Source organism: Pinus tabuliformis, chromosome 3_1 (assembly GCF_031772625.1).
Source record: "Pinus tabuliformis cultivar Carrire ecotype Pingquan chromosome 3_1, CPIR1, whole genome shotgun sequence".
Lineage (NCBI taxonomy): Eukaryota > Viridiplantae > Streptophyta > Pinopsida > Pinales > Pinaceae > Pinus > Pinus tabuliformis.
The window spans coordinates 581,169,168-581,241,256 of record NC_142301.1 but is presented as its reverse complement, the minus strand read 5'-3'; the positions used below and the strand labels follow the sequence as shown (position 1 = coordinate 581,241,256).

Genomic DNA, 72,089 nt, shown 5'->3' with positions numbered 1-72,089 from the left:
GACCAATAAATGTAAAATTATCTTGTTTAGACCCCCTTATGATGATGTATTCAGTGATAATTTCAGATCTGATATTTAATTTACAGAAGTAAACAACCACAGATCAACGAACTAATGATGCCAAAAATAGATGACCAATAAATAGCAAAATTTCACTGAAATTGAAAAATTTTAAGTTTTTTGATCCAATTTAGGCGTATGCTTCAGAAATCTTCATATCTGAATTTTTCAATTACGTAATAAATTCCAACAACTTTTAAAGTTAGATCTATGCCAAATTCAAAATGCTAAGTGGCCAAAACTTGTGAAAATTTAGATTTTACAATTCTAAGTGATTTTGACCATTTAACATGTGATTTTAGGGCCTAAAGATTATGGATTTGACTGCTATAATAAAACTGAAGTAAGACAAGGGTTTAGAGACCAAACCCTAGGCCATGGCTTTGAAGATCCCGTAGTTGAAATCCGTTGAAATTTTCGGATCAAGTTGCCACTTGAAAAATATGAATTTTGAGACCTTAAACCTGCAAAACCACCAAGTATTTAGCCTTTCAAATTCAGATTAGGGTTTTAGGTCAAGCTAGGGCAAAAAATGGCTAAGGAAGGCTAAAGCTAGGCCAAGGAAGGCCAACGTTTGGGGATAAGGAGGCTGAGATGATAGATCGGGGGCATAAAAGGTCAGAGGAGGCCAAAACAGTGCAACGCTGGAGGAAGAAGCCTAGAAAGGCTTGATACTGGGGTTTTGGAAGGAAAACTGGGGCCAAAAAGAGGACATCTTGCTTAAAGGATAGTCGTTTGGGCAAGAGAAAGGCAACCATGTGGCCTAGGGCCCACAACTAGGCCTTTTGAGGCCTTAAGGCCCCGATGCTAGGCCTAGAAGGGGAGATGCTAGCCTCCCAAGGCTACGACTTGCCCTAAAAGGGCAAAAAAGATGATGCATAGGCTAGGGAAAGTTGATGAAGGCCAAAGAAAGGAGACACTAGGCTTGGAGGGGGCAAATCTGGTCCTTGGAAGGCCAAAAACTGAAAGCCATTGTCTTAAATTTTTTTTCTTCTTCTTGTTAGTGTCGGTCATGATGCCCTCCATCGGTGATCAAAAGCTCTTTGCATTATGCATAGGTAGGTGTCTCATCAATGTCAGTTTTGCATTCCGTTAGGCATGCCATAAAACTGATGGAGGAGCTGGTCCTTGTTCCCTTCTTGGCTTTGCTGGATCAGGTCATATCAGTTAATGAGCTTGTGTCACATTTGTTTTGCTTTGTCTTGAAGTCCAAAGTCTTAGGTCTAGGGTTTCGGTCAAAAGTCTTTGCAATGTCATGAGTCAAAAGTCCATGAGTCCCCAGCAAGCCAGAAGGAGGTATGTAAATATGTTTCATTGATATTTTCATCAGGTACAACTCATTTATACCTTGGATTTAAAAACCCTGTTTTTAAAGCCAAGGTCATGTCAATTTTGCAAAAAATAAGGAAATTTAAAAAATTCTTCAAAATGTCGGCAATAGCCCTGGTCTTCTCGCCAGAGTCCATCAGATGGTCTACCTGCAAAAAGAACGGAGTTAAAGCACTCAAAGAGCCAAATTCAGGACAAAGAAAACTCAAATCAGCGTTAAAAGTGAATGCCAAAACAAAACATTAGAAAGTGGGTTTGGTAAGTAATTTTTTTTTAAATTGGGCCTATAAAGAGTCAAATTCCCTCTAAAACACTCTCATTGTGCATCTAAGAGCTTGCAAGGCAAAGAGATAGGGCGAAGAGGCGAACGAAGGCGAAGTGCAGAGAAATTGGTCGTTTTTCAGGTGCACGACCTGTCAGGGACTGTGCGCGACCTGTTGGGCGGTGCACGACCTGTCAGGCGCCTCTCCGCAGTGCAAAAACATAACGGGCGCGATCTGTCAGCCCGTGCGCGACCTGTCAAAGCCTGTGCGCGACCTGTCAACCTGTCACTCACAAAACCGCTTCAAAATTTGCTCAATCGCCCTCGTGCTTGCCAAATCAATCGAGGTAGGGTCTTTTAACGTGTTGGATGCTTGAATCAAGGATGTTGGGCTTGTGCTTATATATATTTTTGCTACCAAGAATGTAAAGAGAAATGGATTTTAGTTATTGCTTGTTCATGTAGGCATAGTGCTAGGGTTGGTGTTTTTTCAAGGTTTTTATTCCCATTTATATTCCCTCCATTTTTTCCCATTGATTTCGCAATTGTCATTATACATCTCTATCATATGTCATTTGCAAAGAAATTAAAATTTTCCCATCTCCAAATGTCAAACCCTATCCCTCCCTAAACATATTCCCAAAACCCTAATACCCTCCATTGTGATATAAAAACACACACAGCAAAAGAACAAATTTCTATGCAAGAAAAACAAAATGATGTGCAAAAAGAAAAAGGCAATATGATGGCAAAATGACAAAACTAAGAGAAAGGCAATATGGTTGTGCCAGAGAACATATTGCTGTGTATATTCAAAGCAAAAACAAAGACAATGCAGCTGTGTATATTTATCAAAAAGACATATTGCTTTGAGTATTCATTACAAAAATAATGTTGCTGTGTCTCCCAAAACTAAACCCTGTTTTCCCTTTTCCCTTCTATCCCCTAATATCCTTGTTTCAATACAACTCTTTTCCCTTTTGAAGTTGTCAATGAAATCCCTTTTCCCCTTTTGACAAAAATGTAAATAAAGCCCTCCTTTCCCTTATGACAAATGTAAAAGAATCCCTTGTTTCCCTTAGCATCAAATGTACATGAATCCCTTGAAGAACAGAGTATGCCTTATAATGTACAGTCAAAGGACAAAATCAAAGAGCAAGTTGTTGATGCTAGTGATCTATGCTGCCCCATACCCCTGTTATACATGCTGTCCCTTACCCCCTGTTGAGCATGTATATCCTTTCCCTTGGTTATTATCATCCATGTTTCCCTAATAAAAACATTTCTTTGCAAATGATTTCCCGGTGATTAAGATGAGATTGTATGTTTGACAGTTTGTGAATTGTCCCTTAGAAATTCCCTATTTTTATATGTTTCCCTTTCCTTATGAAAAATCCCCTCCCTTGGGCCCTAACATTTCCTTCATGATTTTGTTCCCCTTGAAAACAGCATACAACTCAACATTTTTGCAGGCAAGGGCAGCAGTCTACTTTATCTATTTTCTCCACTTTGCTCAAAAGCACCATGTCAACCACTGAAACCTATGAGCAAGGTGATGACCGATCTTCTTCCACAGAGGTTGAGGTACAACGGAGGCCTCGTAGGGGTGGCAAAGGTGGTCATCATAAAAGAGAGGAGCCCACCTCTTTGGCAGAGTTGCAGGCCTGTCCTATGGCAGTGAATTGTTTCCGTTATATGTCATGTTTTCAGTTCTGTGAGAGGCTTGCCCAGATTCAGCACCACGGGGAGTTGGCCCGCTTATTTGTTTTGCACCTTCATGATGGGCAGGTCACTCTTGCAGGGGTGAATTTTGTGCTATCTCCGGAGGTGATTTCAGAGGCTACCGGGATACCAAATGTGGGTGAGGTGTGGCCCAAGCGCAAAATGCTGGATTATGTTTATTTTGAGCCATATGTCAGGCCAGCATTCATGAGCCACTTGTCGGGGGTCTTTCCTTTCAAATTCCTCCGGGGGGAGTATGCTCCGATCATGCGGCTTATCATGCATTACTTCACATGTGAGGGGAGATTTTCACAGGTCTTCTCTTATCACATTCGCCTGTTGATGCACTTTACCCGAGTGAGGATGATGAACATCCCGGTTTTCTTCTTCCAGGACATTCAGAGGATGGTGTTCGTGTTTCAGAGGCGGTCCCCAGCTCAGCAGTATAGGAGTTTGTGCCATCATGGTCTCATCCAGCTCATTGTTTCCCATCAGTTGAGTCAGCAGGGCATTCCATGGGCAGACTTCATTTCTCATGAGTTCTTTACAGTACCACCACAGCCAGAGCCAGGGCCAGAGGCCATTTATGAGGAGGGAGGTCCGTCACACCAGCCTGAGATCACTGTTCCGAGACATGTTGCTTCCTCACCTCAGCTCACTTATCAGAAAGGCCCGAGGGCCTTGTTTGCAGCAGCTCGGCGAGTACTATCTCCACAGCAGGTGGAAGGGGTCTCGCCATCATCATCTACAGGTCAGTGAGTGTTATCTCCACACCAGGTGGAAGGGGCCTCGCGTTCTCCATCAGCAGTACGGGAGGGCAAACAGCCCATGACAGAGGAGGAGAGAGACGGTGACACACAGGTTGACATCATTGATCTTGATGCTCGCTCCCCCACTTCAGATTTGCATGAGATCATCCGACAGAGAGAGGCGGAAAACCGCTTGTTACAGCAGAAGCTCGACATGGCCCAATGGACAATAAACTATCTTGAGCAGCGCAACAAGCAACTTGAGGATGAGAAAGAGTTGGATGAGCTGTGGAGGATTCGAAGTGACCGAGTCATCAACCGTAGGAGGCCCGGGGACTTACTGCCCAAGGAGAGGGAATCCATGCTTATCCGTGTGAATGCACACTTGGAGAGGCTGTTGGAGAAGGCCAACCAGGACAAGAGACTGCTACGGAACATGAAGAATCATTACTGGGCGAGGATGCATGTTTGCAAAGCAAAGATGAAGATATTCCAGAGGAGGTTGTCCGAGGCCCGCAAGAGGAAGAAGAAGACCAACCCACTCCGTATCTTGGCTGAGGCCTCTCTCACTCACCATGATACTCATTAGCATCCTCCTAGCAGCGAACCTAAGAAATTTTGAGAGTTTTGAAGCATTTTTGGCATTTTTGGGAATTTTACAGGTTTTGGCCATTTGACGGGTCTCACCCCGCGCGCGACCCTACATGGGGGCAACTCAGAACGGGGAAAACTTTGCATTTTTGGAATTGTCATGCAAAAATACACTTGCCTATGGATGGGTTTCAGATTTTATGGAGATTTGGGCTTCCAAAAGCTCAAAATACATGCAAATTTTGACTTTCTGCCCATATTTTGAGTTGCAGAAAGCTGTCTTGGGAGAAATGACTTTTGAGGGGTCAAATCAACTCCAAATTCAAAAATTCCGGTGGGGTTGGAAAGTAGACTCGCAGACCTTTCCAACGAGCTATCTTGCACCTGATTTGAACACCGGGAAGGCCCTCAAACAGAGCTGTGAATGTGCGCGACCTGTCAGAGTGATGTGCGCGACCTGTCAGGGAAATTTGCCTGTTTTGACCAGTTCGGCCAGCAAAACACTGTTTTCATCTTGGTTGACTTTTGAGGCATGTAAATGATGGATTTTTGTGTAATTTTCATGGCACTTAGATACTTTTACTCTCTTTCATCACTTCTAGAAGATTCTTTGATGTAAATGGTAAATATTTAATGCCTGGATAGGTTTCCTAAGTTTTAGAGCAAGTTGTTTTGACTGCCTATTATCTAGTGCTCAGTTTAGAATTAGTTGAAACAGCTCCTAGGAAGCTGAGCTCGACCCCTAGAGGTGGGGAAAGGAGTTAGATCATCTATATTATGCCTTCTCTTGCTCATTTTCATGGTTGGACTCTTGAGGGAGAAACTCCTATTGTATATTTTACTTGTATCTCTGCAATTTGAGGAAAAGGAAGACCAGGGTTTTTGCAGACATCATTGGGATTCTTGTGGACTCTTGTGTTGATGGTGTGTTCTCTTATTGTAATTGTAAGTGTGTTTATGTGTTCCATCGCTTTCTTTACTGCTGCTAATTAAACAAATGAAGTGATAAAGTTTGAATTCATGCATGTCATGCTCAGCTTTCAAATTTGTTTAATGTTTATGTTTTCCACTGTCTAAAGAGGATTCAAAGTCATTGTTTGCCCTCTTTAGCTTCTCTTCTTTCCTCCTTGATCATCCATCTCAGCTAAAGGCATCAGCACAAACTCCTACCTTGCCCCAAAGACCCACCTGCAAAAAACTGAGCTCAATCCCCGCACCCTGAATTGCACTCCCTCCAATTGCCACCAAAAACCCCAAAAAAACTTTAAATCAACCCTCCTTATCAGTTTACTAGCCTAATATCAGTGTTCCTAATTGGGTCAGCTCATCCTATTGAAAGATCTACCGAGTTTGACCGGAGAGAGCCTTCTCCTGCCTCGTAGGGCTAGCTACGAGGCTGAATGGTTTGATGTAGCCTTGAGATTTGTCTATCTCAGCCTAGGTGAAATTTCAAGCGCTAACACTTCTGAACCTGAATTTTGCCGTAAAATCTTTAGTGAAAGTCCTTGCAAAATTATCAAGAGGCTAGATCTTACCTTCAAGGACCTAGATCTAGCTCTTCTTTCACTTGATCCTTTGATCCCACCTGCAAAAAATAGAAATACAACACCCAAACTCCAAATATATACAAAATAAATCTAAAAACCCCAACCTAAGTTAGAAAAATAATAAAATTACAAAATTATTTACAAATTATACATGGGTTTCTAAAATAGATTTTGAGAAAATAATTTTTATGATATTTTTTCCTTGAAAGAATGGCCAAAAATGCTTCAGGAAATTTTTGCTCACTATAGCCCAAGCGAAGATTCAATCCACCATATAAAAACCAAGGATCCAAGCAAAATAACCCTTTTCCACACTCTGTGAACTTGAAGACCAAAGATTGAGTACCCGCAAACACTATGTATTATCTCAAAATAATAATATAAAACACCACATAGGAAGCCCATAGTCAATACATACCACAGAGCAATGAACAAGAACACCTCGAGTTGCACCCCAAAGTTCCTAGCGGGACAATAGTTTACAAAATGCTTCAACAACAATTCTAGCCAGAGATCAAGATGATTAGAGACTCAACTGACTCTCTAATTTATAGATAAATCCTTCAAATGGAAAAAATAACAGCTAGATTCTTTGATCCTTGTCAACATAATCTTGGTTGTTGATAAATACTTCAAGATCTTTTAATCTTGGCCTTTGATTTTTTAATTTTTGAGGAGTTTTCGAATTTATCATTTAATTCCATTTTAGTTAGCTCAAAATTAATTATTTTGATCTAATTTCCTAAAAAATTTGACTTTGACTTAACCACTAAAGTCCAAGGGTCCAAATTTTCTTGAAATATACAATATTCCCTCGGTGGAGGATCTTTAAAAATTGACTCTTTTAAGACCCACGAATTTTTCCATTTGGAGAATTTATTTTCCTAAGGCAATTTAAATTTGACTCTAATTAATTGATTTTCTAGCTTAGGATTAAATTTGATTTTGCGAGAAAAATTAATTAATTTACACATGAGGGGATTTAATTTTTTTTTTTAACCTTATAATACATAAGATTTTTCATTTAAAGACTTAAAGAGGGAATACACATTTGGCTTAGGCCTTTGAGACACATAACCCATCTGCGACACAATATAATATAGTAAACCAAGTGATTTGTAATAAAATAATTAAGCCAACTAGCTTAAATTATTTTCAAACCACTTTTACATCAGACTTGATTAAAAACACTAGGACTCACTTAATAATTCGACAATAAATTTCACCCTAGCTTTGGGGTTTAAGCTGGAGCCAAAAAACTCTTTTGATTAGCCATGTTTAAAAACATAGGTAATCAGCAAGGTTAAAAAACCTCCTAGGATGGAATTCTTCATCAAATTATAGGCTTACCCAAGTTGTTACATAGACTCAAGGTTTTACTAAAGTCATTTACAATATATAACTTGCAGAATGGGATGACCATGAGACATGGGCTGCTGATATGTGATTCAATCCTTGTTGAACACAAAGGTTGGTATTTCTGCTTCCCTGGAACTTTGATAATTTGAGTGCTACATGATGCTAGGCCTAGAAAGAGAAGGAGAGACGAGAAAAATATTTGTTAAAGGTGACCACCTATGGAAGGACTAGTGCCTTATCCTTTGGGAGAGATGGAGTCAAGGAAAATTTATGGTTTGGAGAGGTTTATCCAATCAGGGAGGTCTTCAAGCAACTTTGCATGGCATTAGGGCATGAGAGCAGCGACTTGAGATCTTTTATACTTTGATATGCAATAATTGATGACTTGTCAAGATATATTTTAACAAAATAATCGTTAGGAACATTCACCCATTCATACATGGCCCATGCAATGATGCAATGCTACAAAGGATCAAAATTTTCACATTTTCACATAGGAAAGCAATAAATTCCAGACTTGTATAGCAAAAATCCTAGCAACATTCTTGTGACAAAGAAAATAATAAGAATAAACATGAAAATATTATTTACATGTACAAATGAGTATATCCAATCATCATATTATGCCAATAATGAAGCTCCAAGACGAGAAATAGAGCCAAACATCAAAATTCATTCATAATATCCAAATTCGTCCTCCAAAGGGAATGCAAAATTCGCAAGGGCTACTAAATCCCAATCCAGGTGATGATGATGAAAATGATTATTTCACTTCTATTTATACAATCACTAATGAGTTCGATTTTCCTAATTTGGTCTCACTTAGCACCAAATAATAAAATAATGTGCAATAATAACATCCCTTGGTGACAAGCCCACCAAGATAGCTCAATAACATAATAATAAACCTCTCAAGAGGATCGAATGATCAATAAAGTGAGTCTTTGGGCCTTTGAGGAGGCCTAATGAAGGCTTGAGTGTGCCATGATGTGAGAATGGACCTCAAACATAGTGGACAAGGGGTTGGCCCCTTGTTTTCCAAGAAAATCCCTGTAGTGTCCCTAAGTGGGTGTGAAGGACACAAGGTCATCCTCATGGGCGTCCAAGTGGATCGAAAATGATTGTAAACCATTTTTGAGGGCTAGGCTGATGACATAAGCCCTTATTTGGACTCCGGAACATCTGCCAAGTGTATGGTGCAACTGTGGAGCTAGTTGGACATGGTGAACCAGGTGCATCATCCTCATCCAAAAGGTGGAACACGAGCAATCAAGAGTGTTGTTGGGGATCCATGAAGTACTCTCTGCTATGGTGGAGGCCCATGACTCTCAATGCTCACCCTACAAGTGCCAATGTGACTCTCTAGAGGGCTAAGAACCCGTATAGGGAGACCAAGCCCCAAATGGAGACCCACCTGCAATCCTTCATAAGATCCAATGCAACAAATCATTAGAATAATCAAGTAAAAGATCTTACAAGTCATGGCATCAATGGGGAACTTCATGGTGGCATGTCCTTCCATAGTGGGCTTTTGGCATGTACAAGTGTCTCCAAGCTCAATAAGGGGGCTAATCAAAGACCCTATTAGGTGGTTTCAACTTTTAAAATGGGTGATATGTCCATGGTACATCCCTCAAGTGGTAGGTGAAAAATGATATAGTAATGGAGCAGAGTGGGGATCAGGGGAATCATCGAGACCACATGTCATGGTACAAGGGCAACTATAATAAGGGAAGCCCACACTTGGGTATATGAGTGTAGGAGGGAACAAATTGTTAGTTTCTATAGCATCAAATGTGTTCTAGCCAAAAAATTTGGTGGAGAGGCTAGAATACATTAGATTTCCAAAACCCAAAAATCATTTCTCGAAATTCCACTTAGAAATGACTTAATTAGATTATTAACCAGTTTTTAAATATTTCCTAAGTCTAAACTTAGGGCATATGGCTAATTAATCAAAATTAATCAAGTCAAGGTGTGAATCATTTAGAAAAACTCACACGGATCGACTCCAAGATGATCCTAGCCATTAATTAAGTTTTAACCTTGGCTGTTGGTGCTCCAATAGTGGATTATAAGGGAAGTCGATGGGCATTTAGAGAAGACACACAAGAAACACTAGTAGTTGTATTTCCTTGGCAGATTGATTTCCAGAGAGCAACAACAGTTGCTAGAAAGCCAGAGATCGAAGCAGAGGTAGTGAAGTGCAGGGACAATGATCCTGAGGAATTTTTCCGATACGGAGAGGCAGCAGCAAGTGACAGAAGCAATCCACGTAGAACCAGCACAAGGATTGCATAGTCGCTAAAGTAGAGCAGTTTGATTTAGCTGAGGAGGAGTTCGATATAGTTTCCAGAGGCTATGAAAGTCTTCCTGAGGGCTGGAGAGTGACTTCCAGCAGCAGAGGCAAGCTAGATGGCTTACTCAGAGGCATATTAGAGCCACACGTGTGAGAGGCAGCACAAGGACTGCATAGAGGGCCGACGCTAGGGTTTGGACGACCAATTTTTCTATAGAAACCAGTTTCAGGTTTGCTTGTGGGGTGAGATAATTTTCTCTCTAATTATTTTTGTCAGATACTTGCTAATTGGATTTCCAGTTGGGCATGCTTATATTGTACTCAGATTTAACTGCCGCTTAATAATAAAAACCCTTTGCTGCTGCATTGGTTTTCCCAAGTTGTGTTTTTCCAGGGACATTTGTCCTAAAATAACAATGTTATTTTATGTGTGTGTGTGTGCTAGTATTTCCTCAGTTTCCAGCGCTATTATTTCTGCTATTTTATTTGTGAAGGTTGCAGTGTGATTTATTTGATATTTGTCATAGCAGATAAATTGTTAAAATAATTAACAATTAAAAAAATAAATTCCAGTTGTTGCAATAGGATTTCAGTTTTGAAATTTTCACACAATTGTGGTACATGAGTTACCCCAGCCTTTGTTTTTCCACCTTTCTTCATATTCCTTTTGTTGAAAAATGTGTAACTAGGTTCAGTCTTCATAATGACAAGTGTAATTGTGATTTTATGTAATTTATGTAAAGAAGAAAAATAAAATGATTGTAATACTTGCATCATGGGTTTCATGAGCAAGAGATTTTATTTTTAGTTAAGGCTCCCTTTGAGAGCCCTTAGGGATATTTTCATCTAGCCATAAAATTCTAAAGAGTCATTGTCATGTAATGAAGGCATGTTACACATTGTAGAGAGTCAGTCACTAGCCCTCACTCTAGTTGACCTACAACAAAGAGATAAATCTAGAAGATGAAGTTGACCTTTCTCCAAGGGATCATGTCGACCTAAGAAGTCACGACCAATGACTCTATATATACATGCTCTACCTCATTTGGAAGTAAGTAATTCGGTGAAGGAAGTCTCTAATAAGAAGTGTGCAATACATATTAGAAGAAGCCTTAAAGCCAAAAAACAAGGAAGGAAGCGTAGAGAAGGAGGGTCATCTTTCGAGGATTGTTTTGGGATAAATCTACCCCCACACGTGTGAGAATTGCAGGTCCGAAGTAGACAAGGGAAGATCCAAGGTTGTAGTCACATAAAGGTGAAGAGCTTCGCTAAAGGAAGCCAAGTAAGAGAGGAAAGAATCTCCTTCAAGGAGACTATTCAAGAGGCAAATCTGATCTAGGGTTTCTGCTGTCAAGAAAGGAGTTGTAGAATGACAAGGAGAGGCCAAAATTTTGAAGGAAGTCGAGAAGGAGAAGAGGAAGAGCAACGTTGGAGAGGAGGCTAGTGACTCTTGGGAGGACTCTAGTGTCAAAGGTCTTTGTCATGGTGTTGGTATTCATCAATTGAAGATCTATAAGAAGAATTTCGATTGGGTATTCCTCTCAAAGAGTGAGAGGTTTTGGCCTTGGCTGACTTGCCTATATATTGTGTCTCTTGTCTTTTTATTGTTCATGATTTGGTAATTGTCTTGATGAAAATAACACAATAATAACTCAAGAAGAGAAGATCATAATCAAGAAGTAAAAAGTCTATCACAAGCAATTATCATAAGTAGAGAAATCAACCATCTATCGATGCCCTAGATTTCTCAACACCTTTTGCCTTTGATTTTACTTCATAACTGCTTGGGGCTCCAGGGGATGAGCGCATGTTGTGTAATATATAGCAGTGAATACCCCCTTAAGGTGGGGCAATTCATTGCCCCACTAGTGGTTGGGACATTCATGGGTTCCTTGATGATAGAGGGGGGCTCATCTAGGGCTCATAGGAACCAGGGTGATGGCCATGGATAAGGAGTAGAGCTCATGTTTGGATTTTGCCACGGGCTAAATTTGTATGTCCAAACTATCTTTTGCATTTTTTGGTACATTTCTTGTTGAGAGTGGCCAAACTATGTTTTTTGTTTTCTTTTTAGTTGTGTCAATCTCCGGGCATCGTTCTAGGCTTGACCCAAGGTGTGGACAAGGGGAGTGGTAGGGTAACCTTATGTGGACCCAGATGGGAAAAGAGATGAATGGGGCTAAAATAAGTGGAAGGGAGTGATGTATATGGTGTCGGGGAGCGGGACCATGCAACCAAAATCGGGGTTTCCCATGTACTGTCAACCATAAAGCTAATGGTCAATAAAGGAGATCCCACGGGACTAAGAAACAAGGCTAACCAAAAAATCAGGCGATGGAGACAAGAGTACAGACCTAACCCAGTCTTTCTACTGAATCCCCCCACCAATCCATGCCCAGAAGTGCCCATGACAAGTAAGGAAAATTACTCAACTATACCAATGAAAGCCATACCTTCAGGGTTGGGAGGCCGACCTTCAAACATATAATCATAACAAGTGGGTGAGGGACCACATGATTGGCTCAGGTGGTGGAGATAATGGCATATTGAGCTATCTGGTGGTTGCAAGGAGCTGCTCGCTGCCGGCTGAGGACCATATAGGAGAAATGTTTTTCTCCTATATACACTACCCACAGGATGTGCATTAGGTAAAAATGTTGAGAGACCATTTAGAAGCAGTGCTTCAAGGTCAAAAGAAATTCTGGATCTCATTCATTCAGATGTCTATGGTCCTATGTCTACAAAGTCTCTTTGAGGGCATCTATATTATGTAACATTCATTGATGACCACTCAAGGAAAAAATGGGTCTATTTGTTGAAGACCAAGGATGAAGTATTCAACAAATTTCAAGAAGTCAAAGTTGAAGTGGAGAACCTTACAAAAAGAAGGATAAAGATTTTAAGATGCGATAATGGAGGAGAATACACTTCAAAGGAACTCATAGCTTTTTGTAAGGAGGTTGGGAGTAAGAGGGAGCTGATAGTACCATACAATCTCGAACAAAATGGAGTTGCTGAATGAAAGAATCGATCTATTGAAGAAATTGTAAGAGCCATGTTATATGATCAAGATTTGCTAAAATTTCTATGGGGGTGAAGCAACAAGGACTACTGTATATATTCAAAATTGAAGTCCTCACAAATCACTAGACAACATGAATCCCGAAGAAGCATTCACTGGAAAGAAGCCAAGCATGGACCATCTCCGAATATTTGGTTGTCCTGTCTATATTCACATTCCAAAGGATAAAAGAAAGACATTGGATCCTACAAGCATGAAGGGAGTATTTGTTGGCTACAGTGACATTTCAAAGACATATAGGATCTACATAAAGGAAGGACACCGAATATAAGTAAACCGAGATGTAATCTTTGATGAAAGTATTTGCATTCAGGAAATCAATGGACCTCCCTATGGGTTCTGACGATGAAGAACTTCCAATATTTGAGGAAGAATGCACCAGGGAGGAAGACAATTCATGAAGATGAAGGTCTTAATGACCCTGTGCAACCTGTGATCATTCCTGAAAACAGAAAGAGACCTAATTAGTTGAAGTCTAGCCTTCTAGATGCAGAAGGACATGGAGTAGCCAAAGGCACATTCAGGGAAAGTAAGAAGCCCAAAAGATATTCAGGGTATGCAGCTTACATGATGAAGTTAATAGAAGCTGAACCATCCACCTTTGAAGAGGCTGTCGAACATCAACAGTGGAAAGATGCCATGAATGAAGAATATGAATCAATAATGAAAAATGGAATTTGGGACATCGTACCTAGGCTTGAAGACAAATCTATGGTAACTTCCAAGTGGCTCTACAAGATTAAACATGCAACAGATGGAAGTATTGATAAATATAAGGCAAGATTTGTGGCCAGGGGCTTTTCTCAACAGGAAGACATCGATTATCAAGATACATTTGCACCTACATCAAGGTCTACAACTATACATTCTTTGGTCTCTTTGGTAGTGTTGTCGCTCGGATTGTACAAGAACCACGACAACTGCTCAAGGCGGAGGTTGTCACTTTGATCCCTGCCCACACTGTTCTAGTTGTCTCCCAAAAACAAGCTATGGGGGGTAGTCCCTATGGAAATGAGGTGGAGGAAAACAAGTTGGGAACCAACTTGTTCGGGAGACACAGTTGAGTGGCCTAGCTACTTGGTAGAATTTAGCAAGATTAAGGATTTGATTAGATTTAATATTGAGACCAGTGCCTGATGGAGTCAAAACTTTTTTGCTTATTAGAAATTATAGCCAAGCAACCAGATGGACAACTGTTGCTTACATGATGAAGCAACCTATATGAAGATGCAACTCCTAAGAACTAGGTGAGATGCAAGGATCTTGGTTAATTTTAGATTAAATGTCTAATCTAAGTTTAACCTTTCCCCTAACTATTTGGAGAAACAGTGTTTAGAGTAGGTTGTGAGGTGGAAGCCAATGGGAAACAGACAGTGGCTTGATTAATGATACCTCCCCTTGTGTTCCAACCATCCAGTGCCTTTGGCGCTGCAGAGACTATGGCTCTGACGACTGCAAGGTCACTGTGTTAACCACTAAGAAGGGTTGAATCCTCAAGCTAGATGAGAGGGTTGTCCTAGGCATCTATCAACCAAGCTTATGCTTGGAGGTAAGTTATTAATGCAACTAGCCTTAGGATGTGTATGCAATGATAATGAGTGCAATTCTTAGTTTGTGGTTAGCTTAATGTTCAAGGTAATTTAAGTTATGATGAATTTTTGATGACAGTAATACTTATCAATGAGTTATATGCGATCTCACAACCAAGAAAAGTGTCAGTCAACTTAATGCCAATAAGAAATGAATCCACAAGATACTTCAACCAATGATATAAGTAAAAGAACTTAGAGCACTTATCCACAAGATGCCAATAACAATTATTCAAGATGTTCTTATGCCAATATCACAAAGCCAATTAGATGTTAAGTGCTCAAAATTAATATTAAGGAAAGTTATGATTAGAGTGCTTTTTAGTGAGTGAACTTATTAGATGTGAATATTGAACTTTATAGCGTATAAACTCACAAGGAAAACACAATGTTAGCCACCTCCACAATATCAATGCTAGGAACAAGAAATAATAGAATGTACCAATATGAAAGCACTTATGCAATTTATGTTCCAATGACCTCTTAATAAGCAACAAGTGAATGATATGACAGCAGTAAGAGACTTATAACAACAGTAAGGAAATCACTTTAAACCCAAGAGATGACAAGCCTAAAGCAACTAGATTTGATCACTAAAATGCCCAACAACTTGCCAAAGTGAAACAGTGAATTTTAGCTTACTTGAAATGCAATTTTCAGAATTAGATCAGATCTGATATATCTTGTTACAACAGTAAATAAATCAGCAAATCAGTGAGTTAGTGATGCCACAACAACTACAAGTGCCACTTCAAGCCCAAAACTTGGAAGAAAATTACCAAACTGAAAAAAATAGTTTTTGGAGCCTTTTTATGTGAATTATTAAGGAAATTACAGATCTGATTCAGTGATTTACGCAGAAAATTCCAACAAGCAAAATTTTAGATCTAGGCTAGATCCTTGATGCCCAAGTGGCCAAATTTTGAGAAAATTAAATTTTGAAATTTTTGAGTTATTTTGACCAACTTAGTATGATTTTAGGGCACTTGTATCATTGCTATAAAATAAAAATTACAGCAGTAGCAAAATCGTGAGAAAAATAGGGTTTAGAGAACAAACCCTAAGCCCAAGGCCTTGAAGATACCCTAGTCCAAATTCGTTGAAACTTTACGATGAGCTTGCCACTTGAAAAGCAAAATTTTTGAGGCCAAAAACCTGCAAAACCACAAAGTATTCAGTCCAGAAAATTTAGAGATGACTAAGGGTCAAATTATGGCCAACGCCAAGCCTAGTAGGGCTAGCGCTGAGGGCTAAAGGCTAGAGGAAGGCAGATCGAGGGTCAAAAATGGCCAAAGAGGGAAGAGCGAAAATCAAGGAGGCGAGAAAAGCCCTAAAAGGCTAGACGCTGGAGGAAGGAGGCTCAAAAAGAGGCAAAGACTAGGGTTTTAGGGCTGAAAATCCCATGGCTAGCCCAAGGGGTAGCCATCCAGGGTCTTTGAGGAAGGTCGAGGCCTTCTTAGGCCACGACTAGGCCAAATTTGGCCTTAAACCCTCAACGTAGAGGCCAGGAGGGGAGCCCAAGGCCTCTAAGGCTTACGACATGCCCTAAAAGGGCCTAAAATGTTGACACAGGGTGAGAGGAGGAAGACGTTGGCCCTTGGAGGGCTGGATCTAGGCCTGGGAGGTCTAAAATTTGAAACCCTAGCTTTTGAAAATTTTATTTGCTTCAGATTTGAATTTTGCTGCAAATTCTCCAATGGGCTAGCCCTGCAAAAATTCTAGAGACTAGATCTTACCTTTTAGTGCCTAGATCTAGATCTATTCCAACTTCCTCTCTTGATTTCACCTGCACAAATAGATTCACAAACACCCAAAACCTAGAATAAATACAAAATTTCAAAACCCCAAAACCCCAATTGGCAAAAATAATTTACAAAATAATTTTACAAATATACAAGGGTTTTGAAATAAATTTGGAGAAATAATTTTTATGGAATTTTTTTTTGATAAATGGCTAAAATTACTTTAGAAACCTAATGCACACTATAGTCTTAGCGAAGTTTAAATCAATCACATAAATATTTTGGATTCAAACAAAGTCATTTCATGCCCATAATTTGTGAATTTGGAGACCAAGGACTAAGGTACCTGCAAACACTATGTATGTATCTCAAAAAAAATATGTTAATCATATGGCGAATCAAATCATTTAAGATTAACCCAAAACTATCAATAGAATGGCTTTGTTCCCATCTAATGAAAAAACAAATTTTATCATTTACCAACACAACATAGGAAAGCCCGTAGTCAGCGCATACCACAAATCAACGAACACTGAACACCTTGAACTGCTACCCAAAGTCTTTATTATGATAGAAATAAAAGTTCTCAGCGGGACAATAGTGTTACATCAATGCTTCAGCAACAATTTTTTAACCAAAAATCAGATGGCTAGAGACTCAAATGACTCTCTAATTTATAGATAAATCCTCCCAGTGGAAAAATAACGGCTAATTTGCTTGATCTTTGTCAAAATAATCTTGGTCGTCGAAAAATACTTGATTATCTTTTAATCTTCACTGTTGAATTTTTATTTTTGAGGAATTTTCGAATTTATCATTTAACTCCATTTTAATTTTTTATTAGCTCAAAATTATTTTAAGCTAATTTCCTCATAAATTTTACTTTGACTTAACCACCAAGGTTCAAGGGTCCAATTTTTTTTGAAATATCCAATATTCCTTTGGTGGAGGACCTCTAAAAATTAATTCTTTTGATACCTATGAATGTTTCCTCTTAGAAAATTTATTATTCCTAAGACATTTTAATTTGACTCTAATTAATTAATTTTCTGGCTTAGGATTTAATTATTTTTGCCAGAAAAATTAATCAATTGACACTTGAGGGGATTTAATGTTTTTTCCACCTTCTAATATTTTAACCATGGTGTCTAAGTATGAGGGACCATGCATTAAAATATTTTTTAGATAAGATTTACAATTTTAACCTTCAAAGGGGGAATACCCGTTCAACTTAGACCCTAAAAAAACACACCCAATCTGCGACACAACATGATCTAATAGACCAAGTGATTTGTAATAAAATAATTTAGCCAACTATCTTAAATTATTCACAAACCACTTTCACATAAGACTGTTGGAAATACTGAGGGGGGGGTGAATTCTAGAAAAACATTCTTCTCGAGCTCCCACTAGAAGGACGCCTCAACACCCTGGTTTTATCAACAGTCAATTGAATGGATGCCCCAGCACCCAAGTGAGCCACAACTCACCTTAGCTCCACCCTACCACCATGAAGTATTTACAGGCTCCAACCTGAGGGTGACTTCATTCACTAGTCTAGCACCACCCTACCACCCTATAAAGACAAAATAGAAAAAAAGTGTGGACTCCCGTACCAGGGATTGTGATCCACGTTACAACGATATATTTTTAATGAATTTTCTTTGACTAACTGAGACACTAGGACCTATACCCTTGTCCCGACAAACTAAGAACCCTTGTCCCAACTTCAAACCAAAGCCCCTTTCCAAAAATAAATTTGCCTTCTTCAACTCTAGGCAATGACACAGACTCTTTACAATTTTTGCAAAACTTGATAACTGCTGTACAAACTAGCACTTGATGCTAATGATGTAACTTGCTGTAGTGAATGATGAAGGAACTTTCTGCTAATGCCTGTTGAGATGCTCTGCCTGCCTTGCCCTTGTAGATAAGCAATCTTGCTGCACGAAACAATGAGATACACTGCTGCTTAATGCTTGGAGGACCTTTATTGACTGCTATCAGACCTCAACAACTTGTGACTGTATCCTTTGCATAAGTCAACTTAGATCACTGTGAGCTGTAATAGCTCTTCACTTCTTTGCTGCATAAACTTCAATTCTGGGTTACACAACTGATATTATAGGAAGCATTGAGAAACCGAGCCTTTTAGAAGCCTCAAAGGGATTTTGTGCTATGATGTCAGGTTCAATGCTCATGTAGACCTTGTTGCCACTGTTCTGAATATTTGCACCTGCAATGGAAGAAATACCCAAGCGAATCCCAACTTCCAAAACAAAAGAAAATGACCCTGAACTGTATGCAAATTGGCCTACGACATATTTCTTAAGCAAATCTTGTGAAACGAAAGCAAGAGATTATAAGCGACAAGCCCTCCAAAGTTTAGACAATCAAATCGAAATTTTGAACTTGAGCACTAAGTATACCTGTACCTATAGTTATGCCAAATACAAATCAATGAGAATTATAAATAGACTGACCTGTGGATGCATCTTCACGTAATCTCCTCTATCTGCAGCAATAAACTCAAGATAATTTCAAAATAAAAGAAGAATTATACCAATCAAAACATACCTTGACTTCTACTACAAGTCCAAACTAAAAGAAGATGTACACAGGCTCAAAACTTCCACAGATCTGAGCACTAGAAAGGTGGTTCTGAAATTTTCGTTCCCTTTGCAAAGTCCTAAAAGATGTACAGGATAAAAATTAGATGAACAACCCTGTTAATTCATTTCTTCTTGAAAGCCCTGAACCCGCTCTATCTTATCAGGTAATAGTCAATGAATGCCGAAGCTCTGTGGCAGCTTTTCAAGCCTAAAATTACAGGTCTGAATCCTAAGAATACTCCTGTAACTTTGCTCCAATTATCTGCAATAGATTAGCCTCAAAATTGTCCTAAAAATGCCAACGAAAGTCCAGAAAAGTGCCCTGATCCTTTGCTGCCCTTGAAACAAGATGCCTGTACCAAAACAATAACTAATACCCAGTCCTAATCCTTCTGTGATTTCTGCGTTAGATGCTTTGAGGTGACCGAAAATTACAGCGTTCAACTCAGAAGGTTATTCGTTGAAAGTACATGTCTTTAGGGATGAGGAAGGGCTCTATAAGGTGAACGTTGGAGAGCAAATATGGGCTTCATAATTATTGGATAGGGCTTCATTTTAATTTTCTATTTGTTTTTTTTTAATAATAAAATTAATTTAATTTAATAGTTTTTGATAAGTTGTTTGTTTAAGCTCTAAGTGATTTGTATACTAACCCTTTTTGGTGTGGTTGTAGGTGACACATAAGTGTATTAAGTCAATGATTGGTTCACTGCCTTTGGATTTTCAATATATTCAACTTATACGAGGTGAGATTATAGTGAGAATCCCTGCCATATATTGAAAATCGTTGGGGAATAAGGTGATGTCTCAAACCCTGGGGTTTTAGCCCACTAATGGGGGTTTCCGACTTCAAACGCAAATAACTCTCAAATTGTGAAGAACTGGGAGGTGTACCATATATCAACGGAAACATCTCGATGAGTAGAAGCCATCGAGAAGATCTTTGACACAAAATAATATGATTTGTCAAGTCAAAATGCCCATGCAAGATTGGGGTAGTGCCTGGTGTTGCTTTGGTTGACATCAATGACAACTATTGATCAACAAATTCGACTAAAACACTAGGACTTACCTAAGATTTTGACAAAGAATTCCATCCTAGCTTTGGGGTGAGGTTGGAGGGAAAAACTTTGCCGACCATCTGTGTTTAGAAACACAAATGAATCAGTGAGATGAAAAATCTCCTAGGATGAAGCTCTTGCCAAAATAATAGGCTTACCTAGGTTGTTACATACATACACGGTTTTACTAGCACCATTTACATTATAAATTTGCAGAATGAGTTTACAAAGACTCATAATGTTGATGGATGATGATCTCGATCCTTTGAAGAAAAAATATGGTACATTTGCATCCTCAGAACTTTGACAAAATGAGTGCAACATCTGGCACCACATAGGGACATGTTGCTTGTATGAAGTAACATGAAAACCCCAAAATTCTACATCGAAGAAAACAAAAGTCCATCAAATAGAATATCCATTCAAAATCGAAATCATCATTTTTACATAGTTTCTTGTCTTGATCTTGAAGATGCTTGGACGAAAGATTTGAAGAACTTGAAGTATGCCCAACCTTATTTTGAATACACTCTGTCATAGGTGACACATAAGCTTGGTCTTTCTTAACTTCCCTTTTAACCATGACACTTCTAGTTAACCTGTCTTCAATGAGGCAAGTGACCTTCTCGCAATGAGATGAGAACTGCTCTGTCGGATTTGGAGGCCCGTGAGTCGTGAAAAATCCTTTGTGCTTACCCCCTGGATCCTTTGGTTTGAGCTGAAGAACCAAAACCTGTATCTTTTCCATCATTTATAGCTTATTCTGAAGAGTGGTCTTTTCAATTTTGATGGCATCCATCTGGTTAGAGTGTTCAACCTTTATGGCATTGATTTCTTTGGCATGGTTTTCTTCTATGGTTAACAAATTATTCTGAAAACATATCTGATCAACTTCTATATCTTTTATTACTTCGTCATGATTTGCTTGAATCAAACTCATTTCTTCTTTATGGTTTGCTTCCATAGTGATCAAATGATTTTGCATGGTGGATATCTAATTAGAATGTTTATCCTTTATAACATTGATTTCCCTGGCATGATTCTCCTCCATTGCTTGTAACCTGTTTTTGAGGTCACTTATATCCTTAACATGATCGGTAATTAATTTTGCTTGATTAAGCTCCATGTTCTTTAGTTCCTCAACATGTTTTTCTTCTATGGTTAATAACCTGTTTTGAAGGCTGACCTCCCTGTATTTCATAGAGCTCATTCCTTTCTTATGGTTTTCCTTTATGATGATCAGCTCTTCAACATGCTTTTTCTCAATAGCCATCCACTTGATGTGTAGGGATTTCATTTCCTTAGAGTGATCTGCCTCCAATTTTTCTTGATTAAGCTCCATAATTTTCATCAACTGAGCTTCACTGAACTGCATGTCTCTAATCCTTTGCATTAATTACCTGATAAGATCCCTTTGATCACCTGTTCTTGTCGTTCCACTATCTCAGATTCTGATTGCAAAGTTACAAGTGGATTCATATTGAAAGTGGTCACAAGGTCTACAATATGGCATTTCTTGATTGTTATCATATAACAGCTCATCCTCTTCAAACTTCATGTGATTCTCTATATCAGGTAGTTGATATCTATGCTCCTCTCGCATACTTTTAATGATTTCCTTTAATTCTTCAATTTGATAAATTTCCTCCTCAACTTCTTTCTCTGGAAGGTCACGAGGGTGACATTGAATGTTGGTAAAATGACAAGGGGCAGACAAGTCATCTGTGGTGACTTGCATTAAAGAGAAAGGGAGCTAATGGATGTCAAAGAGAAAGATCCTTGTTCAAGAAAGACAAGAAATCCACAAGAAGCGAGCTTTTAGCAGGAACTCTTTGTAAGGGCTATTCAAGATTTTAATGTAAGGTCTGTACAGGATTTTTACAGACATTGCAGAAAAACAGTAAAGGCTTCTAAAATTAAACATTATGAGCCTGTGATAAAATTTCCTGAATTTTATAAATTTAACTAATAGAACTGAAGAGAGTACTTACCTGTAAACCTGCAGTTGATGATACAAATGCCTCAAACTGCTCCTGCTGCGGTTACCAAAAGACCGAAACCACCAAGCCAAACTGAGCAGAACCTCGCTTACTCAGTCCAGTAAGCTTCTCAGCTGAAGCAGACTGTTCCCCCGTGTCCAAAAACCTCAGAACAAGCAAAACTCAATCATAGCTCAATCGTTTCTCATGAACTCTATGTATTTTCCTCCTGTTTTCTCCCCCCTGCCTCCAACTGTCCCTTCCTTCTTATAAGTTTCCATTTACCGACTTCCTCCATCTCCGTGTCCAAATTATGATACGTGTTGATTTTTTTTTATAAACAAAATCTATTTTGATTTTATTTAAATATCTTAATTTGAAATAAAGTTTATTTATTTATTTTAATGATTTAATTTTAATTTATTTAATTTATAATTTATAATTTTATTAATTTTATTTAATTTCATAATTTTTAATTTACTATAAGTGGGTCATTACATACATCCCTCCTTCCAAAAACTTCGTCCCGAAGTTAGGGTTTCTAAAATATATTAATGATTATTATGAGTATATAGGTCTTTATATTACAAAATTGAATCTGATTTCTTTAATATTTTTAATATTTTACAACTATAATATCCATGTTCTGCCTTAGTTGGTTTTCAACTATTTTATAATCATCCTATCCTTCGTAATCTCTTCCGCTTCCATCCTATCCGTCCTCTACTGGAGTATGCCATGGCGTCAGTTACACTGACCTACCCATTCATAAACTCCAAGGATGACAACGTCGGCTATACCGACCTGATCCTTAGTAGGTATCCGGCAGTCATCATCACACGTCTAGGGGAGCGTGACTCGCACAGTTCTCCCATGACTCCAGGGTTCGGAAGATAAACGGTGGGCAACACCTCCACCCCTCCTAGTAGCATCAGGGTTAATACCCTATCATGGGATCTCTTTGAGCCTTAATTGTTCTGAGGTTTCTGTCATCATGTGGTCATTTTGGTAACGGATATTATCTGTAATCATAAACACTTGTCCATGCATTTATAAAATGTGCATTAACATATTCAAAAACACATAGCTTATGTATTACTTCATACATATCAACCACTGTATAACATATTTTGCCATAATCTATTCATGTCATTAGCTTTAAAATGTAATTGTTCTTTGATTTCTATCTCATCAATCATATTAATATGCATAAATGAAACAAAATTATAATATCTTAATTCTCATCAGAAGCAACATTACTCAAATATTTAAACTCTACTTTGATAACTAAAATTTAGTAAGATCAATAACATATTTTGTATTGGTATCCATGTACTAGCAGAATTAAACATATATTATGTCATAAAAATTCACGTTTATATATGATCATTTCAAAATGGTTCTGAGTCTCTGATTTAAAGTAAAATAAATATATACAAAACATGGTTTAAAGTTCTTCAAAATTGACACAAGTTGGGGTATTTTTGACATATGATCTCTGTATCTTCCCAAGTCGCTGATCCAGAACTATACTTGTCCCACTGGACCTTAACTTGGCCTACTAGACAATTCCTGCGCTGTCGAACCCTACGTTCCAGTATACGTAATGGTTCAACCAATATGGTTCCTTCGTCCGATACCTGCAGTTCCTTCCATTAAAGGTTATGAGATCGGTCAGCTATGTAATGCCTTAATACAGACACATGAAATACATTATGAACTTTATGCAAGTGAGGTGGCAGTGCAAGACGATAGGCGACAGGTCCAACTCTTTCCATGACTTTAAATAGTCCAATAAATCGGGGTGATAACTTTGTCCCTTTTCCGAATCGAATAGTACTTTTATTCGGTTTGATGCGGATGAAAACCTGATCCCCTACTTCATACTTCCTATCTGTTCTGTGAGCATCAACATAACTCTTTTGTCTATCCTGTGCTTCTTTTAACCGCTGTCTAATTTGTCTTACCTGCTCTTCCATTTCTTGGATTAATTTTGGTCCTATTATCACTCGATCTTCTAACCTGTCCCAACTTAACGATGTTCTGCAAGGTCTGCTGTATAATGCTTCGAATGGAGGCATTCCGATTGAACTGTGGTAATTGATATTTCCATGGATTGGTGTTCGATGATTCAGCGACTATAGTATTAACTTCCATGGGAGCTCTTGTTCCTACATTTCTTGGGATAAATCTATTACCATAAGGTGGTCTTGAGCTACCTCCCCTGAAGAAATTTCGGGGAGTCTTTCTTGAAAACCCTGATTGTAAAGGTTCTGCTGGCCCTACATCCTTTTTGATTCCTAGATGTTCTTCTGCATAACGGCCACATTCTACCGCCCTCAGCTACTGATGATGGTTTCCACATCCTCACCAAAGCCATGTTGCGAGGATTTAACCCAAATATGAAGCGTTCAGCGTGATGTTCATCAGAATCTAAGTAGTGAATGTATTTCACAAGCTCCATAAACCTTATCTCGTATTCCTCCACTGTTTTATTACCTTGAACTAATGTATGAAAGGCTTCGGCTTGTTGTTCTTGAAAATATGGAGGTAAATACTTCGCGCGGAATCTTTCCTCGAACAATTCCCAAGGGACATTATTTGTTGTGAGGTGCAGTTGTTTTTCCAGAGTTCCCCACTAAATCAAGACACTTTCTTTTAATTGAAATACAACAATTTTTGTTTTTGCAGAAGAAGAGTATTCCCTTAATTTAAAACATCTGTTTATTCTTTCTAACCATGCCTTAGCACGTTCTCCAGCTCGACTTCCTGAAAATTTTGGGAGTTTAATTTTCTGAAGTTCCCTAGAATCTTCTTTTGATCTTTTATACTTGAAATTCTTTGGTTTTGCTGAATTGGTTGCTAAGGGTTGAAGTTCTTCTTTGGTCTTAGCCATGGTTGACCCTTTTAATGTTTCCAATAATGCTTCTAATGAGTTCATTATCACGGTCAACTCCGGTGCTAGACCGATTGGTGTTGATGATCGTCTTGATGGAGACGATGATGATTGTGGAGGCGATGGAGATGGTGATGATGACGGTGGTGGCATTAATGACGGTGATGCTGTCCGATCATGTCATCGTCGCTCATATGTCCTTACCATTGTAATGTTTCCTGTATACATATTAAAATTTGTAAAAATTTTAGGTATACATTCAGATTTAACATATAGTTTTGCAATTTCACATTTATAAATGGATATAGTTTTTTTGCTATTTTTACCTGTTAGGCAGGTCTTACTGGTACCGAGGTCAAGGAGGATGGTCTCGCAACCTCCTTGTCCTAATGCAAGGTATTCTATCCTAATGCGTAACAATACTTATTCTAATGCATGGGTCTTAAAATTTTATTTATTTATTATTTTTTTTTAATTCAAAATTTGCAACTGCTCCCTCACAGTCAGATTAATTGAATGCCTAAATTAAAAGCCTCTACATAAAGTATAGCTGGGTTTACTTCTTTAGACAAGTATATTTTTTATAAAACGAAAATGTTAATATAACACCACTCTACTTTAGTGGTGATTTATTTTCATAAATGAAAATGTCGACATAATACGAATATATTTTATTTATTTTTATAAATACAAATATGGATGTCGTACTAAAATTAATATATTTTATTTCATAAAATCAAATTTTAATAATAAAATATAAAATTTCTTTCCCGGTATAATCTAGTTCACTATCTCATCTATCTAGTCATTTACTACTAATTTCATTATTATAATGCAAAAAAAAATGTTGAATCCAAACATCCATACTTCATCTTTTACTACTGAATTCATTATAGTAATGCAATTTTTTTTTTTTTGAATCGAAACATCCATACCTCATCTGATCCTGCAAAAATCAACCTATTAACTAAATCTATTGCATTAACGCTGTGTCAAAAGATATTGACAACTTATATTTAAAAATGTTTTTTTAGCGTGCCCGCGGCATATGTACGGATCAAGGGTTTTGTCACTACCATATAAACAACAAATACTAAATTGACTTTAAAAAATATCATAATTTTTAATATATAAAATTTTAAATGACATTTCCATTAATTTATTATTGTAATGGCAAAGTCTTTGTTTGAATCCAGGTTAATTCTTTGACGCAAATGGATTTGGTTATAAAATTTATTTGCATATTTATTTATTTATTTATTTAACTTGAATTTACCGCGCATGTCAGAACTATTAGATTTTCTAAAATGTCCTTGATTTGAGTGAATATTTCAGACCGTCTATGCAATAGAGTCAAATATTGGAAAATGAAAACGAAATGAATATTCCAATATTTCAGACCATGAGCAAAAAAATTAAAGTTATATTAGCGAGTAAATAATAATAGATATTTTCACAATGATTAAACTTGATTGAGAAATATGTTATAATTTTAATTTTAATACAATCTACAACTAAGGCTTCAGCGGTTCCATGTGAGGTTGGATGGGATGTAAACTTATTTTCAGTGTTTCAGTGTCGGAATCTCGTTCGTTTATCTTCGTATCTATACTTATATCCAATGTGTGAAATTAGTTTTTTTCGAGTCCATATAAAATTAAAAGAATGTATCAAGCTCTTATCCTTACGATACCTGCCACGGAGTATGCATACCCTTACGCGTCTATAAACTATAAAACTCATGCCATATCCTAGCACGCAGTTGATTAACTGGGCGAGTGTCGGATATAACCCTGGCCTCATGTTTACCTCTAAGCTTTAAAATCCAATCAATTTTTGATTTTTAGCGCATTTCAGTGGTCTCACGACTCCTGGCATTGGGGCCTGCTGGGGAGTTTATCATGGAGGATTTGCGGTGAATTTGCCGTCTTTGTGAATGTGTTGGGTGAGCTGCCTGAACCACATGGGCAGGGCGCGAGGAGGAGCCATGTAGGTCACCCCCATCAAATTTCTGACCCTGTTTCTCGTGGTTTCCATCATCGGATGGGTGCTTTTCACGTTTGCTGCCAGACTATTGGCTTGGGTTCTTAGCTGATTTCCTATTGAATGATTAGCTTTTCTGCAGTGATTATATTGATCCATTTTGGATCATGTTCTAAGTCAGGGGTTTCTGATGACATCGGTGTCATGTGATTGTTGTTACATCTTAATTCTTGATGCCATGCTATTCAGAATTAGATCTGCCTTTATACATATACTGTAGTAGTTGTGATTATTCTAGAATCTAAATATTGAATGAAGAAATGGTTGTTAGTTCAAGATTGTATGCATTTTTGTAACAAATAGTTATGTTTTCAAAATTTAATGTTTCTTGTCAAGCGTTGTATGAGTTTAGATGTGTGACAAGTAGCGGGTTAATAGGATGAAGCGTGATCTACCTTGTTGATGAATGTAGTTGAAGGATATTCAAATCAAGGGTTTAGTTTCCGTTAATGGTTTGTGATAGGTCTATTGTAATGTTATTAGTTTAGATTCTATTAATCATTTTCATTATAGTGATTCATTGTTAACACAAACACCTTTTCTAGCGGATAGATTGATACGATGGCAAGCATATATTTCAGACATTCATTTAAAATGAAAAGATTGTCATTTGAAGTGGACTTTGTGTGTAGTTACATGGCTCTGTTTCACATCAGATGGCCGAAGAGCTACAAAACTGAAGTTAAAACAGAAAGACGCTGAAGGAGTTGCTAACAAAAGGAAAGGAAAACGAGGGCTAAGCAGTGTTTTTAGTTCTGGAGCTGCTAGATGCTTATGTTCTTTAGGCTCCATTTTTTTTTTTGGGTTAGGAGCTGCAGAATGAAATCTATGCATAGTTGGGCAAAACTGTTTTTGCAGAAAGCTTAGAGATACAGTTTCCAGTGAGATTGAGAAGGCCTATGGTAAAACAACGACAGCGAGGTCGCTGAGTAACTAATAAAAGCTATGAAAGTTCATCTAGCTGAAGTCCTAAACAGACAATGAGTGCTGTAAAATTTATTATACGTGTCTTCCTGGATGAATGATCTAAATGGCTTTAGCACAACTTTATTTCAATAAATTTAAATCCTTAACTGACTTAACAGGTCCGAGAGTTTGAACCAGCTCTGATACCAAATGTAAGGGCTATTCAAGATTTTAATGTAAGGTCTGTACAAGATTTTTACAGACATTGCAAAAAAACAGTAAAGGCTTCTAAAATTAAACATCATGAGCCTGTGATAAAATTTCCTGAATTTTATAAATTTAATTAACAGAACTGAAGAGAGTACTTACCTGTAAACTTGCGGTTGATGATACCAATGCCTCAAACTGCTCCTGCTGCGGTTACCAAAAGACCAAAACCACCTAGCCAAACTGAGTAGAACCTCGTTTACTCAATCCAGTAAGCTTCTCAGCTGAAGCAGACTGTCCCCCTGTGCCCAGAAAACTCAGAACAAGCAAATCTCAATCGTAGCTCAATCATTCCTCATGAACTCTGTGTATTTTCCTCTTGTTTTCTCCCCCCTGCCTCCAACCGTCCCTTCCTTCTTATAAGTTTTCATTTACCGACTTCCTCCATCTCCGTGTCCAAATTATGATACGTGTTGATTTTTTTTTATAAACAAAATTTGATTTTATTTTATTTAAATATCTTAATTTGAAATAAAGTTTATTTATTTATTTTAATGATTTAATTTTAATTTATTTAATTTATAATTTATAATTTTATTAATTTTATTTAATTTCATAATTTTTAATTTACTATAAGTGGGTCATTACGCTCTTGTAAGAAATGAAAGAAGTGGAGTTGCCACTTGAACATGAATCTAACTTTAAAATCCAAATGCAAAGAACCGAAAAGTTAGTCAGGGAGAAGTTGATGGATATCAAGGAGGGCTTTTTGTTTGAGAAAAAATGGATTAATACGTGGAGTCGCCACCTAAATAGGAAACCGACCAAAATGTCCATGTGCTAAAACTGTGAATGAACAAGATGAAAGGATTAGTGATAGGAAGAAAGATAAGGTGATGAAAAGATGAAGATTGATGAAAGATAAACGCCAAAAAATGTTGTGCTGCTTGATGGGCTAATGAGTGGAGCAAAAGATTAGAAAGATGCCGTTGAAGCACCGAGAACGAGATAAACTCCTCCTCGACAACGATGCCAAAAAATGTTGTCACCTGGATTGTACGGGCACTGCGACAATCGTTCAGGGTGGGGGCTGTCACTCTGATCCCCGCCCACTCCGTTCTAGCTGTTTCCCAACAATAGGCTACGGGGGCTAGTCCCTATGGAAATGAGGTGAAGGAAAAACAAGTTGGGAACCAATTTGAACCTAAAGGTATGCTTGTCATTTGGTAGAATTTAGCAATATTAATGATTAGATTAGATTTTAAGATGAGACCAGTGCCTTATGGAGTCACATTTCTTGCTTATTATAAATTTAGACCAAGTAATCAGATGGACACCCACTGCTTAATATGATAGATTAGCCTATATGAGGTGAAAATTCCTAAGAACTAGGTGTGATGCAAGGATATTGGTTAATTTTAGATTAAATGCTTTGTCTAAATGCCTCTCCCTTGGTTAACGATACATAGGGGGAGGTATCGTTAATCAAGCCACTCCCTGCTTCCCATTGACTTCCATCTCACAACCTACTTCAAATACTGTTTCTCAAAACAGTTAAGGGAGAGGTTCAACTTAGACTAGGCATGTAATCTAAAATTAACCAACATCCTTGCATCACACCTAGTTCTTAGGAATTTGCACCTCATATAGGCTATTCTATCATATTAAGCAGCGGGTGTCCATCTAGTTACTTGGTCTAAATTTATAATAAGCAATAATTGTGACTCCATAAGGCACTGGTCTCATCTTAAAATCTAATCTAATCATTAATCTTGCTAAATTCTACCGAGTAGCTAGGCCACTCATCTGTGTCTCCCAAACAAGTTGGTTCCCAACTTGTTTTTCCTTCACCTCATCTCCATAGGGACTACTCCCCGTAACTTGCTATTGGGAGACAACTAGAACAAATTGGGTGGGGATCAAAGTGACAACCCCTGCCCTAAGCGGGTGTCGCAGTGCTTGTACAATCCGGGTGACAACAGGCAACATCGATGGGATGAAACATCCATCAAATGGATGTCAAGACAACATTCTTGAATGGCACTATCGATGAAGAAGTCTATATAGAACAACCCTTGAGATTAGAAGTAAAATATAGAGACTTATGTCTGCAGGTTGAAGAAGGCATTGTATGGCCTTAAGCAGGCATTGCTACCCACCATTTTGTGGGTGATATCCCTAGGAGAAATTTTTTCTCCAAGATGGTGCTTAATCGGCAGTCGACAGCCCCTTGCAACCACCAACTAGCTCATTGTGCCACTTCTCCGCCACCTGAGCTATCCATGTGGTCCCTCACCCATCTGTCATGATCATATGTTTGAAGGTGGGCCTCCCGAACCTAAAGGCATGCTTGTCATTTGGTAATTGAGTATTTTATTTTTCCTATCATGGACACTTTTGCGCATGGATTAATGGGGGGAATTTTTGATTTAGGGTAGCATCGGATGTGCTCTAGCCATGAAAATTGGTGGAGAGGCTAAAGCATATGAGATCTCCAAGACCTAGAAATGGATTGGGAGATTCTACCAAGTTTAGGAGATATTAAAATAATTAATATTTTTAATGGAGTTCCTGTCTAAACTTAAGAAAAATAAAATATTAATGGGTATTAATATAAAACTGGGTTAAAAGGTTCTAAAGGACATGGATCAAGCCAAATCTGATCTTAGCCGTTGATTAGAGATGTAATCTCGGCCATTGAAGGACCAACAGGAAAAGTATAAGAGGAGGCTTGAGAGTAGTTTGGAGAACACATCAGAGTGATCAGTCATTCGATTTTCTAGAGCGGGGTTTGCTAAGAAAAGTTGAATTAGTGATCGGTTTGCAGTTAGGGGCAGTAAGTACAAGACAGAGGGGCAGAGATAGTGCCGGAAGACCAGCGCAGAGGCAGAGAGGTAGATGCAAAAGCCAAAGGGAGCCATGCAGAGGTTAGCAGAGACAACGCAGAGGCCAGGAAGGCCTACGTCATCCACGCAGAGGCTGTTGGAGTGATGCAGAGAGCCAGAGAGGTTGTGCAGTGCCTCGGAGAGATGATGCAGGGGATTTTGAGGCTAACGCAGAGGCCAGGAGGGCCTCTGCAGTGCTTCAGTTATGCTGGAGAGGGTTTCGTGGGGCAGATTTTTTGAATATCTCTGCTTCCGAATAGAGAGGTATTATTGCCGGATTGTTTTCTCTGCCGGGTGAGCTGGTTTGGCACCCAGTTGTACTCAGATAGACTGCATAATAAAATAACCCTCATTTTTGCTGCACCTGTTTTCCCATGTTGGGTTTTTCCGGGGATGAGTTGTCCAAAAATAACGGTGTCACTTGTGTGTTTGCTATTTATTTCAGTGGTTGATCTGTAGATGGTTGAGACTGTATTGTGTTTATTTCGATATTTATATGTTTAAATAACTTGTTCGTAATTAACAAGTAGGAGAAATAAACTAGAGAATACAGATAAAATTTCTAACAGGTAATACTTAGAAATTTCAACATGGTATTAGAGCGTGGTTGCAGATCACAGGAGAGTTGAAGGCACCAGCTGAAGCAGAGCATTTGCAGCGGAAATAGTTGTCCTGAGTGACAAAAGATGTTCCTAGTAGAAAGTAGCAGAGAAGGGTTGACGCAAAGGGACTGTGTCATCAGTTCGGGCCAGAGAGAGGTCAACGCAAAGGCTGAGGAGGGCAGAAAAAGGCTCATGAAGATCCATGTAGATACCAGGAGGGTTGATGCGGTTGGCTTCAGGAGCATTTTAGCCAGTGTCAGGATTGCACAGAGCCTAGAGGCTCAGTCCTTTGGTTGCTGGGGCTTAGGAAGCTGTGGGCAGTTTGCGAGGAGTGAAGCTGGTGGGGTGTTGTTGCTGCTGAGACAGAACAATACCTAATGGGGCAAAACCAAGGTAGAGGGAGTCGCTACTAAGGCGGATTTCTAGCCAAGGAATCCGGATTAGTGTTGCAGGTGCATAGGAGATCAGAGTGGTGCGACTCGACGGTTGGCAAGTGGGTTTCTAGGATGGAAATCGAGTCTCAGAGGGAGTCGAAGAGAGAAATTCTAGAGGGAAGTAGAGACTCGAAGGAGTCGAAAGGAAGAGCAGAGAGATAGCCATGAATGGACCGAGGGATCAGGACAGGTTGGACGGGGTGTCCAACTTTGTGGTCTGGAAGGCCAGGATCCTGTCCATTCTAGATAGACATCGCATCAAGGCCTTCGCCTTGAGAACAATGGCTATCCCAGTTGACCCTGCTAATAATGAAAAGTACGAGGAGGCAATGGCCAAGGCGAAATGCATCATCCTTAATGGGGTCAAGGATCATGTGGTCCAACATATTGCTGAGAAGGATACGGTAAAGGAAATGTGGGACACCTTGAAGACGTTGTACCAGCATACTTCCGTGCAGAGGAAGATGTTACTTAAGAATCAACTGCGGTCATACCAGATGCAAAAGGGGGAGCAGATAGATCACTTGGTAGATTGAAGGAGATTTGGGACCAACTGACTTCCATAGGGGCCACGGCGGATCAGGGGTTGATGATGAGGACCCCTATAAACGCAGTCTCCGAGGAGTGGGAGACATTCGTCTAGAGCATTCTGGGCAGGGAGAATCTTCCAAATTGGGAAGAATTATGAGCGACTCTTCGCCAAGAAGAGATCAGACGGTTGTCCAAGACGAGAAGTAGTAGCAAAGGAGTCCGAATCAAGAAGGAAGAGGAAGAGGATGAGGAAGGAAGAAGAGTCCACAACTCTAGCATCTGCGGGGAAGTAGGAGAAGAGGAAGAAAAAGGACCTCTCCAAGATTAAGTGCTTCAACTGTGGGGAACTAGGTCATTATGCGAACCAGTGTCCGAGGAAGAAGACTAAAGGAGAGGCATTTGACTCCAAGGCAGCGCCAACAAAGGCAGAAAATGAGGTAGAGGAGGATGATGATTGCGCCATCAGTGCTCATGTATCTCTAGAGAAGAGGTGGGGAGACATCGAGCTGTAGTCAGGAAGACTACAGGCGATGAGTGGCAGGATCCTTGAGGTACCCAAACTCTTGGATCATACCTTGCTACAGGAGCCTCGAAGTGAGAGTAGTAGGACTGGTGGATGTCAGTAGAAACATAGGTGAATGAAGTGGTAGAAGGTGCTACAGTACAGTAGTCCCGGGCAGGGCAGAGCTAGCAAGCTGTAGCAGTGCGAGAGGCATAGAGGAGGTTGCAATAGTGCAGGATGGAACAGAGAGGTTTGCAGTAGTGCGAGAGGCAGGGAGTTTTTGTAGTAGCGCAGAGGCAGTAGAGGGAGCACTTGATAGCGGAAGAGGGAGATTAAGCATCGGGAGTGTTTCTAGCCTAACTGGGATGTCAGTAATTGGGTGGATCAGTTACTTACTTCTCAGTAATTGAGTTGCAGTGCAATAGCAATTAGCAGTAGCACGATGCAGCATGATGAGAGGGGGTTGCAATGCAGATGTAGTGTTGGGAGAAAGGACCACCAGCAACACAGATGCAGAGGACCTGTCGTACGGATGTAACAGTGGCAGTGGCAGAGCCATGGGCAATAGTACAGGATGCGGTAGTGCAGAGGATGTTGGGCGGGGAGGCTTAGCATTAGCAGAGGTACTGGTGCCATATAATTAGAGTGATGCTTAGTGGAGAGTATTACTAGAGCACAGTCCTCGCTAAGAGGGAGTGTTGATTTGGGGTAGCATCGGATGTGCTCTAGCCATGGGAATTGGTGGAGAGGCTAAAGCCCAGGAGATCTCCAAGACTCATAAATGGTTTGGGCAGATTCTTTTCGGTTTAGGAGATATTAAGATAATTAATATTTTTAATGGAGTTCCTAAGTCTAAACTTAGGAAAAAAAATATTAATAGTTATTAATATAAAACTGGATTAGAAGGTTTTAAAGGACATGGATCAAGTCGAATCTAATCTTAGCCGTTGATTAGAGATGTAATCTCGGTTGTTGAAGGACCAACAGGAAAATTATAAGAGGAATCTTGAGGGTCAGTTAGAGAACACACCAAAGTGATCAGTCATTCGATTTTCTAGAGCGGGGTTTGCTAAAAAAAGTCGAATCAATGATCAGTTTGCAGCGAGGGGTAGTGGGTATGAGACATAGAGGCAGAGATAGTGCTGGAAGACCAGTGTAGAGGCAAAGAGGAAGACGCAGAAGCCAGAGGGAGCCTCGCGGAGGTTAGCAGAGACATCGCAGAGGCTAGGAGGGCTTGCGTCATCCACGCAGAGGCTGCTGGAGTGACGAAGAGAGGCTGCACAGTGCCTCAGAGAGCTGATGCAGGGGGTTTTAAAGCTAACGCAAAGGCCAGGAGGGCTGACGCAGTGCTTCAGTTGTGCTGGAGAGGGTTTCGTGGGGCAGATTTTGAATATTTGCTTCCAAATAGAGAGGTATTATCGCCGGATTGTTTTCTCTGTCAGGTGGGCCGGTTTGGCACCTAGTTGTACTCAGATAGACTGCATAATTAAATAACCCTCAGAATTGTTGCACCGGTTTTCCCAAGTTGGGTTTTTCCGGGGACGAGTTGTCCAAAAATAACAGTGTCACTTGTGTGTTTGCTATTTCTTTTAGCTGTTGATCTGTAGATGTTTTAGACTGTATTGTTTTTATTTCGATATTTACATGTTTAAATAAACCAAAGAATACAGATAAAATTTCTAATGGGCAGTACTTAGAAATTTCAACAGGATTTGGCAAAAGGAATGGGCTAGGTCTGTGATCTTGTCCTCTAGACCCCTTTTTGGATATTAACCTTGGATTCTAGCCCGTGGGATCTCTTTTATTGACCTCTTGGATTTAGGGATGGTATATCATGGGAAACCCTGATTTTGGTTGTGTGGTCTCGTGCCTTTGTTGAAGTGTAAAACTTAAACTTCTCGATACACAGAATATATATATATATATTTATTAATAATTAATTCACAGATGATGATGTTTACAATGGGGGTTCGCGGCTTATATATCACCATGGGCACCCTTTGGGGAAAGGGCATGATCTTATGATCGTGCCCTTTCGTCTAATTAACCTAAAATTAAATACTAACTAATTTTTTACATAACATTGCCTTCCTCTCGAAAGAATGCTTTGTCTTCATAGCATATGTAATGATGGATGTTGTTGACAAAATGCTTCATTCTCCCAAGAAGCGTCTTCTTCGGGTAAGTCCTTCCACTTGATCAGATATGCCAAGATGATCAAGGTCCCACACTTTAAAAGGTCTTGGATTAATCTCTCAATTTTCGTTTTTTGGTGATATCGGTATGGCTTGATGTTGACGAGATCTGACCCGGCCTTGACTTCTATTGTATGCTCACTTTCCCTATTAGGTGGAATTTTCATAGGTCGGTCTTGAAATACTTTTTCATGCTTCTGAATTAGATCTTGTATCTCTGGTGACTCTTCACTGGTCATATTTGCAGATAACATTTCTAATTGGTGACATTGTACTACATAAGCAGGTGCTCCTTTTCGAATCATCTTCATCATCTGAGATGATGGTACAATTTGATTCACTGGTGCTTGGAATTTATGTAATTTGTACTTTTGACCTCCCCATTTGAATTTTATAAATTGTACTTGGTGGTTGGCGGCATAAGTACCTAAAGTTCGTAGCCATTGGATACCTAAGACTACATCTACTCCTCCTAACGGTACCGTGAAGAACGGAGACTCTAAACTGAAGTCTTGAATCTGCAATTTAACCTTATGGCATTTCCCCACCTTTTCAATCTTCTTACCGTTAGCTACCATCACTTTCATGTTTGGTAAGGGAAATGAAAAAATATTGAGTCTCTTTGCCACGGTTGTATCTAAAAAATTGTGTGTGCTACCAGAGTCGATGAGAACCACTACGTTGTTCTTCTTTATGTGTCCTTTTAACTTTAAGGTCTGAGGTTGTGATATACTTGTCATAGCTAATAATGACACTTGCAGAATACTTCCGTCATCTAATTCTGGTGAGAATTCTGGGGCATCTTTTGTTTCTTCTATGTCAAAATCTTCACTGTTTGAATCCTTGGTTGCTTCACAATTATATAGGTTCTTTGGTTCGTTTCCTTTAGCACATCTATGTTTGGGGTCCCACTTCTCACCACAGCATTTGCATTTACCCTCTTTTATCCTTTGCATTTCCACATTAGATTTTTCATCTTCACGACGATGTGGTGGAACATATCTCGTATTATTTGAGTCCACATACTGGGGTATTCTTCGTCTTGAATATGTTTTTTCTGCTTTTGACCAAAATATTGGTTCGAAGTTCTTTTTCGCTGTTTTTGCTTTTTGTCTTGCTACTTCTATTGATGTAATGTCATGCATCTCAAGTTCTACTTGTAAATGGGTTTTGAGTCCCAAGACGTACGGCTGAATTAGACGAGATTCTGATAACCCAGGTACTTGTGTTACTAAAGTCTCCCATTCTTGAGTGTATTCGTCCACACTTCCTTTTTGTCGTAATTTGATGAGTTTTGAAAAGAACTCTTCTTCCTTTACACCTTGGAATCTTTTAAAGAATGCATCCTTAAATTTCCTCCAGCTAATGACATGTGTTGTCTTTCTCCACCACATATACCAATTATATGCTTCCCCTTCCATTTTCATGGATGCGTGCCTGAGCTTTTTGTCATCATCATTGATGTCATATATCTCAAAGTATTCTTCTGCTTTATTTATCCATGCAACATTGTTTTTTCGTTTCCATCGAATTTAGGCATCTCGACTTTTGCCCTTCACTGGTATGTTGCTAATGGTTGAGCGAAAAAGGGTTGTTGATTGGTAAAGGTATCCCAGAGTTGCTTGTTTGTAAGAGTCGCGTTACTCATTTCTTGGTGGGGTGTCGCTGATTTTTTTGGGGATACAGCGTTTTCATGAGAGTCTGTTGACTTTGTTGAATCTGATGAGTTGTGCTCTCGATTCTCTTCATTTTCTTGTAGTAGTTGTGCAGGTGTATAATTCATCTTTTTACACAGAAGTTTCAGCAATGTTAAAGATTCTCTAAGAGCTACTTCTGTTTGGACACGATTATTTTCCATCTTTATTTCTATTCGATCTGTCGTATCTTGAAGTTTTTTGATATTGTCAGCCTGCCCCTTAAGCTTGATCTCGAAATCATCTAATCTTTTATTGACCTCGTCGTGGTTGTTATTTATCTTATGCTTTGCATCCACCAATTTCTTTTGGAAATCTGCCATTGTCATTGTCGACATTGAGCGAGTTTGTGGGGGCGTATATTTATCTGCCAGCTTAAAATTTTAAAATGAATGAATGAATTAATTTTTTTTGTTTTTTTAAATAATTTTAAATAATTAGATTATATTAATTTAGTTTGATTTATGGTATATATATGAAACCAACAATTATATATTGACCATGTATAATTGACCAACAATTATAAGTATATTAATTTGAGCCAATATATCGACCAACAATTATATATAGACCCACGTATTGATGTCACACCGTTTGACCAATGGACACAACGTTTGATGGCGGGAGAACAAAATCTTTTTAACGATGTGTAATAATTTATTTAATTAACACGCATGGACAGTTCTGAACCGTCACGTTTGACCGTCGACCTTCGAGCAGATACACCGTCGAGCTCCCGCAGGGTACGCAAAACTACTGCAAGTTACGCATAACTGCCACAGGGTTCAGCGTCTTACCGTAGGTTACGCAGAACTTGCTACAGGTTACCGTAGAGGGTTTGATCTTAATGACGGTAGCAGTCTTCTGCGGCTGTCTCAAGCCTGTAACAACACACTCCAGGCAGACACGAATAATCCACACGCACTACTATTTTCTGAAAAAGCCCGTAGGGCCTAATGGCTAGCAGAACTTGTGGGTGTCACCAGTTCGTGTTGGCTCTAATACCAGATGAAGTGTAAAACTTCTCGATACACAGAAAAATATATATATATATATATATATATATATATATATATTATTAATAATTAATTGACAAATGATGATGTTTACAATGGGGGTTCCTGGCTTATATACCGCCATGGGCACCCTTTGGGGAAAGGGCATGATCTTATGATCGTGCCCTTTCGTCTAATTAACCTAAAATTAAATAATAAACCTAAAATTAAATACTAACTAATTTTTTACATAACATTTATCCACATGTATTCTTCCCTTTCCACTCATTATTATCTCATTCACCATTTCTCCCACCTAGGTCCACATTCCTCCGCTGGGTCCACATAGGGCTAGCTCTCCCGTTTCCCTTGCCCACGCCTTGGGTCAAGCCTAGAATGATGTCTTGGAGGTTGATGCAGCTAAAAAGAAAATTAAAAGCACAATTGTCCACATTCAACAAGAAAATGTACCACAAAATGCAAAAGATGGTTGGGACAAACACATTTAGCACATGGGCAAAAGCCAATACATGAGCTCTACCCATCATCATGGCCATCACCCTGGTTCCTATAGGCCCTATGAACCTCTTGCATAGTATAGGAACCCATGATTGTTCCAACCCCTGGTGGGCAATGAACTGCCCTGCCTTAAAAAGGGGTATCCACTACTATATCTCACACATCATGCTCTTACCCCTTGAGCCCTAAGCAGTTAATTAAAGAGAAATCATAAAAGGGCAAAAGGCATATAAAGAAGGGTGAAAAAATCAAGGTTAGGGCACCTCATGTGCCACGATTGCTCTCTCCTATACATTATATACTCAAGTGTGGGCTTCCCTTCTATTAGCTACCCTTGTACCCCAACATGTGGCCCAGGGATGCCCCTTCTCATTCCCTACTCCATTCACTTCTTTATCACATACCACCACCTTTTAAAGGATGTACTTTGGACATATTATCCCCTTTAAAGGTCGAAACCACATAATAGGATATTTGGTTAACCCCATTTGGAGTTTGGAGACATTAGCACATGCGAAAGCTCATTATGGAAGGGCAGACCATTATGAAGTCCCCATTTGTGGTCCATTGTTTGTAAGCTCTTTTACTTGATTTCCTTGATGACTTGTTGTACTGGAAGTTCACCTCTTTATCACATACCACCACCTTTTAAAGGATGTAATTTGGACATATTATCCCCTTTAAAAGTAGAAACCACCTAAGAGGATACTTGGTTAACCCCATTTGGAGTTTGGAGACATTAGCACATGCCAAAGCCCATTATGGAAGGGCAGGCCATTATGAAGTCCCCATTTGTGGTCCATGGTTTGTAAGATCTTTTACTTGATTTCTTTGATGACTTGTTGTACTGGAAGGTTAGGAGACGTATTAGATCTTATGTAGGATTACAGATAGTCTCCATCTTGGGTTTGGTCTCCCTATACGGGCTCCTAACCTTCCAGAGGGCTACATTGGCACATGTAGGGTGTGTGTTGAGAGCCATGGGCCTCCACAACATTAGACAACACTCCATGGATCCCCAGAGACATTCAAGGACTGCTTGAGATTTGTTTATTGAACGAGGAAGATGCACCTGGTTCACCTTTGCCCAACCAACCCCACAAATGTACCATGCACTTGGCAGCTGACCTAGGGCTTGTAGGATGATGTGGCATCACCTACACCATGATTTAAACCCTTACAGATGGTCTACAAGCATCTTCGACTTACTTGGAGACCCATGAGGTCGCTTGTGTGCCCTCACAGCCATTAGGAGCACCGTAAGTTTATTATGTGGAGAACAAGGGGCCATGTTATGAAACCAGCTCAAGAAAAAGATAGAAAAGATAGATCAACGCCTTAGAATTCAACCTCTTCGAGGGGGCAACCTCCTTTACATTACATAAATGAGCAATTCTTGGATGATTCAAATGACAAAACCTCCTTTCTATATATAGGAGTCTAAGGAGTCAAAATATAACCCAGCCAGCCTAACAATAATAATAGAAAGCCACAAAAATAACAATAGAGGGATTCTATGGGGCACAGTAATAACAATATGGGGATAATAGGGGCACAAAAATATTAATAAGGGGTACAACTACAATAGTAATGGGGTAATCACTAGTATTATATGGACCCAACATGCCCCTCTCCTTCAAAAAAGTGTTGTCCTCAACGCTTGAGAAGTTCTGGATACTTCTGTATAAAATTCTCATCCTCCCATGTGGAATCTTCAGCGGATAAGTTCTTCCGCTTGATAAGATACTCCGAAATTGATCGATTTCGTAGCTATCGAGTTCTTGTTTCTGTGACTGCTTCCGGTTCCAATATAATTTTTCCTTCCTCGTCAAGTTCTGGCAATATTGTTTGAACTGGGAGCTTGTCACCTATAACCTTCTTTAAACATGAAATATGGAAAACTGGGTGCAATCGAGAAGCTGCAAGAAGCTCCAATTTGTATGCCATAGTACCAATCTTTTGCAACACCTTGTATGGACCATAATACTTTGGTGATAATTTATTATCCTTCTTAGCTTGCTTGAGGGACATTTGCTTATATGGTTGTAGCTGTAGGAATACCAATCACCTACATCAAAACTTCTTTTGCTACGATGTTGATCTGCCTGTTGTTTCATTCTATTCTGTGCCAACACGAGGTTATCCTTTAAGAGTTGGAGGATTTGTTGTTGATGTTCGATGTGATGTCCACTGCTTGAACCTTAGAATTTTCTCTTAAATATGATGTGATGGATGGTGGCTGATACCCATAAAGTGCTATAAATGGGGTCATTTTTGTTGCTGTATGGAAGGAAGTGTTATACCACCATTCAGCCAGAGGCAACCATTTGACCCATTGTGTCTGTTTATCAGATACAAAGCAACGAAGATATCCTTCCAAACATTTGTTTACTATCTCAATTTGCCCATCAGATTGAGGATGATAAGATGAGCTATGAGCTAACTGAGTACCAAGATAAGAAAATAATTCTGTCCAAAAAATTCTAGTGAAAATGGGATCTCTGTCACTTACAATAATCTTTGGGTTTCCATGTAGCTTTTGAATTGTTTCCATAAATGCAGTAGAAACTGTACTGGCTTTAAATGGATGTGATAATGCACAAAAGTGTGCATACTTGGTAAGTCTGTCAACTACCACCATGATAACACTCTTTCCCTCAGACTTGGGTAAACCTGTGATAAAATCCATTGAAACCTCCTCCCAACGTTGGCTTGGAATGGATAAAGGTTGTAATAGACCTGGTGTCTTAATTGTTCCAACTTTATTTTGTTGGCAAACCAAACATTCCGCCACAAACTTTTGAATATCTGATTTAAGGCCATCCCAAAAAAATTCTTTCTTAACCCTGTGGTAAGTTTTTAAAAATCTTGAGTGCCCTCCTAAGGGAGAAGTGTGCAATTCCATAAGAATTTTTTGTTTTAGCTGGGAATTCTTACAGAGGTATAAGCGATCTTTGTACCATAACGAATCATTTTGCCAGCTAAATGTATCAGACATACTGAATCTTGTTGTAACTTTTGAATAAGTGCCCACACTTCTTCGTCATTCTTCCATTCCTCCCTTGCTTCGTTTATCCAATCTGGTTGGATAATAGAAATGACGCACAACACAACAATGCTTCCACATCCTCATCATTTCTTGAGAGTGCATTTGCCACCACATTTTGCTTCCTTTCTTGTAGATGATTTCAAAGTCATAACCCAACATCTTTGTGATCCACTTTTGTTGCTCTTCAGAGGATAATTTTTGTTCTAAAAAGTATTTAAGGCTATCATGATCCGTTTTTACCTTGAAGTGTCTTCCCATTAGGTAGGGTCGCCATTTCTTAAGTGCATGGAGTATTGCCAAAATTTCCTTCTCATAAATAGTTTTGTGTAAAAACTTTCCCTTGATTGGACGACTTTCAAAAGCAATGGGTCTTTCAACTTGCATTAAAACAACACCAATTCCATTTCCTGAAGCATCACATTCCACAATAAAGGTTTTTGTGAAGTCCAGTGTAGCTAAGACCGGTGCTTGGCACATTGCCTCTTTCAGATGTTTGAATGCCTTTGTTGCTTCTGGAGTCCATGAAAATGCATCTTTCTTCAATAATGTTGTTAGAGGTGCTGCTATTCTCCCATAATTCTTAACAAACTTGTGATAATACCCTGTCAACCCGAGAAATCCTCGCAGATGCTTTATGGATGTGGGAATTTTCCATTCCTTAATGGCTTTAATTTTGCTAGGGTCAACCTTAACTCCTTCATGAGATACAATATGACCCAGATATTCCACCTCTTGTACTCTAAAGAAACATTTGGATCTTTTTGCATATAATTGTTTCTCCTCCAATAGTTGTAGCACCCTGTCAACATGTTCAACATGATCCTTCCAAGACTTGCTGTAGATTAGTATATCATCAAAAAATACTAACGCAAATTTTCTAAGGAATGGTTTGAAAATTGAATTCATCAAACCTTGAAATTTTGAAGGTGCATTGGTAAGGCCAAAAGGCATGACCAAAAATTCATAATGATCGTCATGAGTTCTAAACGCTGTTTTCGGAATGTCTTCAGTCTTCATTCTGATTTGATGATATCCTGAACGAAGATCCAACTTGGTGAAGTAAATTGATCCATGCAATTCATCCAGTAATTAATCAATGACAGGAATGGGAAACTTATCTTTAATAGTGAGCTTGTTGAGCTCCCTATAATCTGGACACATGTGCCATGATCCATCCTTCTTGTGCACCAATACTACTGGAGCAGAGAAAAAACTTTGACTCGGTTGAATTATACCAGCCTCTAGCATTTCTGCAACCATACGTTTAATTTCACTCTTTTGGGCATAGGGATATCTGTACGGCCTGATGTTTGGAGGAACACTTCCTGGAATCAGATGAATAGCATGATCATGATCACGAATAGGTGGGAGACCTTTGGGAGTCTCAAATACCTTGGAATGATTGTCCAAGACTTTTTGGAGATCTGGAGAAATAGATGATTCCAATGTGGAAACATCTAGCGAACATAATTGTGCAATTACACCTCTTTGTTTCTTTTTTAGAAGCTTTGTCATACCGTTAGAGCTGATTATTTTTCCCGGTTTCCCTGCAATACCCCTTAATTCAACTTCCTTTCCTTCCACAGAAAATTTCATGAAGAGTTCTTGAAAATTAAAAGCTATTGTACCCAAGGATTGTAGCCATTGGACTCCTAGTACAACATCAACACTTCCCATTGGAATGGAAAGCATTGGGCTAGTCAATACATATTCTCCCATGGATAGCTTGATATTATGGCACTTTCCCGAGCAATTTATTGTTCCTCCATTTGCAACCATCACTTGACACTCTGGTGCTAGATATAAGAAGCAATTCAATTCTTTTGCTACCTTACAATGAATAAAATTGTGGGTACTTCCTGAATCAATCAACACTATTACCTTTTTCTTTTTGATTTGTCCTTCTATCTTGATGGTTTGAGGAGTGGTAATTCCTGCCAATGCATTACAAGATATGGTCGGATTCATTTCTTCTTTATATAGGCTTTGTTCCTGGAGTATATGCTTTTCTTTTGACCTTTCTTGCTCTTTTTCTTCTTCCTCTTCACAATCTATGTAGAATAATTTCTTCTCAGCACACTTATGACCTTTAGTGTATTTGCTATCACAACTGTAACAAAGCCCTTTTGCTCTTTTTTCTTCCAATTGTTGTGGTGTCAACCTTATAGGTTGTGGAAGACTAGGGGCAACAACACTTCCATATTTATAGTTGTGAGTGGTATGCTTCCTGGTTGCCATAATTTTGCTTTCCATTTTTCTTGCTAACCTGAATGCCTTCTCTAATGAATCAGGTTCCCAAAGGCGAACATCATGTTGGATATTATCCTTTAAAGTCCCTATGAACACATCAATCCTATGCTCCTCTGGAATATTTTTTACCCTTATGTTCAATTTTTGGAACTCCTCAATGTGCTCCATTATTGAACCCTTTTGTTTGAGACTTATCAATTGGCTAAAAAAAGTGTTGCTTTTTGTATCCTCATAATGTGTTGTCAATTCTTCCGTAAAAATTGCCCAAGTGATAATTTGTTTACGAGAGCAAAGCCATTGATACCATACAAACTGATTTGGTTCCAAATATAAAGTTGCAATACGTACCTTTTGTGTGTTTTGCACATTATTGAGATCGAAAAATTGCTCTATCTGTAATATCCATGTTGCGGGATCCTTGCCATCAAACTTCCTCATATCGATTTTTGGAATATGGTGGGTCTTCGATTCAACATTAGGGTCTATGGAATCATGATTAACATTTCTTTCGTTCTCATCATGAGTTTCCTTTACTACCTTTTCACCATTAGTGACCATTTCTTGTAGCAACTTATTCATATTTATCTTCAATTCTTCCATGTCTGTCTTCAAATCTGTCTTCCAATCGTCCATCTTAGCTTCCACGCCCTTTATCTTAGATTCCATGCCATTTATCTTAGCTTCTGTTAGCTTTTGTGAGACTGACATTTGTTGCACTTGGTCTTGTAATTTTGATATATCATGTAGCATTTCTTCCTCTTCTTCATGAGTCATGCTACTGCTTTCAGGTTGCTTACTAGGTGTTTGCATTTTCTTTCCTCTGGGCATTAGTTACCAATAACAATGCTCTACTATGCCCTTTGAATTCCTTCAAAATAATTTTTCAAACCAAGTGTCTAGTCAATTTAACGTCTTAAATTGCTCTACATAAATTATCAATTCGGGTATCGTAAACTGATGAAGTGTGGTGCACCATATGTGCTTGAGCTGCTGGATCAGAACATAACTAGGTCAGAGCAGAGCGTTGGATCCGGATACAGAGATGAAACAGATTGAATGGAGAAGGCTAGGTTGGAACAGAACACGGAGCGAATAGAGCTAGCTGGATCAGAACTCAACGTTGCGAATGCCCAATCCTTTCTCAAGTGGTTGGATCGGCGGGGCATTACATCGAATATGAAGATATTGATCCAAGAACAAGAAACAAAATGTCAGGTCTCGCTCCAGTGGGGGGCCGGGGGAAGACTGAATAAGGTTGGGATGGGATCTCCTTGATTTAGAAATCTCCACTAGTCCTCCATTGGTGTTAGCTAATTCAATCCATCCAATCATGATGGGGCCTCAAATCCCCTTTCTTCGACCACTACCACTATAGAAAGGTAGGACGCCTATATAAACAATGGGGCATTATGTGTGTGAGTTGGGCTTATGGTTATCATAAACTAGAGAAGAGGAGGGGGCTTCATTTATTATATTGCTTACTATCTCTATCCCCCTGTTCCTTGGCTCATGAGGAGATATATATGGATAGGCTGACTTCCCTGAGTTCATCGGGTGTATAGGGTTGGGGTTCAATAAACGGAACATAAGCAGGAGACAAAACATGAGCAGGAAACATAGTATAAGCGGGACAGAAAGCATGAGCAGGCGGGTCCTCCCATAGCTCAAATAGATACCGTAAATCCAATAGTAGATGCCGTAGCCCCAATAGTGATTCAAGCCCATGTGATAAAGAAGTAGACCTCCCATGTGATAAGCAAGCATAGTGAGCGAGGTCCCTACTCTATAATGGCGGGCCCTACCGCTACTATAGTTGGGCAGTGAGCCAGTGATGAAACCAAATTATACGCTGAACCAATGATGTAACATCCGCCTGGTAACTAACTCATTTTTTTGATGACCTGCCAACAACTATAGTAGCGCCCATCCCACGCGATTAAGCATAGTAATTCCCCAATAAGTACTGTTATTAATGAACTACCTTACTCCTTTCTAGTCGGGTAAGGCGAGGCGAATATTAAGAGTTTCAATAGTTTCTGAAGGAGCATCACCAGCTAACTAATGAGTAGAACCCACGCTCTATACTATAGTTGCCCGCGGGTAGGCAGATTACTCACGTTAATATGGAACCAGATTTTGTTGATAGGTAGGCGACATGCGGACTCATCACCAACCCCCTTCCCCGTTCAGTCATAGTTTCTTATATACGTAATAATGCTTTATACCTTAACAAGCCGAATGAATAAGCGATTTCATATATTGTGAGGAAGACAATGAATGCGTTCGTGAGAAATGAACAGTTACCTTCCTTCAACCTTAGTCTTCACAAAGGGTCATTTATCGAAAATGATACCCGGTACGTCCGAGAGTAACCAGCATATTTGTGTCTGACCTCCTATAAATCTTCCTCATTATTATATTTAGATCAGGGTTATAGAACGAAAGATTCTTCCAAATCCGAGGGAAAATAGATTGACAGCATGCAGGGATCCAATTCTGACTTCCAGAGAACAAACTTATAGTTCTAACAGCTGGTAACGGGTCGAGTGACTAGTAACGGGTCGAGCAAATAGAGGCCTCTTCACCTTCAGCTCTCGAAATGTCATCACATCAGGAGAACAATGGATTTGTTTCTCCGAACTTTTCAGTATTTCGAAGAGACCGTTGTTTCCATTTTGCCTTTCCCGGACGACCGGGATCCTATCTTGATCCTGTGGCGATTGTGCATTCATATATTATGAACAAGGACAGGTAACGTTTGACTTACTCCTAATGGTAAAAACGAGCTTTATTTTGAATAAAACGGATCTCCCCAAGTAGGATTCGAACCTACGACCAATCAGTTAACAGCCGACCGCTCTACCACTGAGCTACTGAGGAACAACGGAGGGTTCCCATATACGGGCAAGATTCTTGTTCTTTGGACCGACCCATGATCATCAGTGTATAAACGAGAAACTCAATAAGGTTTTTTATCAACTCTTGGACACCCCACCCTAGAGGTATTGACCTATAAATACAATAGGATCTATAATTATTGCTACCATTCAATATTAGGTATTACTTAAAAAAAGAATAATTCGATTATATAGAACCTTGAAATAAAGAGATAACTTTTAGATTTAGATAAAGGAGGATTGGCGGTGAAAATAGCAGTTTACGGGAAAGGCGGAATCGGTAAATCAACAACTAGTTGTAATATCTCAGTCGCTCTAGCGAGACGTGGTCAAAAAGTGTTACAGATTGGGTGTGATCCCAAACACGATAGTACTTTTACTCTTACAGGATTTCTAATACCTACAATTATAGATACTTTACAATCCAAGGATTATCATTATGAGGATATTTGGCCCGAAGATGTAATTCACAAGGGTTATGGAGGGGTGGATTGTGTGGAAGCAGGGGGTCCACCCGCAGGAGCCGGGTGTGGAGGATATGTGGTGGGAGAAACTGTAAAGTTGTTAAAAGAATTAAATGCATTTTACGAATATGATATTATATTATTCGATGTATTAGGTGACGTGGTCTGTGGAGGTTTTGCCGCTCCATTGAACTATGCAGATTATTGTGTTATTATTACAGATAATGGATTCGATGCATTATTTGCAGCTAATCGTATTACTGCCTCTATAAGGGCACCGTCAATGATCCCGCGGGTACTATAGGTTTCATGTTACGTCAATTTGAACTTGCTCGATCTGTACAATTGCGACCTTATAATGCAATTGCATTCTCTGCTCCAATTGCTGTCTTTGTTTCTGTATTTTTGATCTATCCATTGGGACAGTCCGGTTGGTTTTTCGCACCTAGTTTTGGTGTAGCAGCTATTTTCCGTTTTATCCTCTTCTTTCAAGGTTTTCATAATTGGACCTTGAATCCATTTCATATGATGGGAGTTGCCGGAGTATTGGGTGCTGCTCTTCTATGCGCTATTCATGGTGCTACCGTGGAAAATACTTTATTTGAAGATGGTGATGGTGCAAATACGTTCCGTGCTTTTAACCCGACTCAAGCCGAAGAGACTTATTCCATGGTCACTGCTAACCGCTTCTGGTCCCAGATTTTTGGGGTTGCTTTTTCCAATAAACGTTGGTTACATTTCTTCATGTTATTTGTGCCAGTGACCGGTTTATGGATGAGTGCCATTGGAGTAGTTGGTCTAGCTCTAAACTTACGTGCCTATGATTTTGTTTCCCAGGAGATCCGTGCAGCAGAAGATCCTGAATCTGAGACTTTCTACACAAAAAATATTCTCCTGAACGAAGGTATTCGTGCTTGGATGGCGGCTCAAGATCAGCCTCATGAAAACCTTATATTCCCTGAGGAGGTCCTACCCCGTGGAAACGCTCTTTAATGGAACTATAGCTTTAGCTGGTCGTGATCAAGAAACCACTGGTTTCGCTTGGTGGGCCGGTAATGCCCGACTTATCAATTTGTCGGGTAAATTGCTTGGGGCTCACGTGGCTCATGCCGGATTAATTGTATTCTGGGCCGGAGCAATGAACCTATTCGAAGTGGCTCATTTCGTACCGGAAAAACCTATGTATGAACAAGGATTGATTCTGCTTCCCCATCTAGCTACTCTAGGATGGGGAGTTGGTCCTGGTGGGGAAATCGTGGACACTTTTCCATATTTTGTATCTGGGGTACTTCACTTAATTTCTTCTGCGGTTTTAGGTTTTGGTGGTATTTATCATGCACTCATAGGACCCGAAACTTTAGAAGAATCTTTTCCATTCTTTGGCTATGTATGGAAAGATAGAAACAAAATGACCACAATTTTGGGTATTCACCTAATCTTGCTAGGTGTTGGTGCTTTTCTTCCAGTGCTAAAAGCTTTGTATTTTGGAGGTGTATATGATACTTGGGCTCCCGGCGGTGGAGATGTAAGAAAAATTACGAACCCGACACTTAACCCAAGTGCTATATTTGGTTATTTACTGAAATCTCCTTTCGGAGGAGAAGGATGGATCGTTAGCGTGGACAATCTAGAAGATGTAATTGGAGGACATGTATGGTTAGGTTCCATTTGTATCTTCGGTGGTATCTGGCATATCTTAACCAAACCTTTTGCATGGGCTCGCCGTGCATTCGTATGGTCCGGAGAAGCTTATTTGTCCTATAGTTTAGCGGCTCTATCCCTCTTTGGTTTTATTGCTTGTTGTTTTGTTTGGTTCAACAATACCGTTTATCCCAGTGAATTTTATGGGCCCACCGGCCCAGAAGCCTCTCAAGCTCAAGCGTTTACTTTTTTAGTTAGAGACCAACGTCTTGGAGCTAGTGTGGGGTCTGCCCAAGGACCTACTGGTTTAGGTAAATACCTTATGCGTTCTCCGACTGGAGAAATTATCTTTGGAGGGGAAACGATGCGTTTTTGGGATCTCCGTGCTCCTTGGTTGGAACCCCTAAGGGGCCCTAATGGTTTGGATCTGAGCAAGTTGAGAAAAGACATACAGCCTTGGCAGGAACGACGTTCAGCAGAATATATGACTCATGCTCCTTTAGGTTCTTTAAATTCTGTGGGTGGTGTAGCTACCGAAATCAATGCGGTGAATTATGTCTCTCCCCGAAGTTGGTTATCCACCTCCCATTTCGTTCTAGGATTTTTCTTCTTCGTAGGTCATTTGTGGCATGCGGGAAGGGCTCGTGCAGCTGCAGCAGGATTTGAGAAAGGGATTGATCGTGATTTCGAACCTGTCCTTTCCATGACTCCTCTTAACTGAAACAATAGATCAAACCAGATGGAAGAAAAATCGATTCAATTTCATTACATCTATCTCCCATATCGGCGGGATAGGAGTCTTTTCAAATACTCTTTTTCCAACTGGATCCTTGTAGCTCGGCTATATACAGCCGAGCTATTCTCTTTTTTTTTTTTATTGGACCGGTAAATGCAATTGTTGAAAAACAAAAGGAGAGAGAGGGATTCGAACCCTCGATAGTTTTTTTATCTATACCGGTTTTCAAGACCGGAGCCATTAACCACTCGGCCATCTCTCCCGGGGACAACTTCTATTCTACCCCTTCGTATAATCCCTAACTATAAGCATAAAGTCGGGTCGATACCAACTATACCTGTGACATATGATGATTTTTCATCATCTGGAATGGAAAAAAAAGAAACGAATTTCCCTCTCCTCTCACACTCAAATATCAAATTGAAAAAGTTTGAAAGCTCGATCAATTTATGGTCAAATCCTTTCCATAGTGCATTTGATCAGAATTGAAAATTGGGGATCGGATGGTATAGTCTATTCAATCTGTTGGGAGCTTGTAAGATCACAACCATGACTATTGCTTTCCAATCGGCTGTGTTTGCATTAATTGCTATTTCATTTTTACTAGTGATTGGTGTACCTGTTGCACTTGCCTCTCCCGATGGTTGGTCAAGTAGCAAAAATGTTGTATTTTCGGGTGTATCATTATGGATCGGATCAGTCCTTTTTGTAGGTATCCTTAATTCTTTCATATCTTAGATATGTTCTAGATGTTTTAGGTTCACACTCCCTCCCCCTCCTCCCGGAGGGCTTTATAGCTTTTCTGAAGGGCCTTTTACTTCAGGCCCAAGGAGGAGGGGTTTTCCATATCCGTAATTGAATTAATAATTGGACCATTCAAAAATGGTATCTACTTACGAATGGGATTGAACATATATGTATTTTCCATTTCAATTATATGAATATATAGATATTCATATAATTGAAATGCGGGTATGGTTGAATGGTAAAATTTCTCTTTGCCAAGGAGAAGATGCGGGTTCGATCCCCGCTACCCGCCCTTCACATGGAATATGAAAAAGAATAGTTCATGTATTGATCGTTTCTTTTCCTCACTTATAATTCAATTATAAATTTATAAGTGAGAGAGCAATCCTTTCCGGACCAAAATACTTCGTATGTTCTGGTCTGGCGGAGACAGGATTTGAACCCGTGACCTCAAGGTTATGAGCCTTGCGAGCTACCAGACTACTCTACTCCGCACCATTGATTTATATCATAATCAGAATGGGTACACAAAACAATAATGGGATATAGTACCCCTATCCCTATATAGGGATAGGGGTACTATATCCCATTATCACAAGAAACTTCAATTACTTTTTTCTTTTCCTACCAACTCGATTTTTTTATCCCGGGCAATAAACATGCGTGGGCCATCTCACGGAGTATGTGTCCGGACAATCCAAAGTCTCGATAGTTGGCTCTAGGTCTTCCAGTCGAAGAACAACGTCGATGGAGACGTGTAGGTGCACTATTACGTGGTGAAGATTGCAATTTTCTATGAATTTCCCATTTGTCATCCAATGATGACACTTTGCTTTTTTCCTCCAAAGATTGACGAATTAAATGATATTTCCGTTCCAGTGCTTGTCTCTTCTTCTCTCTCTGAATGAGACTCTTTCTCGCCATAATAGTTCAGTTGGTACTATTACCTACCAGGAATCAAAATATAGATCAGATTTTAGATGGAGTAATATTATGTTGATTACTTTTTCTCTGTGGGGTATTGTCATTGTATCAATGACAATACCCCACAGAGAAATTGATGAAGAAGAATTAACCAAATTTACCTGATGTAGAGGCAATTAAAAAAGCTGCATAAGTGAATATATAACCTACGGAAAAGTGAGCTAATCCAACTAATCGTGCTTGAACAATGGAAAGGGCTACTGGCTTGTCTCTCCATCGAACTAAATTAGCTAAAGGCGTGCGTTCATGGGCCCATGCAAGAGTTTCGATCAGTTCCTGCCAATATCCACGCCAGGAAATAAGGAACATAAATCCAGTAGCCCAAACAAGATGCCCGAATAAGAACATCCACGCCCAAACAGATAAACTGTTCATACCAAAAGGATTGTATCCATTAATAAGTTGTGAAGAATTTAACCATAGATAATCTCTTGACCATCCCATTAAATAAGTGGAAGACTCATTAAATTGTGCTACATTACCCTGCCATAATGTTATATGCTTCCAATGCCAATAGAAAGTAACCCATCCAATAGTATTCAACATCCAGAAAACTGCTAAATAAAAAGCATCCCAGGCCGAGATATCGCAAGTACCACCCCGTCCCGGACCATCGCAAGGAAAACTATAACCAAAATCTTTTTTATCTGGCATTAACCTGGAACCACGCGCATCCAAAGCACCTTTAACTAGGATCAATGTAGTTGTATGCAAACCTAGAGCAATAGCATGATGAACCAAAAAGTCTCCAGGACCAATTGTTGAGAACAATGAATTATTATTATCATTAATAGCATTTAACCAACCGGGTAACCATATGCTCTTACCTGCATCGAATGATGGACCACTTGTTGAAGATAGGAGTATATCGAAACCATATAACGTCTTACCATGAGCAGATTGTATCCACTGAGCAAATATGGGCTCGATCAAGATTTGTTTTTCTGGAGTACCGAAAGCAAGCATAACATCATTATGGACATAAAGTCCCAAGGTATGGAAACCTAGTAATAAACTAACCCAACTAAGATGAGATATTATAGCTTCTTTCTGCTCCAACATTCTCGCCAATACATTATCCTTATTCTGTTCCGGATTATAATCCCTAATGAGGAATATAGCTCCATGAGCAAAGGCTCCTGTCATAATGAACCCGGCAATGTATTGATGATGAGTATATAATGCAGCTTGGGTGGTGAAGTCTTGTGCTATGAATGCATAAGGGGGTAAAGAATACATGTGTTGAGCTACCAAGGAAGTTATAACCCCCAAAGAAGCTAAAGCAAGACCCAATTGAAAATGAAGAGAATTATTGATTGTGTTATAAAGACCCTTATGTCCGCGTCCTAATAGGCCTCCTGGAGGAACATGTGCCTCCAAAATATCTTCCATACTGTGACCAATCCCAAAGTTGGTTCTATACATATGACCAGCAATTGAAAAAACAAGTGCAATAGCTAAATGATGATGAGCCATATCAGTCAGCCATAAACTTTGAGTTTGTGGATGGAATCCTCCGAGAAAAGTTAGAATAGCAGTTCCCGCCCCTTGGGAGGTACCGAATAAGTGACTACTAGAATCAGGATTTTGAGCATAGAGATTCCACTGACCTGTGAAAAGCGGTTCTAAACCTTCGGGATGCGGTAATACATCCAAAAAATTATCCCATCTGACGTGCACTCCCCTTGATTCAGGAATAGCGACATGAACTAAATGCCCTGTCCAAGCTAGAGAACTGACTCCGAAGAGTCCTGACAAATGATGATTGAGACGGGATTCGGCATTTTTGAACCATGAAACACTTGGTCTCCATTTAGGTTGTAGATGTAACCTACCCGCTATTAAAAAGATGACAGAAAGAAATAGCAAGAAAAGAGCTCCAGCATAAAGATCTTCGTTAGTGCGTAAGCCAATGGTATACCACCACTGATAAACACCGGAATAAGCAATATTGACCGGACCGGGAGCACCTCCTCGGGTAAAGGCTTCTATAGCTGGTTGACCAAAATGAGGATCCCAAATTGCATGAGCAATGGGTCTTACATGTAAGGGATCGCGTACCCATGCTTCAAAATTGCCTTGCCAAGCCACATGGAACAAATTACCAGAGGTCCACAGAAAGATTATTGCCAACTGACCAAAGTGGGAAGCAAAAATTTTATGATAAAGGCGTTCTTCGGTAATATCATCATGACTCTCAAAGTCATGTGCGGTCGCAATACCGAACCAAATACGACGAGTAGTTGGGTCCTGAGCCAAGCCTTGGCTGAACTTTGGAAATCTTGATGCCATATACTTTTCAAATCCTCCTAGCCTTTATCCTATTGCAATAATTCTTGCCAGGAAGAACGCCCATGTTGTGACGATTCCACCCAGAAGGTAATGAGCTACTCCTACAGCACGTCCCTGTACAATGCTCAAGGCTCTGGGCTGGATAGCAGGAGCAACCTTCAATTTGTTATGGGCCCAAACAATAGATTCAATGAGTTCTTGCCAATACCCACGGCCGCTGAATAAGAACATTAAACTGAAGGCCCAAACAAAATGAGCACCTAAAAATAAAAGACCATATGCAGATAATGAAGAACCATAAGATTGGATCACTTGAGAGGCTTGTGCCCATAGAAAGTCACGGAGCCACCCGTTAATCGTAATGGAACTTTGTGCAAAGTTTCCTCCCGTAATATGAGTTACCACTCCCTGATCACTTATATTACCCCAAACATCGGACTGCATTTTCCAGCTGAAATGGAATATTACTACCGAAATTGCATTGTACATCCAGAATAAACCAAGGAAGACATGATCCCAGGCAGATACTTGACATGTTCCTCCTCTACCAGGTCCATCACAAGGAAAGCGAAAACCCAGATTCGCTTTATCAGGTATTAAACGGGAGCTACGGGCAAATAGAACACCTTTAAGTAGGATTAAAACAGTCACATGGATAGTAAATGCATGAATGTGATGTACCAAAAAATCCGCGGTTCCTAATGGAATTGGTAACAAAGCCACTTTGGAACCTACTGTCACCAAATCACCACCTCCCCAGGTTAAGCTGGTACTCGCTGTTGCACCAGGAGCTGTTGAACCAGGTGCTGAAGCATGAGTGTTTTGTATCCATTGCGCAAAGATAGGTTGTAATTGTATAGCAGTATCTGAGAACATATCTTGAGGACGTCCTAGAGCGCTCATAGTATCATTATGAATATACAGACCAAAACTATGGAAACCTAAGAATATACATACCCAGTTGAGGTGTGATACAATTGCATCACGATGTCTAAGAACGCGATCTAATAAATTGTTGTATTGAGTAGTCGGGTCATAGTCTCTTACCATAAAAATCGCTGCATGTGCAGCAGCGCCAACTATGATAAACCCACCAATCCACATATGATGTGTGAACAGAGAGAGTTGGGTACCATAATCAGTAGCTAGGTATGGGTAGGGAGGCATCGAATACATGTGGTGAGCTACAACAATAGTTAAAGATCCTAACATAGCTAGGTTAACAGCTAGCTGAGCATGCCACGAGGTAGTTAAGATCTCGTAAAGACCTTTATGGCCCTCCCCCGTAAATGGACCTTTATGAGCTTCTAAAAGGTCCTTGAGATTATGGCCAATGCGCCAATTGGTCTTATACATATGACCGGCTATCAGGAAAAGAACTGCAATAGCCAAATGATGATGCGCAGTATCGGTCAACCACAGACCCCCCGTTACTGGATTTAATCCTCCACGAAAAGTCAAAAAGTCTGAATATTCCGACCAATTCAGGGTTAAAAATGGGGTCACTCCCTTAGCAAAACTGGGATAAAGTTGAGCCAAAAGATCGCGATTGAAAATAAATTCATGAGGAAGTGGTATCTCTTTAGGATCCACTCCAGCGTCTAGAAGTTGGTTAATGGGTAGAGAGACATGTATTTGGTGTCCTGCCCAAGATAGAGATCCAAGTCCTAGTAACCCTGCTAAATGATGGTTCAACATGGATTCTACTTCCTGGAACCAAGCCAATTTTGGGGCAGCTTTGTGATAATGGAACCAACCAGCAAAAAGCATTAACGCTGCAAAGATCAATGCACCAATTGCAGTGCAGTAAAGTTGTAATTCACTGGTTATTCCAGATGCTCGCCAAATCTGGAAGAACCCAGAGGTTATTTGTATCCCTCGAAAACCTCCACCTACATCCCCATTCAATATTTCTTGGCCTACTATTGGCCAAACTATTTGGGCACTGGGTTTGATGTGAGTGGGATCAGCCAGCCATGCTTCATAATTGGAGAAACGAGCGCCGTGATAGTACATCCCACTTAGCCAAATAAAGATGATGGCTAGTTGACCAAAATGAGCGCTAAATATTTTGCGAGAAATATCTTCCAAATTATTAGTATGGCTATCAAAATCGTGAGCATCAGCATGTAAGTTCCAGATCCAAGTGGTAGTATCAGGACCTTTAGCTAGCGTCCTTGAGAAATGACCAGGTTTGGCCCATTTTTCAAAAGATGTTTTTACAGTATCTCTATCCACTACGACCTTTACTTTCTTTACTTCTGGTTCCGGTGAACGAATGGTCATTGAATTCTCCTCTTTTCGGACGGGACTTAAATAATAAGAAACCTGCCAATAGCAATTAGTGAACTTACGAGAGATATATCTCAACTCGTTTCTCCCTTTATTTTCTAGTTTATGACTGGAGCGACTATGATACGGGAGTCAATCTGAGGCAGGTGTTCAATTCTATTATGACATATCTTTTGAGGTGCTCAATGGACCGCGGGCTTTTTTGCATGAAAAAGCCTTTTTTTTGTAATTTTAAAAAAGCAACGGTGATTATTACACTACACCGTTTCTAGATGGATAAATAAATATATCTGTATATATGGATATATATATATATTTATTTATCCATCTATTGATACTCCTCCGTATGTCCCATATAAAAGGCCATCCATTATAAATCGTTATTCATGGATCATTAATGAAAAAAATATCCAGCCAGATGGATTTTACCCCTATTAAGAAGATCCGTCAACAATCCAGAATCAGAAAAGGTATTCTTTTTATATTGTAAATATATTCCTATAAGATGTCGACGAAATAGAATCTAATTTTTGGGAATATTCTGGAAAAATCCCATTGATTTCGAGTCAGATATTCAATAATGAAAACGATTTCCCAATAATAGAAACTCTCATTCTCCAAAGCGTCCTGTAATCTTTAACCAATTTTGTGCTTCGATGTAATTGCCCGGAGCAAGTGCTATAGCTTGTTCCCAATACTCAGCAGCTTGATCGAACCAAGCCTCCGCAGTTTCAGGATCTCCCTGTCGAATGGCCTGTTCTCCTCGGTCGGGATAGGTAAACTTGGAAAAGTTTTCTTCCCTCAGAACCGTACTTGAGAGTTTCCTACCTCATACGGCTCAATCCACTATTCTTTAGTCCTCTACCAAAATTTCCAAAGAATTGGAGATGATTCATTGGGAGTTCATATTAACCAAAGGACCAAAAAAAGTCAATGACATGAGTTTCTGATTTAACTTCCAATCAATTCAATGATCAGGTTCTATCTTTTCTCCTACCCTCAAAAAGATGAAGTATATCTCTTTCTATACTTCAGATTGATTGTCCAAATCAAAGTCTTTTTGCAAGGTAACTATCTCAGTTCCGTATAGAATTTTTGGAGAGTACTCTCTGGCTGGAGTACTTCACATCTTTAGGATCTGATGCTACACCGCTGCTCAATAGCTTAGTAGATCAACTCTATTACATAAGTTGATTCCTGATTCTTGTCAATGAGCAGATTTGATCGTATCAGCCCGAACCTTCTTTCAATAATTGATCTTTATGGTGCTTCCATCATCAATTGAATTTATTATCCATGGAATATTTAGGCTCTATCTATTCATATTCGGGCTCCTATGAGAGTTTTTTTCGCTACAGCTGATAAAATACCGTTACTTGGGACGGTGCATATGTAGAAAGCCTTTTCTTTTGTCCTTACTCAGTTATTAACTAAGTTATTCTATGGTACAGATAGTCGCACGTAATGACAGATCAAGGCCGTATTATTAAGAGCTTGTGGTAAGGATGGGTTCCGTTCTAATGCTTGGAAATAATATTCCAAAGCCTTCGTATGTTCCCCATTACTTGTATGCACAAGACCTATATTATATAGTATATAACTTCGATCATAAGGATCAGTTTCCAGTCGCATAGCTTCATAATAATTTTGTAAAGCTTCCGCATATTCCCCTTCCGATTGAGCTGACATTCGTTACGGTCGTTCATTCCATTGAAATGATCTCCGCTTCAAAACCGTACATGAGATTCCCACCTCATACGGCTCCTCCTTTCTTTACAGTAGGTAATATGGGGAGTAATCCGTGGAATTGAAAAAAAAAAAAAAAAGATTCTGACCCAATATTATGAATTAACAGGGGCTAGTGTATTTCCAATGAATCTCTAGCCATCCTTCTTGCAAAGATTCTTTTCCAAATACCAAGGATCTTACTACTAGGAATGGAACCTCTAACAATTTCTTTGTTCTTAACGCCCTGTATTCTCCGGGGATTAATCACTTCAACAATCTCCGATGGTTCCATTATAAGGGTATCCGAAGTACAAACGAGATGGATGTTTGTTGTCCCAACCATTCTCACTACCCTTCAGAAAAGGGTAATGCATATGGGCTATAACGAAGCTTTTGTGTTGTCGATTTCCATACGTAGTGCTTTCTCCCCTCATGCGCGCCTATCAAATAGGTTCAACTATACAAGCAAGGCCTATTGCATAGGTGTAACCTTTCGCTCGGTACTAAAATCCTCAGGAGATGAAAGCATCTAAAGGTGCATTGACCGGGGATACACGACAGAAGGAATTGTTCTATCTCCAGAACTCACCTTCACTGAGCGTAAGTTTTATTTTACCCAATTTTTATTCCCGAATACCTTACCTTTTCTTTCCCCAAAAAAGAAGAACGGAAAAAATATCAAATCACACCATCTCTGTAATAGGTAAATGCTTCTTTCTCCCCCGGAGCCATCGGGATTATTCGCAATAATATATCTGCTACAATTGTGAAGGTCTTATCAATAAAATTGTCATTTCTCTGAGATCTAGGCATAGTCAATTACAGATTTGATAATTTCCTTCATTCCCTTACGCAAATGATTCCATGAACGAAATTTTTTTCTGGTGCACAATACCATAAAATGGATTTCCTTACAATCGTAAATATGTTCTCATTCTATCTATTCCAATCTATTCCAATCTATTCCAATCTATTCTTTAAAATTAGAATAGATAGGGAATAAATTGAATAATTGTTCATTAGTAACATGAATAATAATGGAAAAAGGCTCGTATTGAAAGAATAATAGATTGGGTAAACTCGGGAAGTCCAGTTCGATTATGATCCGAACAAAGAAAGAGTTAAACGATCGAGCATTGCATAATGAGGATGAAATGCCTACCCAGCAATTGTGTGCTTTATCCATATAGATAAAAGAATATCGGGAAAATATAGTCATCATGACACAGGATCATTGCCAAAGAATTAGTTCTTATACAATTGATAAGATGATCACTACAGATCTATATATTATCATAATATGGAATGGATCAGTTAATCTGTCTTAAATTCTTGATTAGGCGATCCGAATACGTCGGATTAACCGGGATGATTGAGGATTTCCTAAAATAAGAGGAAGTTGTAAAAAATGTCCTTTCGTCTTTCCGGGGGGGGGATTGAATCATTACCTTATTTATTATCTATTTATTTCCGAAAGATTGAACTGTTCGTACCCGAACAAAAAGAATTCGTTTCGTAAGGAAGTTGCTATTGACTCATTTTATTAATTAGAACCAAGAGATCTCATAGGAAAGATGGCCGAGCGGTTCAAGGCGTAGCATTGGAACTGCTATGTAGGCTTCTGCTTACCGAGGGTTCGAATCCCTCTCTTTCCGTATCTTCGCCCTACTATCTATTTTCTTCTCATCCATTGTTTTTCCAATCTATTGAATCCCAATAGGACTATTTCCTAATTCCAGGATCAATCTACCTCTATTTGTAATAGAGAAAATAGAACGAACATCGGTTCGTGGTATGGGAAAAGTAAAGACTATTTTAAGAAGCAATAAAAAAAAAGTATCGCGGATAACAAGTAACGTACGTAAGGATTATAAAATGTCTCCTTCGGGGAAGGGAAAAAGAAGGGAGAAGAACATAATTTCCAGATGCCCAGCAACCAACCCACCCCTCTCTTTCATTTCATTCTCGATTCAAGCTTGACGGGAATAATACTCTACGACCAGCAATTCATTAATCTTCAAATTGATCCATTTACTATCTATTATTTGATTGATGAATCCTTTATATTGTAAGGAATGAAAAGTCAAATGATTTGGCAATTTATCCCTCTGGAACAGATCTATATTCTTCTTAATGATAGCTCTCAATCTTTGTTGATCTCTTATAGTAATCACATCTTGAGGTTTGCAAGGGTAACTTGGTATATCTACCATATGGTCATTGACCCGGATATGTCCATGATTCACTAATTGTCTAGCTCCGGGAATGGTGGGAGCCATACCCAATCGAAAAAGAATATTATCCAAACGCATTTCAAGTAATTGCAATAGGACCTGACCCGTTGAGCCTTTGGCTCTTCTAGCAATACGAACATATTTCAGCAATTGTCGCTCTGTTAGTCCGTAATGAAAACGCAATTTCTGTTTTTCTTCTAGCCGGATACGATATTGAGATATTTTCCTGGAAGAAGACCGGTTCATAGAATCCTTTCTGTTTTTGGGTCTTTTACTAGTGAGACCTGGTAAAGTTTTCAGACGACGTATTATTTTTAAACGAGGTCCCCGATAACGGGACATAGAAACTCCTTATTCAATTAACAAATAGTGCTAGAAAGAAGAAAGAATAGTATAACCCGTATGAGTACTACTGGAATTCTTTTATATGGAAAACGAAGATCTTTCTCCAATTTGTTATTGATCCTAATAGCTCCAATCATTTCATTCATCCCGTTCCTAGTTGGGAGTAAATGATCATGGCATGACGGACCCGACGAACGATCGTAAGAGTATTCTCCATTCCATCTTGATCCTAACAAAACTTTGTGGATTATGGAAATGAGAGGAACGGAACGGAACGGAAAAGAGCCAGCTATCGGGATCGAACCGATGACCATCGCATTACAAGTGCGATGCTCTAACCTCTGAGCTAAGCAGGCTCGATGGAATATCACTCCCCATTTCATTGGGGTGAGATCCATAGATTCCTTTGGAATCCTAACGATTATAGCGCGAATCAGATTCAATGACGCAATCCAGATTACGATTACAACGGAACATTGTTTGAATGTAGATTCTTTCAAGGGAAAGAAAGGAGAAGTAAGGGTCAATTGATATCGATCGTTTTACTCACTCTTCCAAATCGACTAGGGGAGGATAATAACATTGCATTTCAAATGGATAAATAATATAATGATTCCCAGTCATATTCGATTGGGGTAGAGATAGAGAAGGGGAGAGAAGGGGAGTAGGGGAGTAGGGGAGGATATTTCTCCCACCCAATATTGAGCAAATATCCAATGAATAATGCTGATGGATATTACATAATAGGATTAGATCAAGGTATGATCTTGTTCTTCGAGAAGGGGATATGGCGGAATTGGTAGACGCTACGGACTTGATCGAATTGAGCCTTGGTATGGAAACCTACCAAGTGATAGCTTCCAAATCCAGGGAACCCTGGGATATTTTGAATGGGTAATCCTGAGCCAAATCCGGTTCATGAAGACAATGTTTCTTCTCCTAAGATAGGAAGGGGATAGGTGCAGAGACTCAATGGAAGCTATTCTAACGAATGAATCTCATTTGGTCCAATACTGTAGTTACTGTAGTTATAGAACGATCTATTTACACCTCAAAAATGGAGAGAGATGTTATATAACATCAGACAAAACTGGCGATCAGAACTCGTTCCAAGCATTTTATTCATAAGATAGATGCCAGATTCGAGTTGAAGTACTGATTTGACATTAAGTAATCCAATTATGAACTTATCTACTCTAGATGAATAATTTAATTATTTTTTGGAATAAATGGTTGGACGAGGATAAAGATAGAGTCCAATTCTACATGTCAATGTAAACAACAATGCAAATTGCAGTAGGAGGAAAATCCGTTGGCTTTATAGACCGTGAGGGTTCAAGTCCCTCTATCCCCACCCAGGTTCGTTCCCGAACGGACTGATCTATCTTCTCCAATTCCATTGGTTCGAATCCATTCTAATTTCTCGATTCTTTTACCTCGCTATTTTTTTTTCATGAAGAGAAGAAATTAGAACATGAATCTTTTCATCCATCTTATGACCAGTTGAGTTGATCTGTTAATAAGCTGATCATATGATCAATTGATTTTGTGATATATGATCTACATAGATTAGATCATTTTGAAATTATTCAATTGCAGTCCATTTTTATCATATTAGTGACTTCCAGATCGAAAATAATAAAGATCATTCTAAAAACTAGTAAAAATACCTTTTTACTTCTTTTTAGTTGACACAAGTTAAAACCCTGTACCAGGATGATCCACAGGGAAGAGCCGGGATAGCTCAGTTGGTAGAGCAGAGGACTGAAAATCCTCGTGCCACCAGTTCAAATCTGGTTCCTGGCAAGATGTAAATATCCATGTCTCCATATCCATCTATCTAAATCTATTCTATCTAGATGTATATCTACATACGGAGACACCCCGATCAAAATAGATAGATGGATCAATCTGTTCTCTCCCTCTTCTTTGCTCATATTGTCCCTCTCTGTCCGTTCCAATTGAATCACGATACTCTGTACATATAAAAAAGTAGGATCGAGAACTCAGAAGTCAAGATTTGACGGTGGGACTGATAATTCGGCACTAGTCGGAATCTATTCATCCTATTCCATCCGAATCGAAATGGGATAGATTATCCCAATGATAGATCTATAATTGCAGAGTTGAAGTAGATCCAAACGTTGCAGAGGGTATCTCGAAAGTAGATTCGAATTGAGGTTCATAAGATTGATGTAATAACTTTTGACCATAGTTTCTAGTATGAATACTGGATCCAATATGATGATCCCTATGATTTATAGTGAAATATTTTATTCTTTCCTTGTTGGAGTTCGGGCCTCATATATCCATCGAACTATCTTTTCTTTCACGAAGTTTCGTTATAGCATCTATAATAGCCTCTGGTTCAGGTGGGCAATCTGGCGAATAGACATCCACAGGAATTAACTTATCTACTTTGCGAACGGTACTATAATAATCTGTACCAAACATTTCTCTGTGATAGTACATGCTCCAGGGCAACTACATATTTTGGTTCCGCATTTGAAATATCACTACAGAAGGAGCCTTTTTCATGGTCACAGTCCCCGCTGTTATAATGAGGTAAGCTCGTCTAGGTCCAGATCTTGGTACCGGACCGTAACGATCGGAGTCGAATCGCGAATCTATTAATGAAGCGAATTTGATGAAACCACAATTAATACTGTAAAGGAGCGTTCATAAACTGGAGAGTCTGGCCCAATTCGTTCGACAGATCGTTTGGGGTAGTTTAAATATCTGGATTCAAAATTGTTTGATCGAGTAAAGGTAACTTCATAGGATTCATCATTGGCTTTATGTCATTTTGTACTTCCCTCCCCCACTCGGAAATTAAGGACCATTCCAATGTTCCTCTTCGCCACGCATGGACTGAACCAACGATGAAAATAAGCACGAGAATTGAAGCTCCTATAAATGCAGATATACCCTGTATACTAGAACTCATAGCCCATAGAGAAAGGGAGACTGTTCCAACATCAAGAACAACAAGAACTGGAGCGAACATATAATGATCTTAGATCGGATCCAAGTATCTTCCCATTGGTTCGATACTTGATTCGTAACTAGTAGTCCGGTTCTTGACCAATGGGAGCCAAAGCTCTGGAAATAAAGGATGCAAGAATAGGTAGGAATGAGACTATATATTAATGAAAATATCCAGCCAGAAAGTATTATATTAGGGAAATAGGAACATGAATATACTCCTTTGAAATAGATCAAATTCTTATATTTTTACGTCAACTTCTTCATTATTATCCCACCCACCATGAGTGGAAGACCAAAGGACCGAACAATAAATACAATCAATTCTAATTGATTCACATATTTTGTTTCGTCCATGGCTTATTATCAAATTAATTCAATGAAATGAAATGTTATTTGAATGTCTATTGAGAATATTTGACATGAATCAAGTATGAGAGAAAGAATGTAAATGGGTCCCAATCCCGAACTACCCAATTTTAGATCTGAGTCTATACTCATATTATAGAATGAATATGTTGATGATCTTTATCCAGCATCCATGGCTGAATGGTTAAAGCGCCCAACTCATAATTGGCGAACTCGCGGGTTCAATTCCTGCTGGATGCAGGGGAACTGCACATATCCATTATTGATGGAATGGGAAGAAGTATGAAGAATAACACCAAACAATACAATTGAAGCATACCAAGCCTTTCAATAAAATGAATGAAAGGCTTGGTATGCTTCAATTAAGCAATACACGATAACAATCCATCAGAGTATTATCCACCTATTGAAATAGATTCAACAGCGGCTAGATCCAGAGGAAAGTTGTGAGCATTACGTTCGTGCATAACTTCCATACCTAAACTATGATATATCTGTATAATTAAATTGGTATATGATCCGATATAATAATAGCTACAGGCTTTACGGGAAAAAAAAGAAGAAAAGGAGGGAAAAAATTTATGGATGAAGTGAAATATCCAGTACTTACGGAGAAAAGTATTCGTCTATTGGAAAGGAACCAATATACTTTTAACGTCGATTCGCAATCGAACAAAACAAAGATTAAAAATTGGATTGAAAATTTCTTCGATGTTAAAGTAATAGCTATGAACAGCTATCGCCTCCCTGAAAAAGGAGGAAAGAGAGTGTCAATGATAGGACATCCAATACGTTGTAAACGTGTGATTATTACACTTAGAACCGGTGATTCTATTCCACTCTTTTCAGAACAATAAGATTTCAAATTTGAAACTAAATGGCCATCCGTTCATATAGAATTTTAACTCCGGATACACGCAATAGATCTGTATCAGGTTTCGATGGAAGAGTGCAGTTGGACCCGCAGAAGAAATTGACCTCTGGACAACATCATTGTGGGAAAGGTCGTAATGGAAGAGGAATTATTACCGCAAGACACAGGGGAGGGGGTCACAAGCGTCTGTATCGTCAAATTGATTTTCGACGGAATAAGGAACACATATCAGGAGAAATTGTAACCATAGAATACGACCCTAATAGAAGTGCATACATTTGCAAGGTGCATTACAAGAATGGCGATAAGATGTATATTCTGCATCCCAGAGGGGTCATGATTGGAGATACTATTCTTTCTGGTCCAAAAGCTCCTATATCAATAGGAAATGCCCTACCTCTGAGTGCGGTTTGAATTATTAATTTACGTGATCGGAAGCAACCGATTGGGTTTACAGCGAAACCTATAAATCTATCACTGATCCAACTAGGACACTTTTACGGGACGAACCCCAAAGGGAAACTGAGGATAAATGACAGCAGGTGATTGGATTCAAAAATTGTTCATATCGGATCATTGGTTCCGAAGATATAATAATATGGAGAGGACCTGATTGTTTGTCCGAAGCATGAACAAAATGGGATAGAGGCACCCTCTAAAAAGACAAGTTACTCACATTTGATCTGATGGTCAGAGGCGGATTCGGAGCTGGACAGTGGTAGTAATTCCCAAAATAAAAAGATGGGGAGAGGAAAAAAGTAAAAAGAGAGAGAAGAGAAAAAGATGTTTAATATGCCTCCTACGTTATCCATAACATACGAAAGTATTAGCGTAATTTGATAAAGTCATTCATTCTGAATGCTACATAAAGAATATAAGCCAGATGATGGAATAGAGAGACCTAGGATGTAGAGAATCGGGACATAGAGAATACAATAGATGCTCCTTCTCATCTCGATTATATTTATTCAATATATGTGAATATAATATACATCCAGAAAGCTGTATGCCCTGAGAGAGGCTTGTACAGTTTGGGAAGGGATTTTTATTCATCGGAATAAGAGTCTACTTCAACCAATATGCCCTTAGGCACGGCTATACACAACATAGAAATAACACTTGGAAAGGGTGGACAATTGGCTAGAGCGGCAGGTGCTGTAGCAGAACTGATCGCAAAAGAAGATCGATCGGCCACATTAAGATTACCATCTGGAGAAGTTCGTTTAATATCTGAGAACTGCTCAGCCACAATTGGACAAGTGGGTAATATCACTGCAAACAATAGAAGTTTCGGTAAAGCCGGAGCTAAACGTTGGTTGGGTAAGCGTTCTGAGGTAAGAGGAGTAGCTATGAACCCTGTAGACCATCCTCATGGAGGTGGGGAAGGAAGAACCCCAATTGGCAGGAAAAAACCTGTGACCCCCTGGGGCTATAGTGCACTTGGAAAGAAAAGTCGGAAGAGAAATAGATACAGTGATGCTTCAATCCTTCGTCGACGTGAGTAAGAATGGTTGGATATCCATAAAAAAAAAAGGAAAGAAAGGTAATTGATCATGGCACGTTCACTGAAAAAAAATCCTTTTGTGGCTAATCATTCATTGAGGAAAATTAAAAATCTAAACATAAAAGAAGAAAAGAAGATAATAGTTACTTGGTCCCGGGCATCCGTCATTGTACCCGCAATGATCGGTCATACAATTGCTGTTCATAATGGGAGGGAACATTTACCCATTTATGTAACAGATCGTATGGTAGACCACAAATTGGGGGAATTTGCACCTACCCTACTTTTTCAGGGACATGCAAGAAACGATAAGAAATCTCGTCGTTAATTGAGAAAGACTTGTCATTCATTAGGGAGGATGGAGTCAATGGGAAATAATAGTCCAGGTCCAGAGATACGAGCTTTGGCGAGAAATATACGTATGTCTGCTCATAAAGCGCGTAGAGTAATTAATCAAATTCGTGGTCGTTCATATGGACAAGCACTTATGATATTGGAACTGATGCCTTATGGGGCCTGTTATCCCATATCACAATTAATTCATTCTGCGGCGGCGAATGCAAATCACAATATGGGTTTGAACAAAGCCAATTTACTCGTTGGTAGAGTCGAAGTGAATGAGGGTGCTGTTTTTAAAAGGATTCAACCTAGAGCTCAGGGACGCGGTTATCCAATACAGAAACCCACTTGTCATATAACTATTGTATCGGAGGAAATCTCCAGATCGAATGATCCGATTATGTCAATAGAATCCCGAAAAAAAGGATATGTATGGCGCAGAAAATAAATCCACTTGGTTTTAGACTTGGTGTAACTCAAAATGAGCGTTCCCATTGGTTCGCACAACAAAGGAATTATTCCAAAGATCTCCGAGAAGATCAAAAAATACGTACTTGCATTGAAAACTATGTACGAACGCATATAAAGAGCTCCTCGAATTATGGAGGAATTGCACGTGTAGAGATTCGCAGAAAGATCGATTTGATTAAGGTCAAAATCTATATTGGATTTCCCAACTTGTTGTTAATAGAAGGTAGGGGTCAAGGAATTGAAAAATTAAGAAACGATGTACTAAATATGCTCGATTCTGTGGACCGAAAACTTCACATTGCTATAGAAAAAGTTGCGAAACCCTATAGAAAACCTAATATTCTTGCAGAGTATATTGCCCTACAACTAGAGAAGAGAGTTCCATTCAGAAAAACAATGAAGAAAGCTATTGAACTGGCTGAACGGGAAGAGGTAGAAGGTATTCAGATCCAAATTGCAGGACGTCTCGATGGAAAGGAAATTGCCCGGGTCGAATGGGACAGGGGAGGTAGGGTTCCCCTACAGACAATTCGGGCTAGGATTGATTATTGTTATTATCCGGTTAAAACCATCTATGGAGTTTTAGGGATAAAAATTTGGATTTTAGAAGAGTAGGAATAATTGGTCTTTTTTTTCCAATCTGCCCGATCATGGATCATCAATTCTATCAGATCGAATAGAAATTAGATTTACCATTTTGGAACCGTGCTATGCTTAGTGTGCGACTCGTTGGAATCGAGCTTTTCATTCTTTTCCGAAGTTATGTTATGGAGAACTCGAAATAAGAACGGATTGGTCTCTATAAATAAACTAGAGACTAACTCATTGCTTCATATTGCCAAGATCCAATAACTATGGGTAGATACTATCACCTCGTAAATACTTTCTTCCAGGAGAGAAAAAATGTTTGATCTCTCGTGAAGCGAGAAAGGTGTTTGGTAATGCGGAAAAAGAAGAAAAAGGAGAAATATTCTCCCAATATTGTATGGTTCATTAACTACCCTCCAAAAAGCAGTGTGATAAAGCATAAGAATCATCCTGATTCATTCAAGCAAGATTGAAGGAATTCAGTTTATGAAGGAGAAAGAGCTTCGGGTCAATGGAAACTAAGGAAATTGATTCCGTAACAGATGAAAAGAAAGCTCCATTGCGGAGGGAAGACCTGGGCATTTAGATAGAAGCTATGGAACGATGGAACCTATGACTGCATAAGATCATATAGGAATCTTAATCATTCATTGGATAGGATGGCGAAATAAACCAAAAACCAATTAATCTCATTGGAGTCTATAGGTAAGTCGACCCCATGGAGCAAATACTGGAAGAGTAAATATTCGCCTGTGAAATTCTTTATTAAGACATTGGATGGAAATTTAAGAGTTATTCGTCCTGTAAATTAGATTCTATATACAATATGTGTAATGCATAGATATAGACTCATTTATCTACACATTGATTATTCACGAGGAGCCGGATGAGAAGAAACTTTCATGTCCGGTTCTGGATTAGAGATGGGATCAAAATACTATTAACCATCGACTATAACCCAAAAAGAACAAAATTTCGTAAACAACATAGGGGAAGAATGAAAGGAGTATCTTACCGCGGCAATCGCATTTGTTTCGGTAGATTCGCTCTTCAAGCACTTGAACCCGCTTGGATCACATCTGGGCAGATAGAAGCCGGACGAAGAACGATTAATCGTTATGCCCGTCGTGGCGGAAAAATATGGGTACGTATATTTCCCGACAAACCTATTACAATGAGACCTGCAGAAACACGTATGGGTTCCGGGAAAGGATCTCCCGAATATTGGGTATCTGTCATCAGACCAGGTCGAATACTTTATGAAATGGGCGGAGTATCCGAAACCGTCGCTAGAGCAGCTGCTAGAATAGCTGCATACAAAATGCCTATACGTACTCAATTTGTTACTACTTAACCCAACCCATCCATACAGAATCAAAGAGTTATTTCTGGTGGAAGAAGATTACTAGTTCGTAAGAACTCTTCCTTTTTTTTTCATGTTATCTGCCGAGGTAAAAAATATTTTGGAGGAAAAATGATTCAGTCTCAAACTTATTTGAATATAGCGGATAACAGTGGAGCCCGAAAAATAATGTGTATTCGAGTTCTAGGAGCAAGTAATCGTAAATGCGCTCATATAGGTGATGTTATCATTGCTATAATTAAAGAAGCAGTACCTAACATGCCCCTGGAAAAATCGGAAGTAGTTAGAGCCGTAGTTATACGCACCTGTAAAGAATTTGAACGTGACAATGGAATGATGATACGATCTGATGACAATGCAGCCGTTGTCATTGATCAGGAAGGAAATCCAAAAGGAACTCGAGTTTTTGGTCCGGTTGCTCAGGAATTGAGACAATTGAATTTCACGAAAATAGTTTCATTGGCTCCCGAAGTATTATAAGTACTGATAGATCTTGTAAGAATCTTTGACTTAAGGTTCATCAAATGGTACATGGATCAATTAAATTCATTGCACCTCAGGCATATTCCTCAAAGAAGATCGAACATGCCTTTTATATCGAGACCAGGAATTCCTAAGAATTCGTTCGTCATGGGTAACGATACTATTACCAATCTAATTACTTCTATAAGAAACGCTGACATGGTAGAAAAAGGAACGGTTCGAGTAACAGCTACTAATATTACCAAGAACATTGGAAGGATCCTTTTACGAGAAGGTTTTATAGAAGATGTTAGGGAACATCAGGAAGGCCAAAAATATTTTTTGATATCGACTTCAAAATATCGGAGAAGGAAGAAAAGGACATATATGACCACGTCAAAGCGTACCAGCAAACCTGGTTTGAGAATTTATTCTAATTATCGAGAAATTCCAAAAGTTCTAGGTGGAATGGGGATCGTAATTCTTTCTACTTCCCAAGGAATTTTGACGGATCGAGAAGCTCGACAGAAAAAAATTGGAGGAGAAATTTTATGTTATGTATGGTAATTAATCCAAATGTTGTCCAAAAATATTTATTCTGTAAGATATCCCCATAGTATGAAAAGTCGTAGCAAGTCGAGACACCATTCATCTTCATCCAAGCACGTTAGTCAAGTTTTTGAATCAAAAGAGGAGGAGATTCGATGAAGAAACAGAATCTGATCCATGCGGAAGGTTTGGTTACTGAATCACTCCCCAACGGTATGTTTCGAGTTCTGACAGATAATGGATGTCAGATTCTGACTCATATTTCGGGTAGGATTCGACGTAATTCCGTACGAATACTACCAGGAGATAGGGTCAAGGTCGAATTAAGTGCTTATGATTTAACCAAAGGACGTATAATATATAGACTTAGCAACAAATCTTCAAACGATTGAATCACCTTTTGAACATCCGATAGGGATCGAGAATCACAGATGAAACAGACTCTCTGTCTCAGGAAACAAAATGTAATATGAGCAAATTGGAGGGTCACAAATATGAAAATTCGTGCTTCTATTCGTAGAATTTGTGGAAAATGTCGACCAATTCGTAGACGGAAACGAGTTATGATAATTTGTTCTAATCCGAGACATAAGCAAAAACAGGGGTAATCCTCTTCTATATCAATTAATGGATCTAGTGGTAAAATAGATTTCGATATGCATTTTTCGAACTGAACTCATAATGATTAATATGTCAAAAACTATAAAAAGAATTGGTTCACGTAGGAATGAACATCGAGTACTCAAAGGAGTTATTTACGTTCAAGCAAGTTTTAACAATACCATAGTGACTGCTACAGATGTACGGGGACAAGTTCTTTCTTGGTCTTCTGCTGGTGCCTGTGGATTCAAAGGTACAAGGAGAGGTACACCATTTGCTGCCCAGACTGCAGCAGAAAATGTTATTCGTGCATTAATGGATCGGGGTATGGAACGAGTAGAAGTTATGATAAGTGGCCCTGGTCGAGGGAGAGATACAGCATTACGAACCATTCGTAGAAGTGGCATACTATTAAGTTTTGTACGTGACGTAACCCCTATGCCACATAATGGATGTAGACCTCCCAAAAAGAGACGTGTGTAAGAATTGAATGAATTTCAAGAGAAAGAAATGATTTAATGATCTGATCAAATATTCTTGGTATGATTCGAGATGAAATCTCAGTCTCTATTCAGACACTACGATGGAAATGCATCGAATCCAGAGCATACAGTAAGCGTCTTCATTATGGCCGTTTTGCTCTATCCCCGCTCCGCAAAGGTCGAGCCGATACAATAGGCATCGCAATGCGAAGAGCTTTACTTGGAGAAGTAGAAGGAACATGTATCACACGTGTAAAATTAGAGAACATAAAACATGAATATTCCGCGATAATAGGTATTGAAGAATCAGTACATGACATTTTGATGAATCTAAAAGAAATTGTATTTAGAAGTGACTCGTACGGAATCCGAGAAGCTTCTATTTATATTGTTGGACCCAGAAATGTAACTGCTCAAGATATCATATTACCCCCTTCTGTGAAAATAATTGATACTACACAACATATAGCTAGACTTACTAAATCAATTACTTCTGATATCAGATTACAAATTGAAAAAAATCGCGGATATATTATACATAGTCCAAATAATTATCAGGACGGAATTTTTCCTATAGATGCTGTTTTTATGCCTGTTCGCGATGCGAATTATAGTATTCATTCCTATGGGAGCGGAAATGAAATACGAGAAGTCCTTTTCCTGGAAATATGGACGAATGGGGGGTTAACTCCTAGGGAGGCACTTTACGAAGCTTCTCGAAATTTGATCGACTTATTTATTCCCTTCCTGCATGGAGAGGAACAGAACATCGATGGAATGAACAATAAAAAAGGGTCTAATATGCTTCCCTTCCCCCTTTCGCACGTATTGACTGATACGGGGGAAACGAAAGAAAAAATAGCATTTCAACTTATTTTCATTGACCAATTAGAGTTACCCCCCAAAACCTATAACTCCCTCAGAAGAGCCAATATACATACATTATTGGACCTCTTAAATTACAGTCGAGAAGATCTAATGAGAATTGAACACTTCGGGAAGGAATCTGTCGAACAGGTATTGGAAGTTCTACAAAAACTTTTTGCAATTGATCCACCCAGGAATTAGTTTCGGGTTCATAAAATGGTTGGTTTCATTTCATCTCTTCATTTCCTTTACCCAAGTTCTTTTGGAGAGTCTTGAGAATCTTTGACATATCTCTCTTTCGTGGAATATTCGAAAGAAATATCTGACAAGATGGGTATATCTAGGGAGATATAATTTGTCTTAAAGCAACTACTCCCTAGATATATGAATAAAAAAATTGAAATATTTTTATATTCGACAGTTGGATCAAATTGGATTGGAAAAGACCTAAAGTTAAAGATTCATCAATAGGCAACGCTGCCCCAATACCTAACCAAAGGGCTACTGCAGTACCGATCAAGGATACTGTTGTAGCTACTGGACGACGAAATGGATTCTGAAATTGATTCACATTCTCTAGAAAAG

At 39.1% G+C, this 72,089-nt stretch overlaps 7 non-coding genes across 7 annotated transcripts; 3 read left to right on the top strand and 4 right to left on the bottom strand.

The window, feature by feature from the left end:
- Nucleotides 1-46,499: 46,499 nt before the first annotated feature.
- TRNAN-GUU (transfer RNA asparagine (anticodon GUU)) lies at nucleotides 46,500-46,571 on the bottom strand. The gene has a single exon. It is a non-coding gene; the product is annotated as a tRNA-Asn (tRNA).
- Nucleotides 46,572-49,603: 3,032 nt separating this feature from the next.
- TRNAS-UGA (transfer RNA serine (anticodon UGA)) lies at nucleotides 49,604-49,691 on the bottom strand. The gene has a single exon. It is a non-coding gene; the product is annotated as a tRNA-Ser (tRNA).
- A 706-nt stretch (nucleotides 49,692-50,397) lies between these two features.
- On the top strand, nucleotides 50,398-50,468 carry TRNAG-GCC (transfer RNA glycine (anticodon GCC)). The gene has a single exon. It is a non-coding gene; the product is annotated as a tRNA-Gly (tRNA).
- Nucleotides 50,469-50,597: 129 nt separating this feature from the next.
- TRNAM-CAU (transfer RNA methionine (anticodon CAU)) lies at nucleotides 50,598-50,671 on the bottom strand. Its single transcript has one exon. It is a non-coding gene; the product is annotated as a tRNA-Met (tRNA).
- An 8,369-nt stretch (nucleotides 50,672-59,040) lies between these two features.
- On the top strand, nucleotides 59,041-59,127 carry TRNAS-GGA (transfer RNA serine (anticodon GGA)). The gene has a single exon. It is a non-coding gene; the product is annotated as a tRNA-Ser (tRNA).
- Nucleotides 59,128-60,334: 1,207 nt separating this feature from the next.
- Nucleotides 60,335-60,407, bottom strand: TRNAT-UGU (transfer RNA threonine (anticodon UGU)). The gene has a single exon. It is a non-coding gene; the product is annotated as a tRNA-Thr (tRNA).
- A 1,377-nt stretch (nucleotides 60,408-61,784) lies between these two features.
- TRNAF-GAA (transfer RNA phenylalanine (anticodon GAA)) lies at nucleotides 61,785-61,857 on the top strand. Its single transcript has one exon. It is a non-coding gene; the product is annotated as a tRNA-Phe (tRNA).
- The last annotated feature ends 10,232 nt before the right edge of the window (nucleotides 61,858-72,089 follow it).